This window comes from Cololabis saira, chromosome 4, assembly GCF_033807715.1.
Source record: "Cololabis saira isolate AMF1-May2022 chromosome 4, fColSai1.1, whole genome shotgun sequence".
NCBI lineage: Eukaryota > Metazoa > Chordata > Actinopteri > Beloniformes > Belonidae > Cololabis > Cololabis saira.
The window spans coordinates 23,159,165-23,231,253 of record NC_084590.1 but is presented as its reverse complement, the minus strand read 5'-3'; the positions used below and the strand labels follow the sequence as shown (position 1 = coordinate 23,231,253).

General features: G+C 40.5%; 3 protein-coding genes across 4 annotated transcripts; 1 reads left to right on the top strand and 2 right to left on the bottom strand.

Annotated features, from left to right (window-relative positions):
• Positions 1 to 37,319: 37,319 nt before the first annotated feature.
• On the bottom strand, positions 37,320 to 43,404 carry grk7b (G protein-coupled receptor kinase 7b). The gene is made up of 4 exons (XM_061720276.1): positions 42,711 to 43,404; positions 42,082 to 42,519; positions 40,528 to 40,799; positions 37,320 to 38,390 (listed from the first exon to the last, which is right to left on the bottom strand). Exons 1-4 carry the CDS (start codon positions 43,320 to 43,322, stop codon positions 38,060 to 38,062), a joined length of 1,653 nt encoding a protein of 550 aa, XP_061576260.1. The 5' UTR covers positions 43,323 to 43,404; the 3' UTR covers positions 37,320 to 38,059.
• A 1,309-nt stretch (positions 43,405 to 44,713) lies between these two features.
• On the bottom strand, positions 44,714 to 47,743 carry rnf7 (ring finger protein 7). Its single transcript, XM_061720275.1, has 3 exons — positions 47,519 to 47,743; positions 47,263 to 47,310; positions 44,714 to 45,135 (listed from the first exon to the last, which is right to left on the bottom strand). The coding sequence occupies exons 1-3, from the start codon at positions 47,682 to 47,684 to the stop codon at positions 45,017 to 45,019; spliced, it is 333 nt and encodes a 110-aa protein (XP_061576259.1). The 5' UTR covers positions 47,685 to 47,743; the 3' UTR covers positions 44,714 to 45,016.
• Positions 47,744 to 51,701: 3,958 nt separating this feature from the next.
• Positions 51,702 to 70,713, top strand: LOC133442314 (transmembrane protein 255B). 2 transcript variants are annotated; one of them, XM_061720273.1, is made up of 9 exons: positions 51,702 to 51,819; positions 53,679 to 53,818; positions 54,482 to 54,544; positions 57,639 to 57,728; positions 60,836 to 60,916; positions 61,104 to 61,189; positions 61,355 to 61,514; positions 65,962 to 66,063; positions 69,713 to 70,713. In XM_061720273.1, the coding sequence occupies exons 1-9, from the start codon at positions 51,753 to 51,755 to the stop codon at positions 69,719 to 69,721; spliced, it is 798 nt and encodes a 265-aa protein (XP_061576257.1). In that variant the 5' UTR covers positions 51,702 to 51,752; the 3' UTR covers positions 69,722 to 70,713. The 2 variants fall into 2 exon arrangements, with proteins under 2 accessions (XP_061576257.1, XP_061576258.1); XM_061720274.1 differs by lacking the exon at positions 57,639 to 57,728.
• The last annotated feature ends 1,376 nt before the right edge of the window (positions 70,714 to 72,089 follow it).

Here is a 72,089-nt window from a genome sequence, read left to right as displayed (position 1 = left end):
TCCACTTTGGCCGGAGTTTTCAGAAATGATCGTTTTTGGGGGCTTTGACCTCCGTTTTCGTGTAAACGAACGGCCAAAACGCATGAAAACGCCTCCGTTTTTGCCCCGTGTAAACGGGGCCTGAGACACGTCTTCTTTAACTTTAAACCTGCTTTTCTTTTTCAGATTTGCTGATTTTGACAGCAATTCAGACTTTGGCCAGGTCTTCCTGCCACTGGTGTGTTTGGTTGTGATGGACACAACAGGACCAAAGCAAAAACATTTTATCAGCATGTGGGGATGACTGTCGGAGGGGACGGCTGGTGATCAAACCCAGGCCAGTGGCACCCCATGGTACCTCCGGTTTTTTTCTCAATTACTATCTTATCTCTGTTTACAGGACAACCTGGCACCAGGAAGTTTCCCTTTGTGGGACTTGTTTAGTTCAGATCTGGATCACACATTAAAGGGGTTTAATCCATCTGATGCTCTATACTCACTCGGGGACTCGATTAATTCAATTATCTGTTGAGAAACACAGCAGGCCATAGAGTTGTAATCCAGATTTTAATTCATTCTTTGCAGTAGATTTGTTGTGGGAGGAGAGATCCTGGGGTCCACTGTTATTATAATGATGAGACACAACATTTGTTGTGTGACTGAGCAGTTTGATTACGAGCTGTCAACCAGACTCCAGCTGAAGGCAGAGCAAGATAGAGACACGGCACAATGATGATGATGATGATGATGATGATGATGCACAAATACCTCCAGCCATTTGTCATGTTTTCATGTCTTTGACCATTTCAATTACATGCTGTCAGCTGGGTCGAGAGAGAGGGAGAGAGAGTGCGAGCAGAGCATGCCAGAGTGAGTGCGAGTGACACATGTTACACACACTGAGTGAGAGAGGACATATGGTGGGCTGACACCAAGAGAGTAAGAGGGAGAAAGAAACCAAAGACACACTCACATGTGAGGGAAAGTTGGCAACAAATACTGAAGAGGGGGGGGGGGGGGGGGGGGGTATACAGAGCGGTTAGAGGACAGCCACAGGGATATCAACTATCTGTGACCCCACCCCCCACCCCATCTGCCCACCCCGCTGTCTGAGCACTGGTACGTCCAACAAGTCCTATTTATAACCCGTGGATGGATGAGGGAATCAGGTGGACTCTCCTCTGGAAGCGGTCCACATCTGAAGGGTGCATGAGCAGTATGTGTTAATGTTGATGCATGTGTGTGGAGGGGTGGGAAGCTGGCGCCGTATGTGCATTTGCTCCACTGCATTTTCGCAGGAATGTATTTCAAGACTAACCGATGTGTTGTGTTAATGTGCTATAATGTGAAGAAAAAACAAAAAATGACAGACTTTTAGCTCGAAATGGTTTCACCTCTATTTCAAGCTATTTCTTTTACGGAAGATTACTCCTCTGTTTTTCCGCCATGTAGATTTAATTTTAAACATGTTAAGTGTGTAAGGAATTTAAGAATACAGCTTTGAGCAGAGACTACAGCGATTTTCTTTAAAAAGTGCATTTTGCCACTAAGGGTAAGTGTAGCAGCCTACTCAGGTGTTTATGCTAAGCTATGGTAGGCGACCGTGGGACTTTATCAGTCTGGACTTTTGGATGCACAGAAGAAATCAATATTTACCTTCTCATCAAACTCTGTGATTGATATAAAAAATATATAATTCCCAAAATGTCTGTGTATTCCTGTGTATCATTAATTGCAAGTGTACCTGTCCTACTTTCCAAATAACAAATCCTAAGACATTTACTGGCACTAGTCTTTTGCTCGCGTTGCATAAATACGAAAGTATGCTGCAACAGTTTTGCACATTCCCACAAAAAAAAATGTATTTGTTTTTTCTTTTTCCAGGTTTGCTGCATACATCTGCCAGCATTCAAATGCTCTTTTCCAGCCATATAAGATCATTTCAGCGTTCTTTTGACTTTGTGAATTATTGAGCAGAGGGAATTGGTGCATCTGCAGAGCAAACAGGCACAAATTGTATCTAATTCACTGAGGGAATAGTGAGAACCGGATCGTCATTTCTGTTGCTCTTTGTGCAAGTATTTGTGAAGATTTTGTCCAAAGTTGGACTTTGTAGCCGTGTGGCTCCTCTAGTGGCGACAAACACGTTGACTGTTCCCTCATGATGGTAAATTACCAGAACTGTAAAAGGACAAACGAGTGAAATCTTCACATCTCATAACAATAGCAGAGCTGACTAAGCCATACACACAGACAAATGTGTTGGTACCCTTATATTTGTGAAAGAAAGACCAACAATAGACACTGAAATAAAGAAACGAATTATAAATAATGATTTACCCATCACTGACTGATGGCTCAACAGAATAATTAAAAAAACAAACTAATGAAACTGAACTGGACAAATAAGTTGGCACCCCTAAAAAGTTTAAAATAATTAGAACTACAGTGACATGTTAGCCTAAATTGTGTCCTTTACTCAGCATGACAGGTGTCGTCGTTCTTGCGGTCACTCAGTTTGACCCTTTAAAGGGTGAAAAGTCATCACTCCGCTGTTTGGTATCAGAGAGTTGACCACCAAAGGAGACAGTTGTCTGAAAAGATCAGAAAGTAAATTATAGACAGGCACGTTAAAGGTCAACTCTGTAAGCAGCTTGAAGTTTGCGTGATTATTTAATTCAGAAATGTAGGGTCCACAGGACTGCAGTCAACCTCCCTGGACGTGGCTGCAAGAGAAAAACTGATTTCTTTTGCTGTGAGATCATAATCATAATCAGGTTTATTTGGCCAAGTCAGGTCAAACAAGACAGGGAATATGGCTCGGTTATCTTCGCTCACTGTACAGTAAATAGACAAATGGCTCTTATTAACATATATACAGTTTAAAAAAAGTCAAAGGTGCAGCAGTATGAGGTAGACATGGTTATTGAAAGGTACATTGTTACAGCATATGATTGTGGTTATTATTATTAGGGCCCGAGCACTGACAGTGCGAAGGCCCTATTGTATCTGTAGGAATTATTTTTGTTTTTCTCGTTATTTTTATTTTTCCAACGAAAGGAGGGCCTTTTTGCCCCCCCTAAACGTGCCCCAAAAGTCACCAAATTTTGCACGCAAGCCAGGCCTGGCAAAGAATTTGATATTTAATGGTTTGCATTAATGGGCGACGCAAAATGGCTCAACAGCGCCCCCTAGAAAACTTTGTGCCTCAAGCCCCACAATACGGTTTGACTTACATGCACGAAAATCGGTATACACCTGTATCATGTCGCAACTTAAAGAAAAGTCTCTTGGCGCCATGGCCGAAACCGAACAGGAAGTCGGCCATTTTGACTTAATCGTGTAATTTTGCTGCAATTTATGCCAAGTCTTAAGGTGTGTTATACATCAAAATGTGCGTCACCATCCTACGATTACTTTTCTCAGTCAAAAGCGTTACCGTGGCGACGATAGGACGCCAAAAAGCGCGCCACCACTTCATCTGGTTGTTCCATATTTGATAGTTCCTACTTTCTGCCATAACTTTTGAATGGTTTGATATAAAGACTCGTGGGTGGTGTCATCTGACTCGGTATTGAGTACTTGACCTTCATTGGCATGAATTAGCCCCGCACCTTCTTCTGACTGGTCGATATCTGATAGGTCCTATTTTCTGCCATAACTTTTGAATGGTTTGATATAGAGAGTCGAGGCTGGAGTCATCCACTAAATGTCCAGGCCTGAAGAATCTACATGCAAGTCATACAAGCGGTTCCACTGCAGCACGCCTGAACGTGCACAAGGGTGCGAGGGCCCGTTCATCGCTGCTTGCAGCTTTAATTAGGGCCCGAGCACTGAAAGTGCGAGGACCCTATTGTATCTGTGATGTTTATTAGGGCCCGAGCACTGAAAGTGCGAGGACCCTATTGTATCTGTGATGTTTATTATTATTATTATTATTATTATTATTATTCTCGCCGTAAATGAATTGCCTTTTTGGAGGCCTTAAAATACTCAAAAACTCACCAAATTTTGCACACGCTTCCAGAGTCGCGTAAAATTATGTATTTTATGGGCGACAGGCATGGGTCCACAAGAATGGGCTCTATAGCGCCACCTATTTTATGTTTTTCGACGAGCCCCATAATATGGTTTGACTTACAGCAATGTCCTTTATGTGTCTATTATATCAGACAAAGCCCTACAAAAAAGTCTCTTGGACCCATGCTCTAAGTTACACAGGAAGTCCGTCATTTTGAATAGAAAATGTCATTTTTGATGAATTCTGATCATTTCTAGGCCTCGTACTTTAACGAACTCCTCCTAGAGATTTTATCAGATTGTCTCACAACTTGGTTTGTACAATCTAGACACATGGTCGACGCTAAATTGCGAAGCTTTTAAGTTTTTACCAGAGGGCGTGACCGTAGTCATCCGGCGAAGTTTGAGGTCATTTTTAAGGCTCGCCATCAAACATCAATTGGCTGTAATTCAGCAATACATGATTTGATGTGGTTGAAAACGTATGTGCATGATTGTAGGCTGAGCCTGAAGACATCTATGGTGGAATATTCAGGATCGGTTGTAGCGCCACCTGTTGGCACCAGGAATTGTCATGTCTTCTAGTTTGCATCTGTGCTCCAAGCGAGATCAGTTTAATGATCTCAAAGTTGGTCAGATAATAGGTAAGACATTGACGATGAGTGACAGAGAAAACTGTACGTTTTTCTCAAAGGGCGTTGCCGTTAGAGGTGGTCAAATTTCTGTGTCTCGCCATGAACATAAAAGTTGTTGTAACTTAAACATACTTGGTCCAAATTGACCCAAAATCAATACATGTAATCAGGCTTCCATTCTGAACAAGTGGATATGACAATCTTGGATTGAAATCCATAGCGCCACCTTTTGGTCAGGTATACATTTTTCATCAAATTATGTGCTGTCATTGCTGTTTCATTCATCCAATCACAATGAAATCGACACATATTATTGTCATAAGCGTCCTTATTAACTGTGTTGAGTATCGTGGTCATAACTTGAAGGGAACTGCCATTTTACGTCACTCTGAATTTTTTGGTAAAATAATAATTTAAAATCATAGGCTTGGTCTTAAGACAATAAAATGTCAGATTTAGATACATTTCGACATGACTAAAACATCATACGCTGGTACATATCGCTTTTGAAGAACTTTGTAACTCTCTTTTTCCAAAAATGTATTCATATACAATTAAATCATATTTTTGTCATGCCATGTCCAATTAACTTCGTAAACTTCGTAAAAATATTGTTTACTGTGATGTGAAAATATATTTTTGGCATTAAGGTGCGTAAAACGCACGATTGGTAATGAATATTTATTTAAATCCATTGGATTTAAAGCAAGCTGGCTCTGTGTGCCGGCCGCAGCTCCTGCAGCGGAGCGGAGGCCGAGGGGGAGGGAGGAGGGGGGAGCGGGGGGAGGGAGGAGGGGGGGAGCGGGGGAACGTTGCGTGCGCACCGTATTGACGTTCCTCACACGACATGAATCCTCCAGTGTTTTCACACGAGTCCCAACCTAATCTGTAAGTATTTTTTTATTGTGTGCATAATTGTAGAGTCGTCTTAAGACATCTATGGTGAAATATTCCTGTGGAATAGTTTTCACCGATGTATTTCGGCGGCGCATGTCTGTAATGCAGCTCGATTTTTTCATGTCTTTCATGTCTCTGTCTTCTACCGAGACAGAGACCACTTAAATAAAACCACACTGATTTTGAGTCAAACCCGTCTTTTTACATTCAATTTTTATACAGAAAATAATTACAGTGCATGTATTACACCTTATTTCACAGCAGCTTTGCAATTTTATTATATTATTATCGGCCCTCAGCCGAGATCTGGTCGGGACCGCGCCGCGCCGCGGAGGAGGTGCATTCAGGGACCGGTCGGAATTCTAAAAAGCCGATTATCCTCCTGGTGCGTTCAGGGACAACTGGAATTTACTGTATTTGGCGAGAATTTACCGTTGCTTCATTTGCTTAAAAATTATTTAAAGGTGACCTATTATGGCATTTAATGTATATTTTAAACAGGCATTGAATGTCTTAAAAACAAGCTTTTGAATGTTTTTTCTACATAAATGAGAAATTCAGCCTCTGGGCCATGTCTTTATTTTTACCGTTTCTAACCTTCTCTATGAGGGATTCTGAGGGGAGGGGGGGCTATGTTAATGAGGCTCTGTGCTGATTGGCTGCCTGAATGACGTGTAGCAGGGGAGCTTTAAGCCTGAATCACAGTTGTGTGTCAATAATGTATTAGGCCTTTGAGTTATTTATCTCAAAATTAATAGATTTCCTTAACAAAATGTATATTTTAATAAGTATCAGTAATCAAATTAACTTTTCAAGAAAGATAGACTCGTATGTCCTTTACTTTTTGAAAACCATTTTGAAATACATTTTATCTATAATGGAAGTGTCACCCTCATAAAGCCATTTATGCATACTATACCAATGATTTATATTTATTTTAGATTTATATTATACCAAAACTGATAGACATTAAATTTTGAATTTGGTACAAAATTGCGATTCGTTGGTTACCCCACATGACGGGTGGTCGGCCCAAATGATGAGAAACAGCAGACAGTTTGATTTGAGACAAATTTAAAGACAAATATTAAAGAATCAGCATAACTATGTCATTGTATGTTCCTATGTTTTTCATAATAGGTCTTCTTTAAAGAGGGATAACCTTCATTTATAGTTAGAAGGTTTCATGGTTTGCATTAATGAGCGTGGCCTAACGGCTCAACAGCGCCCACTAGAATACTTTTCTTTGCCATAACTTTTGAAAGGTTTGACATAAAGAGTCGTGGGTGGTGTCATGGGACTCGGTATTGAGTCCTTGACCATAATTGGCGAAGATTAGCCCCGCCCCTTCTTCTGATTGGTTGTCCCTATTTCCTGCTATAACTTTTGAATGGTTTGACATAGAGAGTCGTGGGTGGTGTCATCACATTCTGTATGGAGTCCTTGACCTTCATTGGCCTGAATTAGCACCGCCCCTTCTTCTGATTGGTTGTCCCTTTTTTCTGCTATAACTTTTGAATGGTTTGACATAGGAAGTTGTGGGTGGTGTCATGGGACTCGGTATTGAGTCCTTGACCATAATTGGTGAAAATTAGCCCCGCCCCTTCTTCTGATTGGTTGTCCCGATTTTCTGCTATAACTTTTGAATGGTTTGACATAGGAAGTCGTGGGTGGTGTCATTTTTGATATGCTTATGGGGGGCGGTGGCCGTGAGTGCGAGGGCCCGTTCATCGCTGCTTGCAGCTTTAATTATTATTATTATTATTCTCGCCGTAAATAAATTGCCTTTTTGGAGGCCTTAAAATGCTCGAAAACTCACCAAATTTTGCACACGCTTCCAGAGTCGCGTAAAATTACGTATTTTATGGGCGACAGGCATGGGTCCACAAGAATGGGCTCTATAGCGCCACCTATTTTATGTTTTTTGACGAGCCCCACAATATGGTTTGACTTACAGCAATGACCTTTATGTGAGTATTATATTAGACAAAGAGCTACAAAAAAGTCTTTTGGACCCATGGTCTAAGTTACACAGGAAGTCCGGCATTTTGAACAGAAAATGTCATTTTTCATGAATTCTGATCATTTCTAGGCCTCGTACTTTAACGAACTCCTCCTAGAGATTTTATCGAATTGGCTCACAACTTGGTTTGTACAATCTAGACACATGGCCGACGCTAAATTGCGAAGCTTTTAAGTTTCTGCCAGAGGGCGTGACCGTAGTGATCCGGCGAAGTTTGAGGTCATTTTTAAGCTTCGCCATCAAACATCAATTGGCTGTAATTCAGCAATACATGATTTGATGTGGTCGAAAACGTATGTGCATGATTGTAGGTTGAGCCTGAAGACATCTGTGGTGGAATATTCAGGATCGGTTGTAGCGCCACCTGTTGGCACCAGGAATTGTCATGTCTTCTAGTTTGCATCTGTGCTCCAAACGAGATCAGTTTCTTGATCTCAAAGTTGGTGAGATAATAGGTAAGGCATTGACGATGAGTGACAGAGAAAACTGTAAGTTTGTGTCAAAGGGCGTCGCTGTCAGAGGTTGTCAAATTTCGGGGTCTCGCCATGAAGATAAAAGTTGTTGTAACTTAAACATAATTGGTCAGAATCAACCCAAAATCAATTCATGTAATCAGGCTTCCATTCTGAACAAGTGGATATGACAATCTTGGATGAACTCCATAGCGCCACCTTTTGGTCAGGTATACATTTTTCATCAAATTATGTGCTGCAATTGCTGTTTCGTTCATCCAATCTTAATGAAATCGACATATATGATTGTCAGTAGGTTCCTTGTTGACCGTGTCGCGTATCGTGGTCATTGCTTGAAAGGAATTGGCATTTTTATGTCACTCTGTATTTCTGGAAAAATATTAATTAAAAATCAAAGATTTTGTGTAAGGAAAATTAAATGCCAGATTCAGAGACCTTTTGGCATGACGAAAAAATCATACACTGGAACATATTATTTTTGAAGAACTCTGCCACTCTCTTTTTTGAAAATACCAACTAATAACGTAAAAAGCTATGACTTTGCCATAAAATTATTTTATTGACATGTGACTTCGTACATATATTGTTTACTGTAATGTGAAAATATTGTGTGAATTGCAATAAAGTCCTTCCAATATGGGATTTTCTATGAATATTTATGTCGAATGAATCATTGCCACCCTGTCTCAGCCTGTCTCAGACACGTGAACGCGCAAACTGCAGTTCTGAGTTGGGGAAGAGAAAGGGGAGGGGGCGCGCTCCCGGAGCTCCGAGCCCGGACTGCGTGATGACGTCACTCACACGTGCCCTTGCTGGGAGAAACCTGACACCTCCCCAGTGTTTTGTTTCACACGCGCAGGAGAACGACGAGATGCATTCAGGGCCCGGTCGGAATTCTAAAATGAGCCGCTCCAGGCAGATGAGCCAGCTGCGTACACTATTAAAGCGTGTTCCATGCAATGCGAACAAGCTTCAGCGACAAAATCAATTCCATTGCTTTATTTTTTTTGTATTGGACTGTCCTAACTGGCTGCGAGTTTAACAGTTTCAGTGTGGACAGAGAGCATCCGATGTCACGCAGCTCAACGTGATAATCGGACTCTCGCATGCAGTTATGACATGGTGCAAACGACTCCCTGGGATCTTTAAAGGGGGACCTATTATGAAAAACACGTTTTTTCTTGTTTTAACATATATACAGTGGTCTCCCGTCAGCCTGCCAACACAGAGAAGATGATATCCCATGAAAATCTGAAAGGTCTGCTCGCCCCCACCCTTACAGAGTCCCCCAGTGACAGTGTCATGTGGTTTCCACGGGCCGTTGTGATTTGTGCATTTTCTTTACGTCACCAAAATGCAAACCACGCCCTCGGTCTCCTCCGCTGCTGAAACCACGCCCACCACCAGCTCAGCCGGCCGCTCGAGCTCCGCCATTGTTCAGCAGCGCTGGCTGTTTGAACAACGAGGGAGAGTTAAGATGAGGTTTTGCATGGACATTTACCCTCATAAAAGGATCAGATCCCACAGCACGGATTCGACAACTGACACACTGAGTCCGCGGTAAGTTCCGGTTTTTTTAATGTAATTTATATTTGTCTATGAGTAGCCTATGATCTTTGCATGGGCTAAGTATTTAGCTTAGCTCCGGAGCCCCGGCGCCGCGTACGGAGCTGCCGGAGCTGCTCACGGACCAGCCCGTCGAGGGGATCCGAACCCGTAGGCTCCGGGGGAGAGCCGAGAGAGCCAGCTCTCCCCCGGAGCCTACGGCGTAGGGTACGCGTCGATAACGCAGAACCGTGGACACGCTTTGCTACGGAGCGACGCTTCGTCTCCTCCCCTCCTACACGTCATTCAAGCAGACAATCAGAGCAGAGCCTCATTATCATACCCCCACCGCCCTGAAAATGAGCCACAGATTAGATTAGATTGTTTTTAAGACATTCAAGGCCTGTTTAAAATATACATTAAATGCCATAATATGTCTCCTTTAAGCCTGAATTACAGTTCTGGGTCAATGATGTATAAGGCCTATTTCTTAAAATACTTAAAATAAAGATATATTTGGCCATTTTCCAAACATTTGGAATGTAGTGTGCATATGTGAAAACTTAAAACAAAGGTATTTTAGTGTTTTTAAACCTACATTAATAGGGCAACGACCTTAAAAAAGTAATTGGGGGCGACCCTTATTTATCTCAAAATTAATAGATTTCCTTAACAAAATTTATATTTTAATAAATATCAGTAATTAAATTAACTGTTCAAGAAAGATAGACTCATGTGTCCTTTCATTTTCGAAAACCATTTTTAAATACATTTTATCTATAATGGAAGTGTCACCCTCATAAAGAGGGTTAAGATTTGAGACAAATTTAAAGACATTTTATTAAAGAATCAGCATAACTATGTCGTTGTATGTTCCTATGTTTTTCATAATAGGTCCCCTTTAAAGAGGGATAACCTTCATTTATAGTTAGAAGAACCATGAACATTTTTAAGATGTTTTGCAAGACGTGGACCCACATTTATAAAGAAATCATTGAATTTATTAGCAATTTGTGTATGCTCTGTTATCTTATGCGCCATCCTGAAATGTAGACTGGGCTGGAATAGATGATTTTTTTTATCTTGTTGAGTAATTCTTTCAATATTTTCCATAGATCATTTATTTATTTCTAATAAGATGGTTGTATTTATTCCTATAATTTTTGTATGTAGCACAATTTAAAGGACTAGGACTTTGAAAATGCCTTTTATAAAGCTTGTTTTTGTTTAAAGCAGATTTCCTAAGTTCTATAAACCATGGTTTGTTAAAAGGAACCCTGGTTATTAAGACTTGTAGTCCCTAAGGCCGCGTTCAGACTGCAGGCAAATATCCGATTTTTAGCCCATCCAGATTGAAACTGGATGACTCTTTTGAAGTCTGAACAGTCCCAAACCGCATGATATCCGATTTTTGCAAACCAGATGGAAACCACCTCCAGGAGGTAGTTTCATATCCGATCCATATCGCATTTGGGCAGATGCGTCTCAGTCTGAACAGCTCCAAACACTCAGATCGGATATGACTGTCCCAGACGCTCCAAACCACCAGCCCATTTCCAGTTGTGGAGCTACTCATCCTTTCACAGAGAGCATGTACAATCTCTGATGTCACGTCAAAAACTATTATTTGTAGTTTAAGTGTTGCAAATTCACATTACAAATCATGTTTTAATAGCAGAAAGAAGACTGCATTTCCACGTACGGTGCGGGTCGCCGCGTACCCTACGCCGTAGGTCTGCGTTGGTGTAACGCGGAACCATAAATCAGCCTTCAGTCGCGCTGTGAGCCTGAACCTGCAGCCCGTCAGCTCATTTGTTGTTCATTGCTGGTTCGTTTTGTTAACTCTGAGCTTTGTTGGTTGGTTTGTTAGTTTGCTGGTGGTTTTGTTCTGAACACTTTTCTCTGTTTCTCATTTTGCTGGGACGTCGGGTCCCTCCACCGAGACACAACTTTTGCGGTATGCGTTCATTGTTGTGTCTAAAAATGATGCGCAGTGCCCACCCAATCAGGAACGGTAGGGTATATATATATATATATATATATATATAAAAAAAAATTTAATTATAAAAAAATAAAGGATCCCCATTACCTTTGATCGGGTGGGCAGGACGCACGTTTTGCCCCAAAACCAGCCTCGAGTTCCAGTAACAGAGGTCCGACGGGAGGATTAGAGTGAGATGGGGCAGTCTCAAACGATTTAAAATATTGCACAGTGTATGCCCAGCTTTACAGGTATGGAACAGCATGTGAGCTGGCTCCATATTGTTATTGTTTTTGATGTCGCAATTACATGACTTCACACAATACACGCGCTGGGTGACGCCTCCGCTCCGACGTCGTTGCTACGGCAACCTTTCAGATCAGTCAATGATGTGGCCCAGTCTGAACAGAGCCAGATCCGATATGGACACTTGCTAAAAACAGTGTGGACAGTCAGCCCTGAAAATCGGATATGAGAAGGAATCAGATATGAATCAGATTTGCCTGCAGTCTGAACGCGGCCTAATTAGCCACAATTGTTCTCTTATACTAAAATATGTTGTTAGAAACACATAAAATAATCTAATTGCTTTAAAAATCTACAATGTTTATCACATATTTTGACCTGCGGGAGGCGCCATGTTTTATCTGCGCAATGCATTCTGGGGGCGATGATATAGAGCGGTGGCTCTGGGAAGATAAGCCGCGTTAGTTTAACTGGGACAGGTATCTAAAACATAGATGAGCAGCATCTCCCGGCCGTGGAGGCTGACGAGGGAGCCCATAAGACGTCTCGGTTCAGGCAAACTGGATCAAAGTTCTGTGATGCACGGGAGATCTGCAAAAATGATCAAAGTCATGCGCATCTTACCAGTGCATTAGGCTACGTAGCCTACGCCGTAGACGGCGTAGCCGGGGCTTTAGAGCCTGCAGCGCTCCGCCACCCGCCCTCCGCTCTGCGCTCTCTGCCCCGGCCCGGGATGGAGACGCCGGTGGGCATGATGCACGTTTGGGTGGGCATAGCCCACCCCTGCCCCCCCCCTAAAACCGCCTGGGACTTTGATGAAACGGGAGGTGCAGACTTCGCGTCAAATAGGCAAGAACATCTTTATTTAATTTAATGATGCCAGATCTGGCTGGGGTTTTTATTGTAGCATCGGCTATCTGCTAGTTGAAACGTGTGGTCGGTTAGTCTATCTGAGTTTTATGGTGTTTTTATAGTTCATGCTTTATGGTGCTGTACTTTTTTTTTTTTTTTTTTTTTTTTTTACTTTTTTGTAGGTGCTTCGTCACCTTAATGTTTGGCTGTGTTTTGATCTGTGTTTCTGGTGCGCCGTCACCTGTTTAGCTGTGTTTTCATCTGTTTCTGGGTGTCAAAACAGTGGACGGGGGCTAGCAGGAGCCACCGTCTGACGTCACTACCCAGAATGTAAACAACAATGGCGACCTACATGTTAAATTATATTTTCAAATTTTATAAAAACGAAGACATCTAAAAGGTTTTTTATATCACATTGTTATAATTGATACCAACATTTATCTTTTAAGACCTACATGTCTTAATAGCCAGGGTTCCTTTTAAGGTTTTCAGAGCTTCCTTTATCTTTAGAAATAAGATAAAAGTTGTGTTTAGAATTGTACTGTGTGGCACGAAGCTTTCATCCAACCAGTGTGCTGTTAAACTTAAAAGTAAAAACGTTTTACTACCTCCTCTCGAAACACTGAGCCAGGTCTGGTGAAAAATGTGATATTTAATGGTTTGCATTAATGGGCGGGACCTAATGGCTCAACAGCGCCCCCTAGAAAACTTTGTGCCTCAAGCCCCACAATACGGTTTGACGTACATGCACCAAAATCGGTACACACCTGTATCATGTCACAACTTAAAGAAAAGTCTCTTGGCACCATGGCCGAAACCCAACAGGAAGTTGGCCATTTTGAACATTTTGAATTAATCGTGTAATTTTGGCGCAATTTATGCCATTCCTTCGGTCATTAATGCGGCCCGAACTGTAACGTGCACCCAGGTGTGTTATACATCAAAACGTGCGTCTCCATCCTCCGACACCACGCATTACTTTTATCTTTCAAAAGTGTTACCGTGGCGACGCTAGACGGCAAAAAGCGCGCCCACCCTTCATCTGATTGGTTCAGACAGAAAAAACTTTGCGCCTCAAGCCCCATAATACGGTTTGACGTACATGAACAAAAATCGGTACACACCTGTATCATGTCGCAACTTAAAGAAAAGCCAGGCCTGTCGATACATTTGATATTTCATGGTTTGCATTAATGGGCGTTGCCTAACGGCTCAACAGCGCCCACTAGAATACTTTTCTCTGCCATAACTTTTGAAAGGTTTGACATAAAGAGTCGTGGGTGGTGTCATGGGACTAGGTATTGAGTCCTTGACCATAATTGGCGAAAATGAGCCCCGCCCTTTCTTCTGATTGGTTGTCCCGATTTTCTGCTATAACTTTTGAATGGTTTGACATAGGAAGTCGTGGGTGCTGTCATTTCTGATATGCTTATGGGGGGCGGTGGCCGTGAGTGCGAGGGCCCGTTCATCGCTGCTTGCAGCTTTAATTATCATTGTTATTGCACAGTTATTGATTGATTACTCTGAGACTCTATGAGTGGTGAGAGATGACACATTGAGGAAGTGGAGTAGTTGGTTACAAATAGTAACCAAAGCCCTGAACAACTTAAAAAAATAATTCAAGGTGAACTCCAAGGTCAAGTTACATCAGTGTGGCATCACACCATCCTTGTGCTAGTTGAACCAAAGTGGACGACCTAGGAGTACTCTGTTGAAAGCAGTCCACCTCAAAATAGCCAGACTGGAATTTGACAACATGCATCTTGAGGAGACACAGAGAGAGACATGGAGATGTCTTTTGGATAGATGAGACAAAGTGGAGCTTTTTGACGAGTAACATCAGCTTTATATTCACAGATGTGAAAATGAAGCCTTCAAAGAAAAGAAGACTGTACCTAATGTGAAACTGGGAGCAGGCTCGGTTGTGTCCTGGTGCTGCTTTACTGCGTCTGGTACAGTGTCTTGAATCTGTGCAGGCTACAGTGAAATCTGACAGACTATCAAGGCATTCTGGAGTGAAATGTGCTTCCCAGTGTCAGAAAACTTGGCCTCAGTTGCAGGTCATGCTTCCTCCAACAGGACAATGACCCAAGACACACAGCTGAAAACACTAGTCTGATAATCCTATTGAACATCTGCAGAAAAATACGGAGAAGAAACCTTTCAAGCCTGAAACAGCTAGAGAAGTTTGACCATGGGCCAAATAACCTGTATACAGGTTCAGAGGTCTCATTGAAAGTTACAGACATTGCTTGATTTTAGAGACTGCCTCAAACGGTTGTGCAACGAACTAGGAAGTTGAGGCTGCAAAGGAATTTGTCCAGGTCAGTTTCATTAGTTTATTTTTTTAAAGATTGTGTTCAACCACAGTTCAAAGCCAATCTCTGATCTCCATTAGTCAATGTTCACTATATTATTACTTTTGTCATTTTTAAATAATTTCGGAGACCATTGCAGGGTTTTCTTTCTTGACTGGAACGACACCAGCAGACTTGTCCACATGTAGAGCAGCAGAACCACAGCTCCGCTGGAAGCTGACCTGAGCAGAAAAAAAACCCAGCTTGACATGCAAGTATAAATCACATCTATTTGTGGATCTTCATGACCTGGTCAGATGTGGCTGACGATTGCTCCTCAAGATTATTAAACTAACGTTGTCTACCTGTGATACACATTTCAGCAACCTCACAAACTACTGCAATCAACGTGGGAAGGTTTAACTGACCTGCGAACGAAAGAAGACTGAGATCAGATGACTTCATTTCTGTTTTGGTAATAAAAAACTGCGTCGCCTGTCGGGGGTCTGTTTTGGTTTTGTCATTATTAAAAATGGTTTTAAAAGCGATCAGACACACCAGATCGAAGTTGATCAAGATCAAACTTGGATGTCTTGATCAACGTTTTGGCCACAAACTCCTTGTCAGATCATCAGACAGGCCAGACGTGTAGAGATGTTATTAATGAGCTCAGCTGAGTTTATATCACACAAAACCCACTGAGACGAAACACCGCGTAGGCGTGCCCGTGTGTTCGTTAAATCTAATCATTAACAACCCACGCAACGGGAAGTATTTCAAAGGCCCGTTCAAAAGACTTCAGTCATGAACCCACATTTACAACGTACAGTGCTATAGCTGCTGGCTCTTATAACTGGTGTTTACTGATGTTGAGGGAATACAGAACATGTGGACTTGCAGTTTAAATCTAAAGTTCATCATAGTTCTGTATACAGGACTTTTACTCTCCTCCCGGAGTCACCCCGGTTGTGTGCCACCGTGTGTAAGGCTAAACCTGTCCTAACGCTGCACAGTTAATAGGCTCATCCATCATATGGAAATGAGACAAGTTCTTCCCCCGTTCTATCTGTACTCTCTGCCCTGTCTGTCTTAGCCAAGTCCTGAGACCAGACACAGCCTTGCACACTTACAGGCACAATTACTGCAAACTTCTCCACCGGGGTATCCTTTCTTTATTATTCTTGGTGAAAAAGGGGCCTTCATAGTCAATGTAATTTATCCAGTGCTGTATTTCCACATAAAAAAAACAACAAAAATGAAACAAACGGAGTGAGAAGGTCGTTGTGGTTTAGAGCCTCCATGCCACAGGCCTTCCTGAGCTTCACGAATGTGGAAACAGGGCCAGAGGGTCATGAGGAGGCCCATTCAGTCGCTGGTCTGTTTGACATGAGCAAAAACACAGATCCATCAGTAGGACCATTTATAAAACCTACATTCCTATATTTTGTTACTCTCTCAATAATTTGTTGGCACATACTTTCAAAATATCTTAACTTCACGACTTTAAGAAGATTTGATGATGAGACATCTTCTGGATCCTGTTCTTCTTTTTGTAATGCAGAATTATAGGAAAGGAAGCAAAATGAAATATGCAGCATTTAATGAAGATGGCATCTTGCTCAGGCTTTGCATGTGATCATAGGTAATGGTTTAAAAATAAAAATGTTTTAATGTTTATACAACCCAGTTTGTGGAGAACCATGGCGAGATTATACACTTCACAGATTTGTATTAAGTTTAGTCAAAAAGATTTCATCACCTGTGTCCATCAAAATCTAGTTTTAACATGTGAAAATCTCGACCATATTACTGCCATTTAGCTGTTTATTGTCAGGTTCAGGGGCAAAGAACACAAAAGCAAGACATTGGGAGGCAGGAGTAACAATAATAATGTTGTTGTTGTATGTCTCTAATTAAAAACTAAAAGATGAAAAGGGATGAACAAAATAAGATGCCTAAAAAAACCCTCCAAACAACTGAGTGCTGAGAGGAGCGAAGAGAAAATCGCACAGATAAACTGCGGTGACAGAGGTGTATATAATCAAGACAGAACAAACCAACAAAGGAAGGGACACACCTGTATCACACTTTCAAAGTAAACAGGAAACAGAAGCAAAATAGTAAGAAAAAACAGTAAAGTAAAGAAAAACGTGTTCAAATGCTTTCAGACATGGAGGTTTGCATCACACTCAGATTAGAAGCTAACAGTGTTTCAGTTAACGACCACTAACCGTCAAATGTAAGCCAGTTGTTGTCATGGAAACCTTATTTTAGAGCCCCTTACCTCACATAATCACCCAATAAATTTAACAAGAACATGTCCTCTTTTGAAAATGATCTTTCAAGGTTTAAATCATGTTTTAAAGCTTTGACTGATTTATTTTGAAAGTTTACTATAATCAAGTTGTAGACGGACAGACTTGCTAACAAAGTCAAACAAAAACACACATGCTCACAGTGATGAAATACAACTTTTAATGGTAAAAGGCATTTCTGATTTGGTCAGAAGTGTTATACCCAGACCTCTGTATGTTTCCCAAAAGCAGAACCACCCCCCCAGAAAAAACCTGGGTCGGTAAATGAACGTCATTCAAAGGGTTTCTTTCTCTCCCTGTCTCCGTGCACCTCTCCTCCCGCCAGTCCCGCAGTCTCCGACTCTTTCCTGCCTCCACTAGCAGCAATGGGGGCTTTCTCTTGTTTCCTGGTGCTGGCGCTGCTGGATAAACACACAGCCTTCTCCTCGTATAAAGGCTCAATTCTTCTCCATCATGCTTTAAATATGGATACAAAGAGAAACTTGTATGATAATTTTTGGCATATGGTGGTGGGGGTCGGCGGGCGGGGTGTGTCTGCATGTGGGTAGCAGGGGTGCAAGGTATACCAGACAAAGTTTTGCCTTGTTCTGATACTTGTCTAAAATTTCACGTTTTTTTGTTCTATGCTGGATCAGACCAATGCCATCTGACAGTGTGAGGAAGTAAGTGACTGAGGTACAACTTTGAGCATGTCTGCAAATGGTGTGTTTAACAAACGGTTGGCTCTCTTCATTCTTATCCTGAATGGTGGCAGGGTATGTGGCAGCATAGGAGAATAAGACTGTTGTTGAATTTTAGTTGCACGTGGAAAGACTGAGCAGCCAGAGATTAAATAGAGACCTAAATGTAAAACATAATCGAAGGAGATCACTTCTCCTCTTTGACGGAGGGCTGTGTGGCCCCGGGACTGCAGCTATCTTTCATCTTTGATTTTGCAATGTAGTAATGGAAATGGAGCCAGTTGGGACATGCCAGAGATGACACAGATACCTTGAATGATACTGATGGCCTGCAGATCACCTTACTGCCCCGGTGCCAGCAGCCCTGCTGAGAGGCAAGTGTAGACTCCTGAGGGGAGTGACATTACTCTGCATGCTTGTTGTACACTAACAGTTTCCAATGATACAACAAAATAGTTGTACGATTTAAAATGTACTTGGTCCTTTGAAAGAATATTGGGTCATTTTGTATTGATATATATTCAACAAAGTTAGAACAAATGACTACATAGTTAATAATATTAATATTTTAGATAATAAAGCCATAAAACAATCTATTTTTCTCTTCCTGTCTATTTGCTCCTTCTTTAACTTAGCAAGACTGCTAATTATTTTGAAACTAACTACATACATGTCACTTTATACATAAAATAAAATAACTACATGTGAGTAAGGCTCACTTTGAAGTTTCAAGCTTTTGGGTTTCAATCTCTCAAGCCCGTGTAATGTTGACCAGTACTGAGGAGGATTTGGTTGCGTGCACCTAAACAGTCATGGGGAAAATATGCAGGACATAGTTGCTGAAATACAATCAGGAAACCACTGGACAGAACACCAACAGACATACTGTACGGGCATCTTTTGTTTGAGCCTGAACACAACAAATACATTTTTTTGCTTTGATTGATGGCTGGATGATTAATGGCTAGCTGTCTCGCTTTAGCTGCTTAGCGATTAGCCCCGTCTGGACTTGACTTATGAGCTTTCAGTAAAGACCTAACACTGCAAAGTCACTCTTATGAACATAATATGTTTAGTTGTGCTGTTAATTGTACTATCAGACCACTGTCAGTCGGTGTGGAAGGGTCTGAGGACAAAGTTTAGTTAAAGGGGTACACAACAGGTGAACAACCTCGAGCTCATTGGCTGTTTCCATTGGCAGAAACTGGAAAAACCAGGTCACCTTCCAGATTGGCTTGACTCCTTTTAGACCAACTTAGTCTGAGGAAGCCCCAAGGACCCAATGGACATATAAGCCAGGTAGCCTATTGGTCCTCTGAGGGTCTTGGTGATGGATGGACTGATTTGATCACAATGAAGGCAGCATTTGTTAGCGTCATTAATTGGCGTGAGCTAAACCAAGCAAAGGGATAAGCAAGAGTTCAGGCCCACTCCCTCCACCCATACGCCCATTTTTGAGACGGGCTGGACAGAGTCTGCTTTGGGAATATGATAATTCCAGGCTTTAAACTATATGTCCAATAAAACCAATGAGTTTGTCCACTTCTTTCTGGACAGCATCTATGGTGGTAATCTCCCATCCATTATCTTTATCTACCTGTTCCTGTTCAGGGTCACACTACAATAATGGAAGATGTATTTGTTTGATCTGTAGCACCATTAAGGTAGAATACAATATGTTTTAAATTTTATGGTTTGATATTTTTTGAATCTTTGATGCTGAAGGAACTTCATTTAGCATGCAGCAGGCGCAGGACTGAAATATACCTACACCAAAAACAGCTTTCCGTTGACCAGTTTATGAGCGTGGCATCTTTTCGGTATATATTTTAAAAGGAAAACAATATTCAAATTTCACCACGCATCATCCTGACGCAAGGAATAGATGACTACAACTTTTGTAGAGCCTGGTTATATAGCTAAAAGCAACAGCTGATGCAATATTACATCACTTATGTGTGTCTAAGTTTTATCTGATGTGGTGCATGAGCAATTTACCCAGATACCTCACTTATTTAGATGTCTATTACAGTTTCTAGTGGATATCTGCTTTCAATGAATGACACAGTAAATAGCTGAAGGATGTACTCTCATGGTTAATTAAGCCAACGTGTAAGGGAAGTCTTATAAGTACTATTAATCTACTAAATTACCTAAATTGGTTGATTAGGGAATGCACTGGCAGTGTATTTTTCGATGTTCACACAAGACGGATATAGTTTTTGATGCTTATCAACAGTGAAAATCAACACAATGCAGCAAGTAAAGCCGTCAGATAAAAGTTGGCGCTGGGATTCTTTGGTGATAAAACGGGATCAAGTGGGATTTTCAAATGACAGGGAGTGTGACACTGGGAGTTGTTGGAGTGTGGGAATGCTTGAACTCTCACTGAAGAGGTGAAAAATGTTAAAGATGTGGATTTTTGGGAGATAAAGTCACACCAGTGTATTGTAAGGGGTTACAAAATCCCTGTTGGGTTTAGGGACCTTTTAATCACTGCAGGATTGCTCTTTGCAGTGGAGGTGATAATATTCGTATCACAATGACTATCTGTTCAGGTGTAAGTATGTAAGCGATCACATTAAAGGCGGGTTGTTTCTCCACCAGTGTGTGGCATACCCACACAATGATGATTGGCAGCTCTGCAGAGAGGTAATAAAGCTGCTCATTCCTCTGTCTGTCAGAATATAAAGCGTGCATTCACCAGCCGCCAACGGACACAGCTTGCTTTGGTTTGTTGAAAAGGACACATAAAAATCCTGTTTCTTTTGTCATCATCCCAAAGCCCTGTTTGATATTTTAATCCTGTCTCACCTTACCCCCGAGTCTCAAAAGTGAGCACTGCAGAAATCTGGAATAACAACACACAAGTTTACCTTTGGCTAAATCCGTTCCATTTTAACTTTTCCACCGTGAATGTTTGTGTTTTAGTTGAATAACTGAACTCCACATCAAATGGAGTATAATTAGTTATGCCCCATCCAAAGGGAACTACACACAGTCACAGCTGGATGATGAAATACCAGATAAACTCCCAAAAAACTTTATTCAATAGACTTTCTGTGCACGTACTGAGTCTGCACAGTTGACTTTTGTACCTTGCACAAAAGACCTTTCTTCAAGCATATTTCATGCTCGTGGCACAACTTAAACCTGGCAGAAAGACCAGAGGTGTTTTTACTTAAGCAGTGACCCTGTGTAGCATTTTCAAGTAATTTGCATCTGTTTTTAATTACATCAATCTATGGAGAAATTAAATCCTGCTATTGTAACTTAACCCACCTCAGGCCCGCATCTAACACTGATGCAGGGGAGAGATTAGGAGACGTACAGGGGAGAGGATGATGTGAGATAAAGCCCCTATGCCAAACTGTACACCAGAAAACAGATCTCAGAGATAATAAAGATCTAAAACAGTGATGTTCATGTTTCAAGCCAGTAACTTGGACTACAGAACAACCTTCTCAGAGCAGCGGGCATAAAAGGAAACCTTGAACGACTCTGACGTGTGAGGGATTTTAAGATATGGCTTGAGATAAAGTAGGAATAACAAAAAGACAATGCTTTTATTGTTTTCTGAAAGACTTGTCAGCAGTTTTAGGTTTTATATTAGGTGGGGAGAGCCGTGTACACAAACACATACAGGCTGTTGACTTTGTATTACGGTATTGATTTCTCCTTCAGTTTGTCTTGTATGTCCTAATTTTGTATTCTAGTTCCTGTCTTTTTTATTTTGAAAGTCCCAGGTTTTGGTTCCTTGGTTTCTAGTGCGACCTCCCTTGTTCATGTCCTGATTGTTTGCACGTGTGTCTCGTGAACCTTGTGAATGTATCTTGTTTTGTCTGTCCCTTCCTCACTGCTGATCATCTGTTTTTCAACTTTTGTTTTTTCTGTTTTCTTTAGTTTTTCCCCTTTTTGCATTGTCTTTGATTTTTCTTGCAAGCGCAGTGATTTTTGTTAAATAAAGTACATTTCTGTTTTGAAACTCCTTGCCGCCTCATCTCCTGTATTTGGGTCCTCTCCACTCAAACCATAATGTTTTTATTCAAGAGTTTAGTTGTGTCTCACTTTTTCTTTCATCTGATTTTCTGCCCATATAAACATTAATTTGTGTTTGACGCTTTAGGTATCATTATCTTAATGAAATAGAGGAAACATTTGTTCTGGCTGGAGTACTGGGCAAATTCACTGCCTTTGACACATCTGAGCTTGGAGCTGCACAAGATCACTGAAAAGTCTAATTATTTATTTCAAACTGTGTCAAGACTCAATAATTCCACTATGTTTAAGCTAACAAGGAGAGCAGTCTTGGAAATTACTATAAGGAATACATGGACTATAACAGGCTGAAAGTAGAAACTTAATGCTAAAAAAGCAAATTCACTCACACACAAACCCGTCATATTCTTGACTATCTAGTGCCAAATCCAATTTAAAAGTAAAATAATAAAAATGCAATGTCCAGTCCTTTCACAAAGCCTCACTCAACACCTATACTTAAAATATTAAAAAATGATACATGGCATTTATGCATTCACCTGCTTCAGTGTGTGTAATGTGGGGAACTTATTTATAAATCCATGTAAACATGCATGTGGCACCGCTTTTAAATACTGTCAATAATAGTTTTCTCTTCACTTTCTTTTTTTCCATCATGTTTAGCATTGAAAATATATTTCTCAGCACAGGTAAAAAAAAAAGGTCTAATCTTGGTAATTACATAAATAACCAACATTAATACAAATCTAAGATAAATAGAAAGCTAATCTAAGATAAAAAATAATATACAAACCCACAAATGTGCAATCTAAGCAACGTCTACCCCAATTTCAAAAGTATGGAGAGTGAAATGGTTCTGCTCATAAAATGCATTTACAGAGAATACCAAACTTCTTTTATTTGTATGTTTTGATATAGATCGCACTATTTATGTGTCTAAATTGCATTTCTGATTATCATGTGCACCATGGCAAACATGGTTGAACGTACGTGAACACATATCTGTTCCTTTGATAAATATCAGTAACCAAATTTGCTCAATATGTTAAATGTAAGTTTGGTGTTCTTGTTCTAAAGTTGGTTCCTTGTAATCTGAATTGTCTGTTTCTGTTGGAAATATTGAAAAAAGGAATCACAATGCAAAAATGACTAACGTGCTGTAAACTGTTGTTTTTGATTAGTGGAGATTCCAAAAATGAAACGTAGGTTTGGCCATGAATAGGGTGTGAGTTATCTCTCTCTACAGACAACTGCATTATGCTGAATTTACATGAACGTGTGGTCTGCACTTTGACTTTTGAAATCTTTTTCTATCACTCACATAAGCACATAATGGTGAGCTTCACAGATTAAGGGATAGCTTCCATCTAATGTCAAAGACAGCAAGATTTGAAAAATTATGTCAATACCAATTAGCCAATTCGCTCAAGTGATCTCATAGGATTTCATTTACCACCGGTAGGGGCAGGGTTGTGCGGCAACAGAAAACAACAAAATCCAAAGGTTTACGGACAAAAGTATTTGCAAAATTTAAGATCACTATTCAATTAGCAGAGGCATCCTTAGAGGAACAACTTGATGAGCAGTGGATTTGAAACAAGCCACAACAAATGCTGGAGCATATACATCACTGCAACCATTTGTAGCTAGGTTGTCTTGCTTCAGAATAGAATAGAATAGAATAGAATACTTTATTGTCACTATTCATGGGTACAGTGAGATTAAAAGCAGCATCACCTTTCCAGTGCAAGACCGTGAAAACAGATACAAGAAATATAAATAAATAAGACCCCGCTAGTGTGCTCCATGAGCTAATGTCTCAGTGACGAATGCACTGATGCAACTGCATATTACTCCTATAGATTGTTTTGTAAATAATTCAGGCTTACTTGAGCTGTTTTATATATTCACTATCTTGGTGGTCGTGGAAGAAAGCTGGATATACAGAGAACAAAGATAGATAATGGAACCTCTAAGGAAATAAAGTGTTCTAAAAATGCAGGTGTTGTTTATGTTTATGTTAAAAAGGTGTAAAAAAAAAAAAGGGTTTTTGTGTGCACGCACTTGTCCGTGTACCTGATCCCAGCTCTTGTCCACGAGCTCCTGTTTTCACGTTACTTCCAACTGCTTTTTCTGTCTGTTCTGCATGATATTCGGCAGTCACGTTATGTACCTGTAGGTGAGAGTTCTTCAAACAGCTGCTTATAGTCACATTAGACTGGTCACGCCTAATAACACACTCTGGTAACCATCATAACTGTCAAGGACCTTTTTTTTCTTCCAGTCAATGCAGTATCCCGTGTGTTGGTGTCTTCAACTTGTGTACTTTAGGGTAGCTGATGGGCTAGCGTGAAGAGACGTGTGTGTATCTATACATATATATATATATATATATATATATATATATATATATATATATGTGTATATATATATGTATATATATATATATATATATATATATATATATATATATATATATATATATAGTGTGTGTGTTTAAATGGGTATGTGTTTTTGTAGGATTATTGAAATGAACTTCTCCTTAAGGATGCAGTCGCTCAGTCCTCATTTCCCGTTTTAGTTGGCATTGGTATTAAGTTCTCTTACGGTCCCCTGGCCCCTACACACACACACACACACACACACACACACACACACACACACACACACACACACACACACACACACACACACACACACACACACACACACACACACACACACACACACACACACACACACACACACACACACACACACACACACACGGCCGTGAAAGCTTCATGGAGACTGAAGGGAGTCAAAATGCTTTCACCTGTTGTCTCTGGCAGCCTAAGAGGAGACGATTAGCGCCCAGCAAAGACAATCTGCTCTTTGTTCGACTCTTTCTCTCATTCTGCCATTTCATACTTGCAGTCTGTCGCTTCTGCCGCCGCTCACTTCACCCTCTGCCTGGCTTTCTGTCTCTTCTGTTTCTACCTCTTAGTGTCTCTTTGTCACTTTTTGTCTATGTGTCAATCTAGTCCCTTCTCTATTTCTGTCTCCCTCCCTCCTGCCTCTCACTCTCCCTGCTTCTATCCATCTGTAATGCCCTTGTGGTCATGAGAGCAGCATGTGGAAAACAGTTGAGCACTTTATCGCAGGTCATCGGCGTAATCCCTTGCAAACATGCTTTGTGAGGGCGCTGCACACACGCACCGCGGTGGTATCATCACCGGACCAGTTTCAATGACTGAAGCCGGATTTAACTGAGCTTAATGCTCACTGATATCGAGACTCGGGGGTCAGACATTAGCATGCATGTACACAACAAGGAATACCGCACGTGGCCCTCTCTGAATGCATTAGCGAGTATTAGTATGACCAATTCATCCTTTACTGGAATCTATTACTGTAACTGAGCGATGCAGGTGGTCCTCATGCTAGGACGAACACACAAAGCTCAAACCACACAATGTGACATTTCCACTGGCTGGTCACAAATGTACAGCTGAGTAAAGTGACCTTTGTGACCAAAGGCAAGGCGTCTTTGAGATCTGGGTGGGTCGAGGGAGCGTTCTGTACATTTAAAACATAGTGAACAACACTGAGAGGGTGAGACAGGTGAACTGCATTTAACCATGAAATGCCACTAAAGCATCCCACTAAAGTTGTTATTACACATTGTAGTTTTGTGACATGAAAAAAAGGAAAAACTCCTTATCTAAAGATGGCTTTGGTGTGACTCGAAACCTTATTCCTCCTTTGGTGAAAAGGAATCTATGAAAATGTTACAACGCCCTCGATGGCAGATGACACCGGTCTGCCCCGTCTCTCACTCTACAACGTCATGCTCTAATAAGGACGTAATAAAGCGTCATCTTTAAAATAAAGTGTGATTCTCAAGAAGATTTATTATAAAAGCTTGTATGCAACAGGAACGATCAGAATAGTAATGTACACACTTTTGATCAACATCGGAAATGTGACGCTTAAGTGAAAGAACTGTGAATGAAAGAGAGAGAGAGAGAAAAAGAAAATAACTTACCAGTTGACGAGCATGCTCACTTTTACTTACTGTATCTGGTTGTGACAGTAAAATACTTTATAAGTACTTCAGTGTTAAATCCCAGATGTTTTTGAGTCAAATTTATAAAGCAGATGTCTGAAAACTGAAGACTGCAGACCTGTGTGCGTTCTGGTATTTTTGATGGGACACTGCAACGTCTAAAAATAAACTATATCCACTTTGGTTACAATTTAACACTTTCAGATAAGAGATGAAGGTTTACAGAAAATGATTCTGTGTTATCACAGCTGTAAACAGAACATGTCAGGTGTGGGATCTTTGCAAGAGGAGAGAAACACACCAAGTAGCTTCTCCTCCTTGTTCCTACTGTGTTCTCCTGTTAACTTCAGCTGGCTTCTCTTTGTAGTTTGCTGTAGCTTCTCGTTTCATCAGTTTCCTCAGAGACTTCAGACAAATTAGACTTTAATCAGTAATGTGACTGTTAGTACAAGTCCCTTATCACACCTGCTAAAGAAGTATTTCCGTTTATGTAATGTCAGCAAACAACCCGGACTGACTGTGTGCAATGCACATACCTGAACAATGAGTTCACTGTCACAGGAAAAGGAAACCCATGAATTAAACACTCAGTAAGATAAATAATCTGAAAACAAAAAGCTACATTTATCAAGTTTTAAAGTAGCTTTGTTAAGGACTTGCGACGTGTCTAGGGTGTACTGATGCCTTTTGCCCAAAGAGAGCTGGGATAGGCTCCAGCAGACTCGTGACCCTAAATAGGAGTAAGTGGATACATGGATGGATGAACGGATGGGTGGATTAAGTTTAAAAATGCAGCTTTAATCAACAGAACCTGTTCCTCACTCAGCTGGGAACTTGTTTCCGTGGGTTGCAGTAGTTTGAGTAATTGAGCCGTCACCCCTTCCATGTGTCAAAACATCCTTGGACAGAAGCAGGGGGCAACATCTGGCTTACCAAATTTAAGCTATTGCCAACTGACAACATATGTAATTTCTCAAATGACCACTAGGGGCTAGCTCCATGGCCTTAAAGGGGACCTATTATGGCATCTAATACCTATTTTAAACAGGCCTTGAATGTCTTAAAAACAAAAATAAATTAGGAGCAGAATCTGAACGGCTCGTAGATCCACATCACACTGGATGGATCATCCGGGCGGCTGTACAGACACTGCAGAATTTGGTTGCTTTCCTCCTTCTCTGAGTTGGCAGGCTGAGGGGAGACCACTTTATATATGTTAAAGCAAGAGAAAAAGTGTTTTTCATAATAGGTCCCCTTTACTGTAAGTGAGTTAATGTCCATGAATCAATATCCATATCTGTCAGCAGTGGTGGACAGTAACGGAGTAAATTTACTCGAGTACTGTACTTAAGTACATATCCAGAGGATTTGTACTTTACTTGAGTATTAGATTTCTTTGGTACTTATTACTCTTACTTGAATACATTTCCAAGACAAATATTTTTACTTTTACTCGAGTACATTTCTAGGAAGGCTGAAAAGTACTCGTTACTTTCAGGTCTGATCTTTTTTCTTCTGCAGGTTTTATATAACATTGAGGTTCTAAAAGCAGCACATCAGTGCAGCTGGTTTCAAAGAGTTAATTCTCAGAAACAATAGTTAAAAGATCCTTAAATTAAAAAGAATTAAAAGAAAAAATATAGTAATTTACTGATGTGGAAAATAAGAAATTTACTCTTACTCTTACTCTTACTTTTACTTAAAGTACATTTAAAAGCATTTACTTTTGGATACTTAAGTACCTTTAAAAGCAAGTACTTTTCTACTCTTACTTGAGTAATATTTTGACTGAGCTACTTTTACTTGTAACGGAGTAAATTTTGACCAGTAGTATTTGTACTCTTACTCAAGTACTGGGGTCGAGTACTCTGTCCACCTCTGTCTGTCAGTCACGTGGTTGCTGAGGCCTTGCTAGGTGGCTGTGCCAGAACTTTAGCAGTCTTTCTTTTAGATCTAGCATTATTTGTTTCAGCAATGCCTGAAAAAAAGGATAAAAAGATGGACTTGATCAGAATGAATGCAATTGTCGCATTAGTTAGCATCCTGGGTCAGCATGAGCCGAGTTAGATAAAACTGCTAACTGGTGGTAACCGAGTTAAGGTTAAGACTCCAAAAAACTGCCAGATATTTATGTTTATCTCATTTTTATATTAACCAGGTTTACATGGAGTCAATTGCCAAGGTGGCGTCCCCCACGGCTCAGAATAACGGTCTTCAAAACAACTCATCAGAAACCTGGGGGAGACGTCACAGGGTTGTTCTGTTTAGTTTCTACACCCTATGAGTTGTGTACCCTCTCAGCCCCCCATGTTCTGAACCCTGTGAGTACATCACAATGGTGAGTATTTGCAGAGACAAAGAGAAAGAGCAAGTGAGTCTTGTGTGAATGGGTAAATGAAAAACACATTGTGAAGTGCTTTGAAGAACCTAGGTTGTGTTTAAAGCTCCTGCGTAAGTGCACTGGCTTCTCTAAACCTGCAGCCTAGAGACTTGGTTTGAGTTGGCACAGAGCAGCTGTAGTACAAACATGACTTGTCATTTCCCAGAGGACGGTATCGTCCTGCTGTGAGCCCATTTCCCGGTAAAAGCAGTAGCAGCCTGAGTCACTGATCTGCACTCCGGCTGCACTTAGGGGCGTCACATATGTCACGTCTCATTCACAAACTTACTATAAATGCTAAAGTTATATTTAAGTAGGAAATCCACATTCACACTTAAACATCCTGGAAAGTGGCCTATGTGACATATGGTTTCTTTTCACTCCAATATTAGACCCCTTCCCAAAGGCAATTAACTTCCCTCTGGGGATTAAAAAGTATTTTGAGTTGAATGAAATTCCACTTTACGTTTTAGTTATCCTCACTCCCCGTATTCTCACACCTCCTACAGACCCACCTCCTCCTGCTGCAGGTCTCCTGATTGCTTAGCACCCCCATCTGTACAGGATTACTCTGTTTATCATATAAGCGCCATTCTCTCCACGCCGGACCGTTACATCCATGAGGTCCTTCCCACTGCTTCGCTCTTTTTGTTTCATCCTACCAGGTAAACGGTTACTGGCTTCTGTTAAACTCCTGTCCCACCTGGTCGTGAGTATTAATCCGTCTTCCTGCACAGTGAGTCGTTTAGCCTTTTAGATGTGTTTGTGCTGATTGGACTGATCACCTGTGAAGAGACCTGATTCATAATAAAACACCAAACTCCATCTGCTGTGTGTTTGAGTCGTCTCTTTCTGAGCATATCTTGTTACACAAACCCCATTTGTGTGTCTGTGTTTTGTTTGGTTTTGCCTCACAGCTGTTTTTGTGTGGTGCTGGTGGGATTAAATTTAGTTTGTTTAAATTTTCCAAATTAGGTAAAGTTGGTTAATATAGACACTGACTTTCCTTTATTTTGTACCTGTTCTTTAATTAAGGGTTATTTTAAAATTGTTTTTGTTGTTGTTGTTGTTGTCACGATAAGGGACATGTCCTTTACTCGACATAAAACTTCTACTCCATGCGACGTGTTCATTCCCCTACATTTTTTTTTATTTTTTTTGACACTGGTTCGTATTCAATTTACAGTTTATCTACATTTCTCGGCTGGAAATACTGAACTGCCAAAAATACATTAGGATGTTCGTCATATTAGATGTGGTGCAGTAACATAAACCATGTCAGTGTTGACTGCTGAACAAAAGTGTATTTCTTTTTAAACCCCACAAGCAACGTTGAACGTGTAGGTGACTTTTCACACAGCTTGTTTATATTGTGTCCAAATTCCGGTGTGAACCACAGTAATAAAGGTGCAAAACATAGACTTTGTGTACCATCTATAGCAAAGACCTTAGTCAATGAATCCAATTTGAATGTAAAATAAATGAAGCTATTCATGGTGTGAAGTATTTGACTTAAAGGGTCTGTGTGCCACAATGATGACATCTTTAACCCTTTGATGTCAAATATTTGAGACCTTTGTTGCGTCTTTTTCATCAAAAAAATGTTTTCTACACACCAAACAATACTAGAAAGTAAATCAAAAATACATAAATGTACCTAATGTATTCATAATGATATTTTACAAAATTTTACAAAAAAATTAAGTTTTGCAGCCACCCCATCACTTCCTTTACCTTTAACCTTTAACTTGCTGTTTCATTGAAGTGGGTAGCGGATAGCTGTAGCACTAATATCAAGATATGAGCCCCCCAAAGGGAAGAGGGGTGGCCCCTCCTCATACATTTACTGCAATGAACAGAGCTGTAACAACATGCTGAAATAGAAGCTGTTATACTGTATTGCTGTAATTCTTTTGACAGGAAAATGTCACATAAATCTTATTAAGTCCTCACAAAATAACCTGCACATAATGTGTCAACTTTATTATAAGTTGTAACAGGCTTGAATACATGCTCATGTTTTTTTTTCTTTGTATTTTGAGAATTTTACCAAACATCGAGACCGATTGAATTCTCATAAACCACTGTAATGAAGTTCAGGAAAATACAGTTCTTTATACCATTTTAGGGCTCATTCAGCGCTAACTGGAGCGGTCCAGTGGAAAGTCCAGCAGAGCTCTGTTGTGCAGACCATGGAGATTTAACTAGCCATTCACAGATAAACAAATGTGGAGACCACATTCAGAACATCTGGTTGAAATGTGTGCATGTATTTATGCTGGCATATTTATACGTCCGTGTGCGCTTGTGTGTTGGAGACCACAGACCACAACCTCTTGATCATCCCAGAATAAAGCCAGAGCTTTAATCCACCTTGAATAGATATAAAACGTCATTCACTAAATAAAAATACAAGAGGTAAGGTTACAGAGAGGAGTTTTTAGATTAGAGGCGGGCACAAGCTACTGGTGAACCTGAGCTGAATGTGATTTTTAACAGTGAGAGATCGCCTGAAGCAAACAAGAGTCTAAAGTACAGTTCCTAAAATTAGCTTCTTAGTTTAAACAAAAACTGTTTCCTCTGGGGCCGTAGTGTCCAGAAAGAGAGTCTTTTCCACATCTGGGGGCTACAAAGATATATTTTTGAGTCCACAGGAACTTAAGGTTAATTGTCCTACAATCTTTTGTTTTATCTAGCATTTCAGGATTTTATTGTACAAAGGACCCATTCTCCTTTCAGTGCCACAGTTTTTCCACATTTTTTTCCTTCTAATGAATTAACCCCTTTTAAGTCTGCAGGGGAGCAAATGAAATGAGCAAAACTCCCTGCACTCAAGAGAGAAAACCCTCACACGGTTGTTTGCGTGTGGTCTGGAGTAAATATCACGAGGGAGCAGGATTTCTGGGAGAGCTTTGACCCTCAACAGTGACACCCTCTGGCCCAGCAGCGGCAGGTAATCACAGTCAGACTACGTCTGACTCCCATTTACTCTCTGGGAAAACTCATGCCTTCCTTTGTGCTGCTGATGCAATTAAAAACTTCACATTACGGCTGTCAAAAATATCTGATTTTCACTCCACAATTAGACGAGTTGTCAGCCATGGCACCAACACAAATCTGAATTACATTTTTGCACGGTATTAAATGAAACAAGTGACATATACTGTACAAAAGATCAGTGACACCACATTCAACTGAAACAATATCAGCATGGAGAACGATGCTCAAGTTCTGGCTTCCTCACAGGTCCTAAGGGGATGCTTTGATAACAAGAAGTAACTAAGTGATGGAGTCATGTTGATTTGCGCTCTCCATATCTGCTTTTCTTTTTCATTCAGACTCAAACAGTAGAAACTGGAGTGAATCCGTAGGAGGAGACAGGAGGAAGGTGAGCAACCAGACAGGGTGGGGTTTCTCTGGCCGGACGTAGCGCGTGGAAGGATCACGTTATTCCAGCCAGATCCTCCCCACCCCATCTGTCCCCGGCTGGCCAGAGGGGGCATGTGTAGCCCAGGACTGTTGCATGTTTTTGTGAGGGTAGCTCACGTTAGCTACCCAAGGGAACACGGGGAGAACATGCAAACTAAGAAGGAGACCTGAGCTCAGTGCGGGGCCCTCCCGGGGTTGGTAGAGGATGGCAATGCCCAGGACTGTTACTCAGGTAGGAGCACTGGGTGATATGATGGGGAAGAAAATCGGGATAAAAATATATGATCTTCTCTAACATTACTTATGTTGCAGAAGCCACACACTCCCGAGGACAACAAAGACAGGTCGTGGATGCAGTTCTGAATGTGTAGAAGAAGAAAACTGGATACGAATAGTTATTTGATGATTCTTAGTTATTCAATGACAAAGTACATCCTAGTCCGAGTATTTTTCTTTTTAAGCAAGAAAAAAAAGGGAGAAATTAGGAAACTTCATTCATTACAAAGTTGAGGCAAAACCACAAAGTGTCAGTACACAGAAGTACGGTACACAAACTTTGGCTGCAGGAGATAAGGTGCATATGAATATGAACATGTGTGCTTTTTGCTTCCTGAAGGACCTGTGAAGAAACTACACACAGTAATGTGTGTGTGTGTGTGTGTGTGTGTGTGTGTGTGTGTGTGTGTGTGTGTGTGTGTGTGTGTGTGTGTGTGTGTGTGTGTGTGTGTGTGTGAATACTTGTAATTTTCCACATTTCTTTTATTACACATTCAGAATTGCATCCAGTAGGAGTATTATCACATCCCAGATGTCAGGGGATGATGTGACACACACACACACACACACACACACACACACACACACACACACACACACACACACACACACACACACACACCAGACTCAGTGATACTGACAGACTGAGAGGTAGCGACAGCATGGGAACACACACACACACTAGGCATAGATGGACTTGGATTGAGTCTGGGCTGCTTCCTGCACCAACTGTCAGTCACATTACACTGCTAACAAAGAATGCAATAAGGAGCAGCTAATTAAATCTAACTGGATCCGTTCTTAGAAACCAATACCCCCTCGCAGCTTAAATTTCTGTTTTTGTGTCACCCTCATCCAACACTGCAGAAGCGATTGCTTTCGTACCTGTCTCTAAGCGCTTCTGTCCCTCTCTCACACACACTCCCACGTGCACGAAGAGCCGGAGCCATTTAGACAAACACAGATGCCAAAACCTGTTCGATTTGTGATCTCAGAAGCAGCATGGAGAACTGTCACTAAAGTCCATTAACCACAACTGGGTTTTTCCTTCACTGGCCAGGGTGAAGAGTTGTAAAGAGTTTTCTTGATACGGTATTCTGTATCTTTACACGGCTCCTCTTTGTTTGATGTGCTGAACTTCAATCGGCCCGCGGTGGAGGGGCGAGGAACAGCAAAAAGCTTTGCACTCGGCCAACTCCGGTTTCAGGATGCTTTAACGTTTTGAACTTTAAGCTCCATCTGTGGGATTTTCTTCTTTTAGGGGAGCGTTTTATTCCTGGTGACAGGTGACCAGAGGGATGTGGCAGTCAGAGTGCTGGTGATGGAGCTGCTGAGACATAGGATAACAGTTTAAGAGGTTTTTGTGTGATCCCAGCTAGAAGCAGCTGGACGTAAAGGTTTAATGGCTTGTAACATCAATAATTAATGTATAGGCTGCTAAAACGTTAGATGGCTAAAATCATCTCTGGGCATCTCTACACAGAAATGCATGACATTGTCTTCAAAAAAGAAAACATATAACAGTTTCCTCAATGAAATGAGTATAAAGCTATAAGTTTGTAAAAAGTGTTGAGTTCACCTTCACCGCCACAGATGACAGATTGGTTTATGGACTGTGCAAAGCAGTCATCATCAATTGTCGTCATGGTTCAAGATGTTCAGGAAAACTAAAATACATTTCTGCCACAGTTTGGTCCCTACGGTAGCATTTTCTACTGCTGCGAAATAAGAAGCAGAAAAAAGAGGTCCAACATGAGATTAATGACATTGACAGGTGATTTTTTTCTTCCCAGGAAAGGGATCAAACATGGTGCACATAAAAATGTCATAGTGGGGCTGTTGAGTGTGCATCTCTGACTAAACTCTGTCCATGACGTCGTACAGCTCCTGGCAGTGGAGGGAGTCTGAGGTCTGACTGCCATGAAAACTGCCCATTGGGCCTCAGCGGCGAGGAACATCACACACAGGCAGACACACGCTCTGTTTCTCTTGGACCACCGTGCAGGATTGCACTTATTTTTGGAAATGTTAAGAATTCGAGCAATGAGGCTTATAAAACTGAACCAAAACACTTCCTGAGCACTGGTGGTGTCACCCTGTGATGGCTGAGCACCACGAGCTCCAGGTTCTGATCTGGTACTTCATTCTGATTTTTCTCTAGTTTTGTGACATGAGATAGCATGGAAATTGCCACTGGCGGATCGATTTTGTGGAAAACCACTGAAAAACAGAGTTTAAACCCAAAATATAAAGCATTCAGTCGAGCCTGGAGTGAGAGACAGCAGGCAAAAAAAAAAGCCCCTCTTCCTCTGTATTCTCTCCACATGGCTGGATCTCAGTTTTCCCTCAACAGACAATGGCCTCTTTGTGTCTGCCGTTAATCGTTTTCTCACCTACACACCCACACAGGTGCAACGACACCGGGGTGAATTTAACGTTGATACTTTTAGAAACACACAGACAAGATGAACCCGTAAATGTATGCACACGCTCAGAGCCAAAAGGAGGTGAAAGCAGCAGCAATATCAGCGGCGTGATACCATCCCGAGAATGCCAAGGCAGAACTGAAGTGTGGCACAAGCCTTTGATGTGAATCCAGAGCATGGGCATGCAACAAACGTAGATACCAAATTACATCCTGTCCTGCTTTGATCTCTAAAATGCCATGCTCCTACAGAGGTAATGAGATTGGCTGTGTGTGCGTGTGTGTTTCGCCAACTACATGAAAGTGTTGCGTCAGTTTGTGTACAAGCAACTGACAATGCAGAAGTCTGTATACACTTGCGTGAGTGTAAATGTGTGAAAATGCGTGCAGCTTCTGCGCGTGGTGGACGGCAGCGGAAGCTGAACCCTGGCAGCAGCTTGTACTCGCCTGGTAAAAACATGCTCCTGGAAACCCTGCCCAGTTTGTCTTGTCATCACATAGTCCATCGTCAACTCCCCGCTCTGCCCTCACAGTTGATGATGATCAGGTTGCGCCTTGGATTTCCATGTGAACTCTCCTCTAATCTCAGGACTGTCAACCGTGAATGTAACCGCCTCTCAGCCGGTGTAAGGTCACACTTTCGCAGGAATTAGCACAACACACGTTTAAGTGTACCTCATTACTTACAGGAAGCGCTCCAGCGCGTTAAATACCGACACAATGTTGGAATTGTGAGTAGTATAGGTGCCTTATCTGGAGAACAGCTTCGGAGAGGAGATGACCTCGAGTGGTTACATGAGTACCAGGCCAAGTCCACGATGCTTGGGGAGTGAAAGAAGAAGAGGACAGCTGAGTGAATGGGACCAATCAAGAGGTATGGTTCCTCTCCATCAGTTCACTAATTATTTTGTAATCATATATCTGCATATTTCCATTTTTGTCAGAAAAAACCTCTATGCACATTTTCAAAAATGATCTTCTCTAGGAAGTTGTCAGCCGGACAGAAAGGTCCACGTAAAAGCTATGAATCTCCGATAACGAAATCTTTGACTGGGAGAACTTGTCTTTATTTCTGACTCAGCATCTTCTTTCCTATTTCAACCGTGAAGACTCATTTGTTAGTGTAGATCCTTTGCAATTTAGCCATTTGAATGTGCTTCATTGTCTTTATGTATTGGCCTTTTAAAGCTGTGACACACTTTAGTCAACATGCCGTTGAAATGTTTGATACAAATAAAGATTGATTTATCATGGAAATGCTCTGTCTGAGATGCTCAGTTTTTTATCCCTGTTTTTTTCCCATTTTTTCACCCAGTGCTCCTACCTAAGTGACCTGGGCATTGCTCACCTTCTACCAACCCCGGGAGGGCCCTGCACTGAACTCAAGTCTCCTCCTTACTTGAGGAGTGAGCAGGCCGCTTCTTTTAAAGGAGCATGAGGCAGGATTTATGAAAAAAATGCGTATACGTTTTAAGTTTTCTAGTAATAATGTCAGATGAAGCGTTCCAGACCAAACAGAATGAGCCCTCTAGCGTATCTCTCCGTTGCCTTGAACAGGCTGTGTCCTGCAAAATGCGATTGATCCTGCAATTCTGGGCCCGAATTTCCCGCGCTGTCCTGCGGATGTGACGTCAAATGACGCTGCATGCGCGTTCTCCCATGCCGGCTTCACTGTTTCTTATTCTTGCCTCATGCTCCTTTAAACATGTTAAGTTTTCGCCTTTCTTACACACTCAATGCATAACTTAAAAATGAAAAGATATGTAACAAAAAACATAATTGTTATGTGCACTGAGCACTCACAGAGTGGACGTTAACAGATATGCATTAAGTCCATTTTTATTTGGTTAAAAATAAGGTGCGTCGCCTTGAGCATCCTGGAAGCCTACAGAGGTGTCATGTGCAAAGTACGGCATGAAACATCCTGTATGTGAGTTTGGCCTGACCTCAAGATTGTATGTCAGACCTCCTCTGACTCCATCCAATCAATCTCTGGACAAATAAATGTATTTAAAAAAAAACTGTGATCAAGGTTTATTGAGAAGAAGCGACACAAGTGCATCATCATCTTTAACGTAGGGATACCCAACCAGGGAAGGAATGAGGGACCTGAAATGGTCTGAGTAGAAAAGTAAAAGTAATGCATAAATGGAAAAATAAAAGCCAAGCAGGGACTCATTAGTTTAAAATGAGTTGAATTAGTTGAAATCATTAGCATGTAAAATTAAGCAAATCACATTTTTAGATATAATCATGAGGAAAGTTTATATTAGTAGGGAAATACATGCAGCAGCAGCGCGGAGTCCGGGTTGGGACCGATTCCTTGCAGCAAGAAGGTTGCTGGGTCCAGTATTTGCTTGGGACTTTCTGTGCACATCCTGTTCTGGGGCTGCCTGGACCACTCCAGCTTCCTCGTCTGGCCAATTTTACATTGTTAAAGTGAACATGAGTGGTTTTTCTGTGACGCTCCCGTGATGATGGTAAACTAAAGAATCAGTAAACCAGCGTGATAACAGTTTTGCTTCTTTGCCAACATCATAAATAAACAGCTGATGGTGTTGGTTAATAGCATGAACTTACAGTACAAAGTTTTTATTATAGATAAACTGGAAAATTGTTATAAATATTTGGATCAAGAGTTTAAATTGTTAGTTGACACTAAGATTCAACTGTTGTTTAACGGTTGACTTTTACGAGAGGAGAGTTTGTGTGTGTGTGTGTGTGTGTGTGTGTGTGTGTGTGTGTGTGTGTGTGTGTGAGGGGGGGGGGTCATAAAAAAGAACATATAAATTGTATATTTATTTATTTATTTATTGCATTTCTTTTTCAAATCTTTCCTGGGAAAAAACAGTTTGTGTCTTCCTGCAACGCCTATTAAAAGCACTGAATGCTTGTAAATACCTGAACAACATTGTCAGGATAATGGGGATGATGAGGAGCACGCAGGAGGTCGAGTGCACTTGGTGGGTATCTGGCGGCACTTAGTGGTGAACTTGTGCTTCACACAGGCATCAAATCAAAAACAATCAAAACGTGAGACCGTGCACTTTCATGAGGCGGCACCCTCACCCACTGATTCCTGTGGTGACATATCAGTCACCACAGGAATCAGTGGATAACCGTGATAATAATACTGCTGCTTGTCAGTGGCCATAACGCAACCATAATGCAATTTGTTTACAAACACATGTAAACAATTGTCTGCCAAAATGGCCGGGTTGATGTAATGGAAACTATGAATGCTCTGGGACCCACTGTCTCACCGGGAGGAGAGGGCAGAGGATAAAGCAACTGCCTGAGTTTCCATCCGCGTGTAAATGCTGCGGTTTTCCTTCACTGCTGGGACGGGTGTTCAGCGTGGCGTGCAGGCCTTGCAGCGTCACCTGGTCTTTGATACTTAGACGTTTCAGGACAAAGGCGATGGGACTGAACCGTTTCGGAGCAGCTAAGTTCAGCATCTCAACTAAGGCACTTCATTAATAGTTAGATTTGACAACCTTTCAAGTATTCAACCTCCCAGCTCCACTCGCTTGTGTCTTATTGTCTGCTGAGATGTTGCTTAAAGAATGACACATGTCCTGGAATTCCAGGGAGTCTTGGGGACGTGTCCGTTCAGTTCGGAGTTGTTCAGCTCATCAAACACGCCGCTGTCAATCATTTCCTTCTGCCAGCGGGTGGAGACTGCACCTGTGCTGAACGCCTTGAAGAACCTGTCGTCCGTGGCATCGAGTTTGACATCATTGACCTCAGAGATGTCCCGTAACTCATCAGTGTCTTTGGCATAAACCACGTCGGGCTTTGGCACCCAGGGGGGCTCCACCAGTCCCGCCTCCAGGCGGTGGAAGTTGATATTCTTGAAAAAGACATGGGTTCGGGGGTCATCACCACTACTGTTGAATAAACAGACACATGCGTTAAATATCAAGATCAGTTAACAGTAACACTTTACAATAAAGGCTCTAAAACTGCCAAGCGGCAATGTTTGACTTTTCCTATGTGTTTGTAAAGGGCTACGCTCACGTGACGTGACGAATGATCAAAGCTATACATTTTGTACTAAACTTGTGTCCTGAAAAGTCGGTCAATTTTCCAAAATGCATGAAAAACTTAAATCTTAAATTGTTTTAACCTTTATTTTACAACAAAAAGTAGAAAGAAAAGGATTTCATTCACTCACTTAAAAAAAAGAACAAATATAAAGTTTTATGCCACTAAAAAAAAAAGTGGTGAAGCAAAGAAAATATTTAGAAAATCTCTGAATAATAACAGTCAGACGTTAACTGGTGACTGGTGACAGGAAGATTCACCAAACTGTTTCAAAGCAGAGATGGGCTGTAAAAGATACAATGATGTGAAAACGTACGCTGTCAGAGTATAAAGGACAAAAGTGGAAACCACTGATGGATGCATGTGACCTTTTATAGCTGCATTAGAAATAATTATTGGGGGCACGGTAGCGCAGCTGGTAGTGCAGCCGCCTCACAGCTAGAAGGTTCCATTCTCGCCGCTGTGGGTGTCGAGGGTGTGTTTACTTCCCCCATGACTTCAGCACCCACACCCTGGGTGGGGTGAACGGGTCTTTCTGTGGGGAGGTTGCATGCTATCACCGTGTTCCTTTGTCTGGTGAAAAGCCTCACTCCTCAAGTAAAGGAGGAGACTTGAGCTCAATGCAAAGCCCTCCCAGGTTTGACAGAGGGAGAGCAATGCCTGGGACTGACACTTAGGTAGGAGCACTGGGTGAAAAAATAGAAAAGATATATATATATATATATATATATATATATATATATATATATAAATATATATAATGGTAAGTTTGATTGGGAGAATTTCATCAAAGTTGTCCATTTACCATGTCATATATGTATTAAAACATTGATGCGTGATGAGTTTTTTTTTGGGGGGGAGCTTTATTCAGGACAATTTTCTACAGAGTCCATGTTCCAGCTTCTTGAAGACCAGACCAGATCTGGCTCCTCTTGACCGACGTCATCACAAAGAGGGGAATCAGACAACAACCACAGACTGCTGAGCAGACTCCGTTCAGGCCAGTAACATTTTACTATTCCCAAATGGTAAATTATACTGCATGCTGCAGCAACTGTCACTGTTTCAGTTTCTTGGAAGAGATACAACTGTGTGCAGGAAGGATCTCCTGTTGCAGTCTGTGTTGAGCAGATCTGAAATGTTGCTGTTTTAGGATTCCTTTTGTTCTGCAAAGTACTTTGAGTTGCACTTGTGTTTGATAGGTACTGTATAAATAAAGTGAGTGAGCCATTGTAGGTTCCAGCATAGTTTCCATCATCTTCAGCTTTTGCATACGTGAGCGCTGCATCTTAAAATAAGAGTTATGCTCGTGCTGCAAACAAACAATCTCTTTTTTCCTTTTTCTAAATACTGGTAACAATGTGGGCGAAGTCACCCATTTACAATAAAGGTAAAAGATGTCATCTCTTAAATGTATTTCATTTTAATGTCACGTTTGTAGTTCCTTCAGAGGCTAAAAAATAATAGGTTTTAGTCAGTATTTTTTTTTGTTGTTGTTGATTGTTTTTTTAAATGAAGCTGTAGGTCTTAAAAATAAATAACGTGTCAGTAAGATCAGAACCAGAGACTTTTTAATTATTCATTATTTCTCTGGTATGACGTCTGGAGAGTTAGTTGTGTCCAAGAGTCACAAACTACAGACATAAATAGGTTGTCAACGGTTCAAACTGTGATTTTTGTTTCTTTCTTTTTTTTTTTTTTTTTTTACAAAACTTCGGGTAGTGAAAATCCACAGGACAATAAAAAGAAAAAAATGTTAATTGTAGAAGAATAACAGTACCTGTATTTTATGCCATCTTAGTTTTCAGGTGAGACTGAAAAAACTGACCTTTTGTGTTTTTCAGAAGGACCTCTGGGGCCTGACAACGTTTAGGGATTTCTTGCCTCCATTAAGGCCAGTTCCTCTACAGTTACTATGTCAATCAGTGGATCACAGTATATTTTCAAATACAAGTGACAGCGTTCTTGTTTTTTTCTTACCGGCACCCAAGGCGATGCGCAACTTTCTTCTTGAGGAACTGCCTGATAATATCTTTGGTGGGAGCATCAAACTGCTCGTGTTCAAACTTGCATTCATCCTCCAGAGTGCGACGGGTCACCTCGCCATTCTGCACCTTTTCCCTGAAGTCTCTGAAAGGCAGACGAGCAGCCACCATCTCATAAATGCTGCAGCCCAGAGCCCACCAGTCCACGGAGGTGCGGTAGTACTCCTGCTTGAGAACCTCAGGGGCCATGTAACCGGTAGTACCAGCCTACGACACGCGGGGGATGGCGGGAAGAGGAATGAATGCACACTGACTTGCAAAAGGCAACCTCACAAACATAGAGGGTAACACAGAAAATTAAACGTTACAGGCAACATTTAGGAATGCCATTTTAACTGTTCTGTGGTTAGCCACGATTTATCTCTTTTTACTTGTGGATCAGTGCATATCCTCGCCTTTGCAGGCCCAAATAAACAGAAGAAACAAACGAAAGAGGATCACAGCCATCTATGTTTGATCAGAACGGGTCCTAAGCCAAACAAAAAAAAACAAGGAGAAGTTGAGGAAAACTGTAATCACATCTGCAACACACCCACAGAATAAATCATTTCCATAATTAGAGATCAAATTTTAACATAAATTACTTGAACTCATCTGCGGTTTGTCACATTTTTTTGATTTGACACTTGAAACATCTGTTCATTGTGATTACTGAATACATCTATTTCCTGTCTTAAGTTTTTCAACCATAGCGTAAGGTGTTGATGACTACAGACCTGTGCTCCGTGAACTTTTAGCTGATTACCTTCCCTTCATTCAGTGCCTGACAGTTTCCGTTTTGTCGTTGTATGCGGTTTTGTGGCCACCAATCTGGTTTCTGTGTTATCTACCTTGACTTTGCATAGCAGCTTCTTCCTGCCTGTAACTCCCTGTTCTTCACTTCCACCTTCACATTCAGCTATTTGGTCTGAGTAACAGGTTTGGACTGTTGTGCCTGGGTCAGTCTCCCGTGATCCTTTGACATTTGATCTACAGCAAACGATCTCCACCGTCTTTAGTACAATGATCTTGATTTAAGGGAACACTCGACAACAGCCCGTGCTACCAGGCTACCGAGCCGAGGCCTGCAGTGAATCTCTTGACTCATCTTCGTGACCAGTCAAAAACATCTGGTGTTAGTAAAGATTAGTCAGCTAATGCGAACAAGCTTTGATCAGTCAGCCATGCATCGCTCGGTCAGACCTGCGTCCAACTAAGCACAAGGTCAGGGACCTTTTTAACGAGATTTACTAGGGTTCTGCAGGGTCATGCTTTTTGTGCTGACTGTTGGAGAAGCCATCATCTTTATTTCCGGTAAGCTGCTTGCAGCAGCAAGTGAACTGTGTAGTGGCATTAAAGAGAGATGAGGCGATAATTAGATCCGCATATAATACAGGCCACGTATAAATGCATGCCACGGAAGATAGTAGAAGTTATTTTCTTTTTCTGCAGAAACTAGAGACTTTGTCGTGTAGATATCTAACATGGGGCATGCATGTTCATTACTAACCTTCTGGCAGATCATTTTGCCATTTGGGAGCTCCACGGCCAATCCGAGGTCTGACACTCTGCACCGGCCTTTGCCGTCCAGCAGCACGTTCTCAGGCTTCATGTCACGATACACAATGTTCATTGCGTGCAGGTGCAGGATTCCAGCGATTATCTGGGCCCCGTAATAAACGACGCGCTCCATGCAGATGCCCCTCTGCCCGAGCTCGTAGATATGAAACTTGAGGTCTCCCCCAAACATCAAGTCCATGACCAGACACAAGTGGGTTTTGCTTTCGTATGCATACGCCAGGTTTACAATGAAGCGACTGTTGACCTTTTCCAGGATGTGCTTCTCCAAAAGGGCCATTCTCTCACCGCCTTTCTTTTTCAGACGTCTTTTATCCAGCTTCTTGCAAGCGTACAGGTGGCCAGTGTATTTCACCTGTACTGCACAAACCTGCCAGAAGAAGCAACATCACTGGAGAAACTAGACACTTGAATGTTGTCTAAAGTTGTTTTTTACCTGCTTACTTTGGATTTATAGTTAACCTCTTAAACTTACAAAGTCTGATTTCAAATAATAGTTGAATCTATCAAGTAATCTTAATTGTACATCCTTATTCAGATGCTGATATCTTTAGTACGTACCTCACCAAACCCCCCTCTTCCCAAAATCCTGAAGGTATAGAAGTATTTGTCAGTAACCCTCTCCTTCTCACACTCCTTCCACTGCTGAAACCTGTAAAAGAAGGGGCTTTTCAGATACTCCAAAAAGGGTTTGCCCTTCAAGAAGCTCCTTGTTGCCTCTTTTATCTTGTCCATCGCCGCATTGTCAAGGTTTCTGTCTGATAAAGCCATGCACATCTTCGTGTCTTGTCCTGTGAGGTAGGACAGGAAGGTCGGAGACTGAGGCCGACAGAACTTGGCAAGTATCCTCCTTTTGGCCGCATCTTTGGCTCCATCCTCAGCAAAGCTCCACTCACCCAGCTCCTGCAGGAACTCAGCAGCAGCCACACACTGGTGGTTTGAGGTGAGGAGAAACTGCTGAAACAGCTTCCTCCCAATAGGCTGCTGCTCACAGAGCGACTCGTATGTCTTCTCCACTGCTGGAAGAGGAGGAAAGGTCTTCTTTGGGCTGGGCAGTGTCAGGGATACTCTCCACTCCTTGTGATCACCCTGCTGAGCCTTCATGTAGGCCGTGTTAGCCACCAAGTTGTCCAGTATCAACAGGTCATCCATGCTGGATGTAACCGCTGACATAGGAACACTTGAGTTCACCCATTTGCAAGTCCCAGGCACAGGTTAGCGCCTCCAGCACCCGCATCCTGAAGGTTCTCCATCTCTTGCACCACACCTGACTGAGCCGCAGGGATTTGTTACTAACCAAGCGCCTTCGCACGTTTATGCGAAGCCAGCACACTGGGAAAGCAACTTATGTGGTTTGAACTTAAGAGGCTTTAGGCTGATCTATTCTTAGGAGATTCAAAGTGGCTATGTGCTGCAACTGAACAGCTACTGTGATATAAGGTCATCAGTCCGGCCTTAAAAAGTTATGGTCGTAACAATGAGATAAAGAGGTTACACAGTATTCAATTAATTATCCACACTTAATCCCTTATTGAGAAAATGATGAACATTTGCTAAATCTTTCAGCCTCAGCTTTTTGCAAGATAACTGCATCAATAATATGAGTATTAAGTAATAAGTATCACACATCACTTAAATAAAAATTTAAATGATAAAATATCTTTTGAACACTCTGTTAGTTCTGTGTGTTTATAAAAAAAAAAAAAAAAAAAAAAGGGAAAATGTATAATGCATAATTCGTATTTTTGATTATTTGTGTCCGTGTTGTCATTGTATGTTTTTTTTCTAAAAAGATCAATAAAAAAAAAATAAAAATCTTTTGAACAAAATCATATTTTAAATTATGGCTTCCATACTCATCCTGATTTTATTGGCTTTTTTTTAATAAGTAAAATAATTTCTAATCTATAATCAGAAAACAAGCCTGGAGAAAGACGTTGCGAGAACTAAAGCATCCATCAGTTCATTAGTCGATTACTCTGCTAATTCTATTTCAGCTAATACTCCCTGTATAAGACACTCGGTTTTTTGAGTAAGCTGGAATGAGACGGCAGAAATCCCACTAAAACATTTGTTAGAATAGTTAAGAGGAAATTAAGCCATCACTTAATTTTAATGAATCTGAGCAAATACCCGAGTAAAGCTTGACAATGGAGAAATGTTTACCGTAATCTACACACAATCAAGTACTTGCAGCACAGTGGATAACGGGACTGTGTGATGGGCAATTTTATGAAGGCCTTATGTGAGTGGGTTCATTCTGTGACCTGTCCAGCTTTCATTTGCTCATCAAAACTAGATCGTTTCAGCCCTCTGGTTACTGAATTGCACTGAGTAACATGTTTAATTAAAAGAACAGCAGTCAACAAATCCTAATTTGAAAATAAAACTGGTCAATTTAATGATTTTCCAGAACCATGTTATTACTTTAAACTGTCGGCAAGTAGTGATTGTTTGAAATCTTGCCCAATGTGCACTCCCACGATTCAGTTACACACCTGTATTACCCCCCCCCCACCACCACCAATATTTTAACCTCATTAAAGAATTGTTTACCAAGCATATTTTATTTACATCCATTCAAGATTCTTTATTTTCAAAATAAAAGTCACATTTGTGCCAAACACCACAACAGACAATAACCAACATGTCATCAAACACTGCAACATTAATTTCTCCGTCTCTTCATGGCTCTTGATCTCTCCAGCAACAAATCTGTGCAGCTTTAGGTTTGTCCATTGTCCTCCTTCATACCGGGACTACTGGAAACATGCAATAGTAGGACAGCTCAGCACACTGCCAGGATCACTGACAAGTCCGTCACCACCCCATGGTGCATAAAGGTTCAGTCCGCCTGGATGTGCTGCTTATTTTCCGATTCTCTGAACCACCCAGTCTTGTTGGCAGAGGGGACAGCGATTGTTCTGCTTCACCCAAAGGGACATGCAGCAGTTGTGGAAGGAGTGGTTGCACTCTCCCCAAACAACTGGAAGACAGAGACGATGCACAAATGATTACACTGAATGAAAATATGAAGATAGTGAACTGGCATTTACACAAAACTATTTTAAAAAGAGCTTTTTATTTATCGTCATTATGTCAGTGCACTTATCAAAGATTTAGTAAACAAACCAACTTTTACTCTGGTAGGCATATTTGTATTTATTATTTAAACTTCCTCTTATAAAAAGTTAGAAAAACTGGCTTAGTGACATTCAGGGACATAATTAAATCAAGAGGGCTGGTGTCACCTGAACTAGAGTAAGTGAAGACTTTCTTTTCAGACAAGCTTATAACTAGTGAGGGCTGTTTTATGTGCCGTTATCTTTGTTATATTATTCTAACAGTCTTGTGCTCTATTTTCATTTATTTTGTTTTATTGTATTTTACTAGGATTGTTATATAGGATAATCTATTTCATACTCATTTTTTTCCTCACACTGTCATTTCAATTTAAAGCAATTTCTAATCCATTAAAAGTGCCTTATAAATACACTTTACTTAATTGCTTACCATCGTACAACCAATGACTATACAAATACAGATGCAATTATATCTGAACTCCAACAGCTTTCAGAGTTGAGGTCAAGGTCTGAATAAGAAGAAATAATAGGGAGACAATTGGTAGACCAGTTCATCCTCAACTGTGAGAACAGTGTAAACACTGTGTAGCTTTTTTTCTGTGGAGCATATGAGCTGTATGACTGGTTCATCTTGCTTTAGAAAAAGTGACATAACGGTTGTGTAAATAGCACAAAGAAATGTTGCAATTTTTAACTCTTTGGGTCCAACTCCTATAGGCAAGGAGGTCAAGTTGTTTTCACAACACCGTCCAATATTTACTTTAGTCTCTTACTTGGCACCCACTTGTTTTCTCCTGTATTAAGAGGTCCACTGAAGCTCGTGAGGTGGTTTCATCAATGATGCTTAACATAGTGCCATAAAATGATGTGCAGTTGCCACACTGGGATGGACGTCTGAAGTTACTTTGACAGGATTTTGTTAATAACAAGTACGCAAGACCATTACAGCTTAGACCAGTGGTCTTCAACCCTGGTCCTCGGGACCCCTGTCCTGCGTAGTTTAGAGCAGTGGTTCTCAAATGGGGGTACGCGTTCCCCCGGGGGTACGTGAAGGCACTACAGGGGGTACGTGAGATTTTAAAATATACATATATTTAAAAAGTAGCATCCATGCAAAAATCCTTTAAAAACAAATATTTCATAAATAATTGAGGAAAATATAAGTCTAAATTCAAAAAATTAATTTTATCTTCAGGAGTAGGCTATTCAACTTATTATCCTAAAACCCCAGAGTATCCCCCACACCAGGATGGTTCCACCTAACCTGTCAATCACCTGGCTTCACCTGTCAATCACTTGGACCAACGATGGAGTCGTGGTTGAAGCGTAGCAGCAATATTTTATGTTTAATAAATCAGTTACTGATGGCACAGTGCTCTGTTTTAGGTATTTTTTTTACAACCAAAAGTGCTTTGCTCTGGTTAGGGGGTACTTGGCTGAAAAAGTATTTCACAGGGGGTACATCACTGAAAAAAGGTTGAGGACCACTGGTTTAGATGGTTCCCTGCATCATCACACCTGAATCCAATTAATGGTCGTCATCAAGGTCTGCACAAGTCTGATAATGACACAGTCCTTTATATCAGGGTGTGCTGAAGCAGGGAAACATCTAAAACATGCAGGACAGGGGTCATGAGGACCACTGGCTTAGACAACACCTCCCTAAAAGTAATGAAATATCCCATGAACCTAAATCAAATGGATATTTTAATATGAATGAATATTAATTTTGAAAAGGGCTGGTGACATGGTTTATGCAAATGGTTATTATCGTAATGCAAAATAACATTCAACCAGGGATTTAGTGATATTTTAAGACTAATTCTAGTTCTTTAACTTGTTTTCAATCTCTTCTCAGAAAATAGCTGTAAGCCCAACATACACTACATTTTAATCAACCTTTCTTACTTGTATCCATCGTTTCCTTTTACTGATTACATGGAAATGCATCGGTGTGATTAGCTGGCATGAAGCTCAGCCCTGTTTCTCAACCTGCAGAGATGTCGTGCAGCTGAAAATGTTTGTCTTACCGACACAATCCTCTTGTTTGTTTTCCGCCTGGCAACGGAGACATGCATCTGCAGGAGAATTCAAGAAAACACATTATATATGAGCACCACTCAAGCCTGAATTATGGTCCGCGTTACATCGACGCAGAGCCTACGGCGTAAGGTACGCGTCGCCGCGTACCTTACGCCGTAGGCTCTGCGTCGATGTAACGCGGAAGCATAAATCAGCCTTCAGCCCCGTTAGCCGTTAGCTGGTTAGCTGCTCTCTGCTGCTCACCCATGACTTGGACCCGACAAATGGCACAAGTGTCGCACTCAACGTCCCAGCTCCACATCGCCACCGCGTTCCACTTCTTGAGGGAAAACATCTTGTCCCCACCCGACTTGGAGCCCGAGGAAGAGTTGTGCGAGAGGACTAGAGCCGGCTCGTCACCGTCGTCCATCTCTGCAGCACAAACCTGCCAGTTAGCTCAACAAGATGGCCGGTGTTCTGACCATTTCTGCTGCCTTGCCAAAAAATGCCACCTAATGGTTTTACACCTTTGTAGAGCTACAATTTTACTGTGTTTTACTCCCTAGCCCACTTCCTTTTCCCCCAAGTGTTCCTTGTCTCTTGCCAGGCCTTTATTGTAAATAAAAATGTGTTCTTAATGACCTGCCTGGTTAAATAAAGGCGAATGACTGAATGAATATCAAATAAAGTGATAGAATTGTTTTCTTTTTCTCTTTATCGTATAATATTCACAAAGTGTAATGCAATTCATGTCATGGGTAGTGTATTTTGAAGGATCAAATACTCAACATCCCATATTATCCATTTTACATCGTGCAAGAAATGATGCAAACTTTGAAAATCGAATATGCGCACGCGCAGAACCACAAAGTAGCATTTCTCGGCAGGGAGCAAGGTTTGGCAGAACACCGGAGCAGGCGTCCTGTTCCCATGGCGACGGAAGAGGGAGCTGTTGTCCAGTGTAGGCGACCGAGGTGACTCATCAGCGAGCAATAGAAGATACACTAGGGCAGGGGCGATTTTAGCATCAGAGCTTTGGGGGGGCTCAGCCTCCCCAAAGTTCATGGACCACAGAACCCCTAGGGGGGTCCTGGGTCATGCCCCCCCCGGAAGAAAAATTTGTAGATTTTAAGTAAAAATGGATCAATCTGGTGCACTTTGAGGTCAAAATGAAGAGACTAGATCTATGAAGACCTATACACATCAATATCTTCTTTACTGTTCTGTGGTTTCACAGCGATGAAAAAATAATTGTTTCCCTATATATATTCTGCGTACAGGTTATGGTAGAATCTTGCTTGCATAAATAATACCAAAATCCCTTCAGGGGAGACTCAAGTAAAGTAACATTTTGCTTTGTAGGCAAAAGAAAAGTAAAATTAAATCAAATCAAATCAAATTCACTGAAGACTTAATTGTCTTGGAAACGAAAATTTGAAAATCACATTGTATTATTTAGTTAGTCTACTTAAGGCCATTTCATCACACATTCATGAAAATTGTCTCTTTTTGGATTCACTCAAACTCTTGTGTGTGAATCCGCTTATATAGCAATCAATCATACACATTTTCTACAAATCTGACTGGTTAGAAGTTGGTAGGCTTCAAAATAGGGAAAGAAAGAAAGAAAGAAAGAAAGAAAGAAAGAAAGAAAGAAAGAAAGAAAGAAAGAAAGAAAGAAAGAAAGAAAGAAAGAAAGAAAGAAAGAAAGAAAGAAAGAAAGAAAGAAAGAAAGAAAGAAAGAAAGAAAGAAAGAAAGAAAATCAATGTGTCTCTATTTTTTGGGGGGGGCTGAGACTTCTTTTGGGGGGGCTCAAGCCCCCCCAAAAAGGGCCTAGTGGCGCCCCTACACTAGGGTTGTGCAAGTTCATACTTCTCATGAACTAGTTCTAAGTTCAGTTCACATAGTTTAAAAATGAATATTTCACGTTCATAGTTCACCATTTTCACTTTAAACTAGTTCAAATTCATTTCATTTCAATATGTTTAGGTCAGAAGTACAAATGAAATGCCCCCCCCATATACTATCTTAAAACTGTTCACTGTATTTTTTATTTTTCTATTTAACCTTTATTTAACCAGGAAGATCCCATTGAGTTAAAAAACCTCTTTTCCAAGGGAGACCTGGCCAAGATAGGCAGCAACAATTACAACACATAGTTACACAGAGTTACAAATGACAGATACAACACCAACAGATAAAATACAATTAAAATTAAATTAAAAAAGCAAGCAAATCACAAAAAACATGTACATGTAATGGAGTCGGCCTCAAGTATTTTCAATTTAGATTTAAAGGTACTCAAAGAAATTAACCCTGTTAGCCTCCAGTCATTTTGTAATGTGTTCCAGGCTGAAGGAGCAGAATAAACAAAGGCTCTTTTACCCAGTTCAGTACAGGCAAAAGGAACAGAAAGCAACAGGTAGTCTTGTGAACGTAGCAAGTAAGAACCAGGACTTCTCTGTACAATCAAAGAGCAGATGTAAGAAGGCAGGAGACCAAGCATTGCCTTATATATAAAAGTATACCAATGACTGAGCCTTCGGGTGGCCAGAGAAGACCATCCAACCCGAGAGTATAACTCACAGTGATGTGTCAATGGTTTACAATTTGTAATGAACCTCAGGGAAGCAGAATATGCAGTATCGATCATATGAAGACATTTAGCAGAAGCATTCATGTACAAAATATCTCCATAATCTAGTACTGGTAAAAAGGTAGCAGCAACAAGTCGCTTCTTAGCATCAAAGGAAAAACACAGCTTATTTCGAAAATAAAAACCCAATTTTATCCTCAGCTTCTTCACAAGTGTCTCTATATGCTGCTTAAAAGTGAGGGAGTCATCGAACCAGACACCTAGGTATTTATATTCATGTACAACCTCAATTGCATTTCCCTCAAGAGTGGTCACAAGAGTGTATACAATCATGTATTGTCCCAGTGGCTTTTCAACTTTACTCAACTTTGCTTTTGGGGTCTTCTTGATCTTCTCCTGATTACTTTTTTTGATTGTCAAGGACTTGCAGATATTTTTTCACACTGGACGGATGCTTTAAATCTACATGATGTTTCAAATTTGAAGTTGACGAGGCAGACGTTCAGACTTGTTTTTTCTCAGCGCAGGTGGACATAATTTGCACAGAAAGGTTAGAATTTTACCATTGGATGGACCTAAACAGTGAAGCTGAAACTCACATAATCTGAACAGTTCAAATTCCAGTTCGTGATCTGCAGATCTGAACAAGTTCACGTTCAAGTTCTTTATTTGCAAATATGTTGTGTTCAGTTCAACATGCAAAATACTGTTACACACAAAACAAAAAAGATTAAATGTCAAAAAGTTAATAAAGACGCCATTTAGCAATTTGTCTAAAATTGTTCTTAAATTGTCTAAAACATTTTGTCTAAAATTTGTCTCTTAAATAGACTAATGGTTTATGTTTGTCTCATGTTTCTGTCTAAACAAGACATGGAAAAACGTATTTATGCATTCATTTTCAGTAGGTTGGATTATTGCAATGGCATCTTTACAGGCCTTAACAAGAAATCAATCAGGCAGCTGCAGCTGATCCAGAACCAGGAAACTGGACCACATTACACCGGTCATGGAATCACTAAACTGGCTTCCAGTGAGTCAAAGGATAGAGTTTAAAATCTTACTGCTGGTCTACAAAGCACTGAATGGTCTTGGACCAAAACACATGGTTGATCTGTTAGTTCCTATGAAGCTCCCAGACCCCTGAGGTTCATCTGGATCTGGTTTGTTGTGGTTCCCAAGAACCAGAACCAAGCAAGGTGAGGCAGCGTTCAGTTATTCTGCTCCTCACCGGTGGAACAAACTTCCTGTAGACCTGAGGTCTGCTCCAACTGTAGATCCTTTAAATCAGGCCTAAAAACATTACTGTTTACTCAAGCGTACTCTTTAATTAAATACTTACCTGCTGTACTCTACTGCCCTTACTTTTTAACAACTTGTGCTTTTTATTATTTTACCTCTTATCTTATCATTTTATTTCATTGTATTTGTTATTTACTGTTTAATTGTGTCTTGCCGCTTTTAATGTTGATGTAAAGCACTTTGAATTACCTTTACTTGTGTTGAATAGTGCTATACAAATAAACTTGCCTTGCCTTGCATTGCCTTATAGAAGCATGTGTGTGTCTGAAGAAATTGATTTTTTTTAACTATAGTCCAGGCAAAATAATTTCAATATAAATCATAATGTCATCATAAAAAAGTTCCTGTACCGTTTTACTGCGTATGCATGGCTATGTTACTCCCATTGCGTGACACACAAGGGCTGGAGCATCTTGGTAGAGAAATAGCTGGAAGCCTCGTATTTCCTGTAGTCCTTGAATGCAACAGAGACGCTGCACTGACATCAGTTTCCAGCAGCTTTCACTCACAACTCTGAAGGCTCTCAGCTCTGAACCTGCGCCGTGGACAGAAACGGACATCGGGACACTTCTGTGACAATTTCAAGGAGAGATTTCATTATGACCGCAGTGTTTCAGGGAATAGCGGGAAAAGGGAAAAAAGCAGCACCAAAAAGCCGTGAAACAGGTAGGTTTGTTTAACAGGAGCGCACATGGACTGTCAGCTGCAGGGAATAATGAAATAAACATGTTATATTAGCTTATAGTGTTTCACCTCATGTCAGAGAAAGTCCTATTTTCTACCCTTTTTAAGTTCTGCAAATATTACATTTCTGGCCTCAAAGTTTTTCTTAGACAAGTTTAAGTTGATCCAAACACCAAATTGTTTATTTTGGTTATTACATTCTGCATTTTACAGTTTTTCATACGTTATTTTTGAATATATTTTGACCATAATTGAGCAGATTTAATGAAAAGAGAGATGTATTTACAATTCATCATTAAAAAAAAATGGGTCCAATTCTTTAATGTCATTTTTATATACTTTCCAGAAATCAGAAATCTGCTAATGAAACAAGAATTACCACTAAATCTAAATTTGGCACAAACATGAAGAACGTTGGAATTGACTATGTTTTTGAACTGCCTTCTTGAAGTAAAGGAGTTTGTGTTTTTATTTAAGTTCTACACAATGTCCCAACTTCATTGGAATTGGGGTTTGTATTATGAAACGACCTAAGTACACATCCTACATGCCAGGCCGGCAAACATATTGAAGTCCATCTTTATTAGACAATTTGTAATGTAATAAAGAAATGTTACAGTCCAGAATACCAGGATATGGCTTTAAGCGCATCCTGACTTCTTAATCAAATAATATACTGTATGTACTGACTTCTTAATGAAAGAAGTTAGTAAGCATTGGCATATGCCATGAAAAATATTACATGGGGCATCCAAAGAGCTCCAGGCTCCCACTGACTAACCATGTGAAGATTCAAGGGAAAATGCCAAGACAGATACCGGTTTTGTAAGCCACAGAAATACTACACTGTTTGCACATGTTTTCTTTGATAACTCACAGTCTCTCAATGGTAACCTTTAAAAGCAAGTAGCTTTTTAGGAAGTTCAAACATTGCATTGGTTTGTTTTAAGATAAAGAAACAACCATAAGGAAAATGAATGCCTTGCATACAGTAAAACACGGTAGAGGCTGCACCTGATATAGAGCTCCTTCAGTAGCTGTGATAGTGGAGCCACTAATGTGTCAAAGAAATGATGGAATTGGAAAATGAAGCAAATTTTGAGAGAAAAATGTGCGAATGTCAGAAAACCAAGTTTGAGATGGTAGGCCCCTTTTATTGTTTTGACTACGTGTTGGTACCGTTTTTATATTAAGCTCCATTTCCTCTGGGTATTTTATTGAAATATTCCCATGCATAATTGGTTAATTTCCCTATATAGTACATCTAAAATATGTGTTAGGTAACATATTTTACCTGAGATTCAGGGGCCTGGATAATTTTGACAAGGACTTTGTGGATCTTGTGTAATTGCAGGTGTGACCCTGGCTTGTGTCATCAATACATCCATATTAGAGCCATTGTCTGTTGTCGTGGCTGCAGGTTTCTGCTCTGTGTCTGACTGAGTCCGGACAGGCAGGCATGTAAGCTGCGGCTTGATTGGTTACATGAAGTATCATTTGTATTCATGGGAAACATTTGCTTGCTTGTTTAACTCACAGTTGGTTTCTTTGTGAGCTTTACTCCATGTACTGGAACCCTGACATCCATTTGTGTGCTTTGTCTTAGTTGAAAACATTTCACGACATTTAAGCAAAAACAAAACCGGGAGATCTTGCTTCAGTGTTTTTGTAATGAAATCAAGATACATTAAATTAAATTCTGTTGATTTTAAAATAAAGGTAGAAGTGATGTGGTCTGGCAGCAGCTAAGAGTCCCATGGCTTGAAGTATTGTGTTCTGTTCACCCCGGACTGTGTCTGGTAATTTGACTGAAAGTTTGTTTTCTCCTCTGTGGGTGGCAGAGGCGATGGCGAGGGTCAGGAGAGCGCTGTGGTTGGTACTGAGCATGCTCAGTTTGTCCATACTGCTCGTGGTGCTGGGAGCCTACACAACAACCCTTACAGAGAGCCTGAGTGTGAGTGGCTACGCATCTGGAGTCATTGTAAGTAGTTTATTCAGCTGTTGATAAATTCTGTCCCTGATTTCGTCAGTAAGATGAAAGCGAGAGAGCTATAGATGATTAAAGATCATTTTAAAATGCTTGGTTGGAAGCTCCCTGAAGAAACAATCAAAACATATGAAAAAAATACTCAGCATGTGATATTGATTATGAAATTAAAACAGTAATCCATCTTGCGGCATCATTTGAGTCCTGCAGGTATTCGCTTGAGACACATATTTAGTGTTGGAAGGCTGTGAAATCAATAGTTGACAGATGTGCTGCAGAAACTCATCTGGAAGTCAGGGTTTCTTCTGACTTTGAGGTTGCAAGAACGTAACAGGTTTTTTTATGGAAATATTTTCTGAAACTTTAACAACCAACGTTTGTTTGTTGAGGAGTCTGTGGCTCCAGAGTCATGTATAGTTGTAAACCTTTTAAATCTCATCTTTCACTTTAGAAAAAAACGATTTTAGATTTGAACTATAGAAGCAATTTTTGATACTGCCATTTCATCATTTGCTCGAGTTAAAACAAAAATAAAAACTGTGATAAGAAACCAATAAAAATGAATGAAATGTTGCTCTTTTTATGGCCACAAACTATGCATTTTTATGTTTTCTTATTTTGGATAACATTTAATCTGTGATGTGGCAAACTCCGCAGCTGACTCTCGGCTCCTTCCTGGGACTCCTGGGACTCCTCCTGGAAGAAAACCGCAAGCAGCTGGTACGGTATATTCATCTCTTGGACCCGTACATGCAGAGACAAACGCTCACATCCCCTGTCATGATTTCCCCTCGTGGCTTCTCTGCACCCAGAGCTACGACTATGATGACGCAGCACGCCTCAGACACCTTGTAACATGCTTGATCGGTTCTCGGAGTTCAGAAGACACTATTAGGTGATATCATACATACTTGTAGAATTATGTAATATTGGCTGAATGTGTTGGAATAGAGAGCATTTAAAGAATTTTAACGCAATGGTAAAATTTGCAATTATTGCCAGCTTTTAGCAAAGTTCTATTCATACATGCAGCTTGAAATTCCCATTTGAATTACTGTAAATAGAGAGGACATATAACAAACCACAATGTATTTAATATTCTTAACTCTTTGAATTACTCATTGTATTTCAGAAAGTGCTGCATTAGTGTGTTTTTAGATGAAGAAATGTCCATTAGGAGAAGAAGACCCTGACCACATAAAAACACGGTGGAGGTGCAGTCATGATGTGGGGTTGCTTATCTAAAGCCTGATATATACTTCTACTTCACAACTATGACGTAGGTGTGAACCCAATAGCGTAGACTACGGTATAGCCTACCGTGAACCTGTGTCCACATGTAACTGTGCGCTGCGGAACAGGGAATGTGATTGGACCACTTGGTAGCATTGTATTTCCCTCTACATATTTCTAGCTACTTTTTCTATGTCGCTATTTTCAAAACAAACAGCGAGAGAGGCGTAGCAGATAGATGACTAACTATTGAAGAAGTTCATAAGTGTACAATGATGGGATCCAATGAGACCTGGCCAACACTAAAACGAAATATGAGTGAATCAACATTGAAATATGGTTAAACAGAAATAATGAATCCATATTGAAGCCACGTTAAAGTCTGGCCGGCGACAAACAGCGTACGTTGATTCAATATTGATTCAATGTTAGCATTACAATTCAAACACAAAACATTGATTCAATTACATCTTTTCAACATTGGTAAATTGGCTAGAATTGGTTAGAATAGTTTGATGGTTGATCCACCATCAATTGTCGACCCTAACCAAAAATCAACCTTTCTGACAATAATTTAACATTGAATTAACATATTTTGCTATATGGGACGTTAGTGGAATATGTTGAACATGGCACGCAAGGAAAAAACCCGCTGCAACTTCAAAAATCCTTCATGAGATTTAAAATCCAGTCCAGTAGAGCGAGGAGCAGCATTATCAGAGCTACAGATGAGGCTCCAGAAACCGTCACGTCCCAAATGGAAGTTGGGGAGCTCCTGCAAACTGTGCAAAGACAATCTGGAAAAGCTGGTGGTAGAACAAAAAGCAAGAGGGGAAAGGCGAGTTGCTGAGGAGGGTGATGTTTGAAGTCACAGAAACTGCGACAGTTTAATTTAGCTGTTTACAGTAATTTACAGCACTTAAAGAAAGAAAAAAGATACTACGATGAGATAAGTAGTTTCAGTTGCATAAAAAAGGCCCAAAGTGGAAATGAGTGAAATAAAACTAAAATACTAGACTCAAAAGAAGGGTACAATTTAAATGTCATTCCATGTTTTTTATGGTTCTGGTCTGTCGTCTGAATTGTCCCCACTTTCACACGAGGACCACTGTTCTCACCAAGGTGAAGGATGTGATCTGAGGGTTGTATTTTACTGAAAAAAGAGCCTGTTGTCAGCTGATGATGACAAGGGTTTCCTCCACTAGCTAAGTGAGGTGGAGCAATTTTGATTCATTCTTCGTCCGCAGTTACTGGAACTTTAAAGAAGGATTGTTGTTAATCTGCAGTAAATTCCTGTTCATAAAAAAACCCAAACACATCTGCTTATTGCTCTGTAAACTGACTTTGCTGAACTATTAAACACCAATGCACGTGCAAAAACCTACGAAACAGACTCATTTCTGGTTTTAATACTTCCAGGAAATCTGCTGTGACATATGGAGCTCAATAGCAAGAACACACTTTAAAAACCTGGAGCTATAAGACAGACTGGAAGATACAACACACTGAACCAGGTTTAATTGCACCGTTGTGTTCACGACTTCCTCCTCACATCGTCTCCCATCTAACAGAGCTCGGACAACAATCCTGTTTACGTTGAAAGTAACGGGCCTCTTTTTCTAAATTTGTCATAAATGGGGTCTTAAGGAGCTGCACACTTCCCCGACAGTATATTTTGCAATCGATAAACACGTGTGCCCCTGTAAGAAAACCCAGGTGGAGTCATGTCAGACATATTTGTTCAGCTCAATATTTCAAGTCTCCAACTGTTTGTACCCTGCACTGCAGGGGAGAGCCTGAAATGTTTGGACGACGCTGGAAAGTGGTAGGATTAGTCAGGCTTCCTTGGTATTTAGGACTAATAAATATATTTGCACGGCAGCCGTACTGGTAGAACTAACTGGTTAACCTTGACCTCTGGTTTAAGAAATCCAGCACAAACAAACAGCACGAGCGTCCTTGCTGCTGATTCCACAGCTCACCTTCTGGAGACATCTGTATGTTTCCAAGTGGACTTTTACTTATAAAAATGCAGATGTTTGTGGTTTTATGAATGTGATCATATTGGTGTGGCCACATCTCTTTGGAACAGATACTGCATTTTGCAGTTTCATAGTTAAGGACTTAGACCTGAAACCACAAACTTATATCCACAAACAAGCTCTAGAAAGGTCACACAAGAACAGCCTGTTGCTCTTGGAGTTGGTTCTATGTTGCTTCATCCAGTTCAGGGAGATAGAAGATGTTTTAGTTGATAACACATTGAAATGCGAGAAAAGACTGATTGCAAAATCCCATTTGTTTTATATTTACTCTATTAAAATTGTGACATGATGTCAGGATTGATAAGAGCCAAACATGAGGGAGAGATGCACTATGTTTCATATGAATTATGGACCAAATTATTAGTTTAGTTTGATTTCATGGTTTATTTGGCTTTCACATGAGTAAATCACTGCTGTGTAAAAGGAAACATCACTTTTCTCAGCCATAATCCGAGGTCTTGTCAGACTGCTGGCATTTGCATTTGTTTTATTTTAACGCCTCTCACTTTGTCACTTTTCCTTTGTGTCTCCCTCAGCTAACAGCTGCCATCGTCTTCCTCAGCTTCGGGGTCGTCACCTCTTTTGCTTGCCTGGTGATTGATGGTGTCTGTATCGTCTTAAACATGGTGTGTTATCTACTCTACGCTGCTGTGGCTCTACATATGGTTCTGTTTGATGATGAAACAGCGCGGTAACAGTAGATCCTGAAGCAAAAATAAACAAACCGCAGCACCGGTTGACTGTCATGCAGCTGGATGTCCTTTTCCCTGCAGTGTATGCCGACAATACTGACACTTTACAGAATTATGTCCATGAAAACAGATCCTCCAAACAGCCTGCTCGTCAAAACATTTGCCAACTTTGTTTTTATCGTGCAGTTCTGACAGCTTGAATTTCAAAGTTTGAACAAAAATAAGTTATTTTCATATGTAAGATGGGCAAGATTTTTGAGTCATTGAATCTTACCAATGTTTTTATTGTTAAAAGAAATAGCAGTCATCTCTCTTTTAGACAAAATCAGGGCAACCATGACAGGGAAACAATGTGTGTTGAGAAACTCAAAACATGTCAAGCTTTTTGTGGTTTCAACGAATATCTTAATGTTTGTGTGCTTCATTTTTTAAAATGACGAAATCTAATCTAAATCTAAATCAGAAAAGATTGGGATATAGAAAACCGACTTAAAAAGCTTTTTTTTCTTCATTCCAAGCCAATATAATTTTCCCCAAAAAGTTGGCACATTAAAGATTTGACCTCTTTGTAATGTTACGATTCTTTCTCACAACACGTCTGAGATGTTCTAGCAGTGAGAAGCGATGAAAAATCACTGTGCTTTTCTGCACTAATGTTGCTGACGGTGGTGTAAATGACCCTTGCTAAGAGGGCTGATACGGCCTCATACCATCAGACAGCCGAGCGTGTTTCAGTTTCTTGCTGGTAACAGTCTGGACAAGCCAAGAAAATTGCACCCATTTCTCCCAAAACAGATCTGGAACGTTACTGTTAAGGTTGATATAAAGTTTTTTCTTTGCATAGTAAAGTCTTAAGTGTCTTGGATGAGTGTAGCTCCATATTGCAGGATTTGGCAAAGGCTTCCCACAAATCCCTGGCCCATGTGTTTATATCATCACTTGATCAATGACAGTCTGAGGAATCACAGGTATACTGCTTACACGTGCACTCTTGCAGTTTATCCACTGATGTTACTTCAGATTCCTTGAATTGAGCTGATTCGTAATTGTTTAAGGATTTGATGCATTTAAGAGCGAGAACTATGCAATGTCTCCCCATTTTCCTTTGAGACATTGTTCTTAATGATTTGTATACTCTTCTAATGTATTTGTTGACATAGTTGAGCTTCTCTGATCCTCTATGCCTCAAAGAATCAGACGTCCAGGGATCCTACTTTTCTACCAAATCATCATTACATCCAGCCGTTTACACCACATATTTGAAATAACATGCCTATTTTTCATCTCTCTGTTAGCCTTCAATTGCCCCCATCTAAATTGTGCTTGGAATGTGTTGCAAGAATGCAAATATGAATGAAGTGCTTTAAAAACAGCAACGTTTGTGGTTTCAACAAATATCTTAATGTTTGTGTGCTTCATTTTTTTTTAAATTATGAAATCTAAACTAAATCTGAATCAGTAAAAGTTGGGACACTGAAAAGCAAATTAAAAAGGGAATTTTGTATAGCCAGGTGGATGTCGTGAAAACCCCTTCAGGAGTGCAGATTTAGTGCCATAAAGAGACCCAACTGAAAAATCTGTCGTTTTCATCTAAAAAATGCTTTCAATTGGCTGAAAATTCACGAGAGAAAAGGAAACTTGGATTTTGGCCTAAAGTTGGATAACAAGGAGGGATCCAGGCTGGATTTTATTCATCAGTAGTTGCTCTTTTGCATATTTTTAACACATTTAGGAGCCACACTATTAAACAGGCTGCTGTTTAATAAAAGCAAGAACAGAAATAAAGTCTCTTTAAAGAATTGAAGCAGGACAGCTTCAGTGGGGGAACCGGAGGGCTTCAAATGACCAACAATCACATAAAAGTAAGATACTCACAGGGTCAAACTGGTGAAAGTAGCAGAGGAGGGAAAAGAGACAGACAGGTCATAAGCATGAGTTGATGTATGGGCCATGGCATAAGTCACCTTATCCATAAAAAAGAAGTTCACAAATTTTCTCACATGCCTCAGGGGCTCAAAACAGGCAGTCTGGGAATATTCAGAACAGCATCTGTAGTCCTGTATAACATCAAGACTTGTGACAGTTTAACAGAATGATATTTGCCTGATAGTGACCCCAACAGAAAACACAAATGAAGTTGATGGAAGAAAAAAAACATGTAAAGATGTATGTAAACAACAAATGGTATGAATAGGGTGGATTTATGCACTCTAGAAGAAACAAATGTTAGAGTTCTTTTTTGTTCTTCTTTTTCGTGATCTTTCTGATGTGGAGTTGTACATTGTGACATTGATGAGAAAGTGTAGGTCAGACATCAGTTGACTGACGGTGAATTCTTTACCAGTGCTCTGTTTTGGGAAAATTACATTTCAGGTATATAATAAATACAACTTAACTTAGTAAAGACTATTTATTAAAGTTATATTCAAACACAAAATACACAAAGCAATAAATAAAACAATAAAAAGTAACATTCTAATGAAATAGTTCACATTTTTGCCCAAATTCCAAAAGAAAAGAAAACTATTATTAAAAAAAACAACAACAAAAAAACAGAGAAGCGACCAAAGTGAAACTTACTCTACTGGTTTAAATGGGGGTTTTTCTCAGTGGTTCTTTGAATTTGACTCTCAAGACTCGGTTTGCTGTTTTCAGATGTGCTTCGGTAACTCTGTCCTGTGTACTCTTACAAAAATGCATGAAATGAGCAGAACATATCAACATCATGGCAGGAGGTGAAGATGAGTAACGTTCTGAAGTTACTTAGCGGCCACACAACATTCACCCTGTTCTATAAAAAAAAAAAAAAACACTGTTATTTTTATCCCCATTGAGCAACTTATTGTGGTGCTCAACCCTAAATAAAAACCAAACCGAAATATGATATCGCTAAAAAGCTCTCTTCTCTGTGCTGCAGAAGTTCAGTCTTCTGGATGAAGGTCCTGAGTGGTTGCACATGGCTGTATTATGGATACCCTACGGATGGACTCTCGTACCCTTACTTACAGTACATGACTTTTTTATACATCTACTTTTCCCAGGACATGCGTCCTCTGAGAGCAGGGAGGTGCCAGTATTACAGCAGCGGCGGCAGCTACATCTACGAGAACTTCTACACCACCGTGAGTGTTTATTTGATCCCCTTTTATCCCCTACTGACAAATAAAAGTCAACTGATGGCAATCAGAACACAATTAAGACAAAATTGTTCAGGTTCAGTTGAAGAAGAACCTGTTACTGATCATACTTTTCACAGTTTGCTATTTGGGCTTCAGTTGTGTTTCGTGTTGTTGTTGAACTTTGTTTCAGGTGTCGTGTCTGAATCTGAAAGAGTCTTGCAACATGACGGTCCGAAGCGGGACCTGTTACTGCTGCGACCTGTATGACTGTGCCAAGTGAGATGATCCATACCATCTTGCATGTATAATGTTTCCATTTCTGCTGCATGTCATCACAAATGAACAAACTAAAGCATTTCACTCACCACGACGAGACCGAGGTTACTGTATTTGTTCAACAACTCATTCTGCGTAAACAGACCTGTCACTTTGTTTCTGCAGTGGAGATTACCTCAGCAAGTACTACGAGTTTGTTGGAGTTCAAAGCTGTGAGGAAGTCTTTGTGCTGTACGTTTTAATCTGGACCCTCGCCAGCCTGAACCTTGTGGCCTTCTTCACGGGGATCCTGACTACCGCTGTGCTGGGGAGCATCAAGAACCTGGTGAGACATCCACACACACATCTGGAAACTTCTTCATAGACAAACCTTTTGTACATTTGATCTCACTTCAAGAGGAAAAGCTGTTTACATCATACCTCTGAGACTGAGCTGTCACGCAGGTTTGACGTCAAGCCCCTCAAGACTCAGGGGCGAGGGGAGTATTTATCTGCTTCGTTCTAAAAACCTTTATAGCTATGAAATAATAACTCACTAATAAAATGCTATTTGTTCCCTACAGCATATAAAGGTCATTGCACCTGGTGTTCATCCATCCTGATTATTATTATTTGCTCTGCAGTTGTCATAACTTCAGCTCAATGCTCAGGTTGCTGCAGAACTGAATATCTTCAGTTCAGTTCAGTATACAGCAGAGAACAGAGGGTGAAGGTAAAATATGTCCAGTCAGGTCCTAGTTTTTATGATCTTCCCTTTATGTACCGCCACAATGGAGTTGAAATAAAACCGTTGAGATGTAATCGGAGTGTTGATTTTCAATTTCAATGTAAGAGACCTTTTTTTTCTTGCTTTTTCTCTGCACAGCCTTGTTGAGAACACGCCAGGACCGCCCCTTTCTTTCTCAGTCAGGCCTTCGTAGTGTCTGCAGACGGCAATTTTTCATTGTCTCGTTTAGAAAATAATTTAAAAAAAAGAATGTTGCTGGACATGATGTCACCTTGAAAGAGATATAGATCGTTTTCACTGAAAAAATATTTTAAAATACAAAGATATACATAACATCATAATGCCTGAATTATCAAATCTTTAATGTGATCTTGCAACAAACAAACCTGTTTAGGATTTGCAGCCACATCCAGCACTTCCCTCTTTGTGGGACACCATTGTTCATATAAAGACAGTTTTAAAGTCTGGACATCAGTTTGCTCCCTTTAGATGCTTTACCAGGCCGTCACTGCCTCTATCTTCAGTTGCTGCTTGTTTTGGGGTCTTTTTGTCTTCAGAAACTGAAAAATCATGTGGTACCGGCTTAAAATGTTTTATTGTTTATTAGATGGGGTCGATGTCAAGTGAAACAAGTTTTGAATAGATAAAACTGGGTGTGTTGAGTAGAAGGTTGAGATTACTTGCGTTACATCAAATCTGACTCTTTATTCATAGAGAGAAATTAGAAAGAATTTCCTTTATTTATTCATGGAATTTAAAACACTGGGAGTTTAGGATGTTTGGAAACAATCATTGAAGAGCAGAAACACAAAACCTGTGTTATATTTCCACATTCGTTCAGGAAGATGTATCCAGATGGTGTTGTGTTGCAACTGGGGTTTGATTTAGCAGGTTAACTCTTCCTTATCTGTCTTGAGCCCCGTGTCCTGCACAGTGTCTTACAAAAAGGAAACACAGCATCATCTTAGAGCCTGTGAGTCTGGTTTTGTTTAAAACAACAACAACATGACAGATAGTTAAGAGAGTGGATCTTGAAAGTTAATAAAAGCTGGACAGCATTCATAGATCCTGCACATCAGCGAGGTGCATCAGAAACATTCCTTCACAGCTTCTTCTGCAGCTCCCACCTGTTTAAACTATCTGTCACACTGTGTTAGACACTTTTTCCCACCAAACTCTCTGTAAAGAATTTATATATATATATATATATATATATATATATATATATATATATATATATATATATATATATATATATATATATAAATTTATAAAATTTATGAACTGCAATCCTCTTAAGATCCACAGCGCCTCTGACCACACTCTCTTACATGGAGGCGTTGACTAAAACACAACCTTGTCCTAAATCTCTGTTAGATCTCCTTTCAAACATCAACCCATATCTACTCAGGACACTAAAGATGTTTCCGTTTCATGTGTTGACTTTTTGAGCTTGCAGAGATTAAGCTGGTCTAAACAAACTTTACTTGAGAAACTTCCAAACACAGTTTCTGTCATTATTCACTTCATGCCGTCCTCCATGTCATCCGTCTTTGTTCTATAAGTGAGATTATTGTAAGAGGCTCCCTGAGCTGTCACGGTTTCCCCACTTATCTTTGAACTACTAGCTCCGCTGTGTTTCCAGGTCGGGAGTGGGGTCAGATTTTCTCCCTCTCTTCTTTGATTTAACCCTTGATTTAACCCTTGATTTAACCCTTGTAAACTTCTCCCAATTCCCAAACATCGGGGTCAACAATGACTGAGATTTAAAGTACACACCTTGTCAACCTACTTCAGTACAACCGATTATCACAAATCCTTCCCTTTGATTTGGAAGTCAGGGCCAATAGACCTTGTTTACATAAAAGTATACTCTGCTTTGAGTTAAAACAAGATTGATAACAGCAGGGCTTCAAGCGGATTGAATAAAATATTGCTGCGTGCAATGATTTCTTGGCATAAATCAGTACAGGGATTGACAATATTGCAGAATGAGTTACCACTCCTACTCTTCGGATTCACTGGAATGTATTTACGAGATATTAAAAAATACCACATATGTAATGTCTGAAGAGGTTTCATGGGCTTGGTTTTCTCGTGTTCTTGTGTTTGGTATGAAAGCGTCTGGCCTTCCCTCCTGGTCTGCCTCTACCTCCGGTTGCCTTCCCCGTTGTGCCACCTGGTCCTCATTAGCCCTCGTCTTCGCCTACGTTGTAGTCTTGTCTTCTCTTCCTGTTGCTGTCTGTTGTGCAATCTTTTTATGATTCCCTGCGCTGACATGCCTGTTCACCGTCTCCCGCCCGCGTTACCTTTAGGTCATCCTCCTGTGGCATGTTTTTGATTTTGTGAAGCGCTCCTACCCCGCCGTATCCTGCATTCACGTCCATCTACACCAACTTTGACAGAGTACATGTTATAATATATACTGTGGAATGTGGAGGAGCAACTGAAAGATAAAGATAAGGCATTTAAGGCGGCAAACTATATTAAAAAAAATCATTTGATCCCTCTTAGGAATGGGCGATATTTTACCGTTCACGATATACCGTCAAAAGAATTCCTCACGATAAGAATTTGTCATGTCGCGGTAAAAACGATAAATTCCCATTGATGATTTTTTTGTGTAAAGCTGATTTTTGGAAGGAAGGAAGGAAGGAAGGAAGGAAGGAAGGAAGGAAGGAAGGAAGGAAGGAAGGAAGGAAGGAAGGAAGGAAGGAAGGAAGGAAGGAAGGAAGGAAGGAAGGAAGGAAGGAAGGAAGGAAGGAAGGAAGGAAGGAAGGAAGGAAGGAAGGAAGGAAGGAAGGAAGGGAGAAAACAAGGAAGGGGGGAAAAGAGGAAGGGAAGAAGGAAGGAAAGAGCAGGAGGAAAGGAGGAAGGAAGGGGAAGGAAGGAAGGAAGGAAGGAAGGAAGGAAGGAAGGAAGGGAGGGAGGGAGAAAACAAGGAAAGGAGGAAGGAAGGGAGAAAAGAGGAAGGGAAGGAAGGAAAGAAAGAAAGAAAGAAAGAAAGAAAGAAAGAAAGAAAGAAAGAAAGAAAGAAAGAAAGAAAGAAAGAAAGAAAGAAAGAAAGAAAGAAAGAAAGAAAGAAAGAAAGAAAGAAAGAAAGAAAGAAAGAAAGAAAGATAAATTCCCGTTGATGACAAACATGGCGGATCTGAGAGCGAGATAGATTCATAGTTACAAAGGTGGAGTTGAATTGGTATTTTTTCTATCGTCATTTTTATCGTTATTGGGATAAATGCCAGAAATAATCGTGATACATTTTTTAGTCCATACCGCCCATCCCTAATCCCTCTCAAACAGGTTAGTGTGTTTTCCATGATTGCAGCAATGAGAATCTGATGGGTTTAATGACACGGTCCCGGTAAAAACATGTTAATGTTAGCTATTTGCTTAGTTAAATCTAAGGGCTGACTTTTCTTTTGGTCAGGTACATTCCTGAGCTGATATCTTTCCTGTCTGGTTTAGGCTTAGGCGTCCAAAACAACCGTGAAGTCCTCACCGTGAATGCAGGAGCCGCCAACTCTGAGTGGCGATTTCAGAAAGGTTGAAGTGAAAAAAATCAAATCACTACATCTTAAATTTTCTCAGTGGAGCAAATGCATGAGAGTGAAAGCAGCTGAACGTCAGATCATCGCGGTCCAGTTGGGAACAGGGGGTTATCTTTTAATAGAGTAAGCTTTGTTTGAGCGTGCTGGCATTAGTTTTTCCTTTCTGCTGTTTTATTTGACTGTTTTTACTACAAACACTTTTTACTGTCCGGTTTTGGCTCCTATTTTAATTTAAAGGCTCACAAATATACAAATCCTGCCACACTTGGAACGTGTATGTTAGTTCTCGTGAGTGATATATGTTGTGAGCATATATGTTTTACTGCATGGAAGTGTTGCTCTGGAAAACAACTCACACCCAGACATTCCTGATGAAGTAGATTTTTCTCATTTATTTTAATGTTTCAGTCATGCAGGTCATAAATCTGTTAGTGTGCTTCTGTTTCTTTTCAGTTGAACTAACATTGCATTTGTGTGTATGTGTGTTTCTTTGTCAGAGAACCAGAAGCCTTGTGACTGAATCCACCGAAAGCAAAGGGTCTCATCCCACAGCCCCTCTGCTAACGGACGCCAACATACACTCGCCACAGTTCCATCCGGTTAGTGAACACACACACACACACACACACACACACACACACACACACACACACACACACACACACACACACACACACACACACACACACACAACCGCAAAAACACACACACACGAAATACAATTACACACCTATCATGCATAAAGTCTAGTTTCCCCTCAGCCTCTCAGTTGTCAATGTAAACAAGCTTCATCATGTTATGTTGTGTGTGTGTGTGTGTGGGGGGGGGGGGTTGTCATTCAGACAAAGTTACGTACACCTCGAGTTACGTACGTTCTTTTCACTTTAGCCACTCTTATGCTCAAGTAAGAGCTGCTCACACTATAACAAAGGACCACTTATGTGATGCTATGACTCTAGATGTTGCCACGGTTCTTTCATGACAGTCATGTACGCAAATCATGTTGCGTATGAGAGAGTCTCTGTTGTCTGGCATTGTCGGGGTCAAATGTTGAACATTTACCAGTGATGGACGTGGGGAGAGTCGTGAAAGTTTAATCAGACTGAAAGAAAACACACATTAGTTTCAACATCCGAAACACAGAGCAGCCGAATTTAAAGTGAAAATATTTTTTAGTGTGTAATATGAAACAGAACATGTGTTAGGAGGCGGAGAAGTGTTCTGGGTCTGGAAAGCGCCTAGAGACAACTTCTGTTGTAATTAGGGATGTCCCGATACCATTTTTTTCACACCGAGTACGAATATTTTAATTTGTGTACTCGCCGATACCGAGTACCGATCCGATACTTCTACCACAAAAATAACTAGGCTAAAAATGCAATGAAAAATGCAATGAATTGGAAGACAGGTTTTATTTGCGGGAAAATTCTATAACTTGTAATAGACGCTATATAAATAAAATTGAATTGAATTGAATAGAACTTGGAGGAATTGAGGCTCATAATCATAATGTATTATGAGACATTTGGTTTTGAAAATAAAACTCATGAAAACTCAACTTAATTCAGGTCATACAATTCATACTCACTTTGTTTATGTGGCCCCACTTCAGTCATCTCTCTTCAGGTACAGAAAGTTCACACAATTAAAAATGGTCCAAAGAATAAAATGCAGTCCGGCCCAGATTATCTTCCTATTCAGCGCAGTGGGAAGAACGCTAGGAAAACAGGGGTTAAAAAAGAAAAATGAAAAAAACCTCCAGCAGAGTGTAGACATCTGCCTCCACCGGCTCAGGGTGTGAGGTGACAGGTAAGAGAGATGAGACACAGAGGAGAACAACATCCTGGTTGGTTTAGTTTCATGTAATATAAAACTATGTTCCCCAGAAGTTGGCAGAAGTTAGTCGTCAGGCTTCTCACATGGTTTCAGTTGTTATTTTTATTTATTTGCTTCACAGAGACTTCCACCTGTACTCCATGTCCTGTACCTCCCTGGTTATATCAAACATTACATTCACCTTGGGGAGCTGTTTATCAGATGCCCCGCACACTGAGCACCCAGTCCTGGTGCAGGGGGTCCAGGTTCAAGTCCCCGGGCCATGGCGTTTTATTGCATGTCTTTTCTGCTCTCTCTTCCCGCGTTTCCTGTCTGCATACTGTTAATAAAGGACACAAAAACTATAACCATTCATCTCTCGTCACTGGTTTGTGACTGGATGAACGTTGAGTTGCGTTGGAGTGCTGCTGAAGATGAAAGGATATTTTGACAGTAATGGAGAAGCATAATTATTCATCCTGGTCATTGATGTCATGTCTTTGTGACATCTGGGTTTGAGGTATTTTAATGATTCCCGACAGACGACTGACACCGAGAAACAGAAGCAGCTGTTTGTATTGTGAACATGACCTGAGGTGAACCTTTTACAGTACATTGTCATCATGACTGTGTTAATATGATTTCTGCTTCTGATTCTTCTAAATCCGTACAAATCACGTCTTTTTATTCAATTAACTTCAAAATAAATCAGAGCACTGTTGTTTTGAACCCTGATTGAAGTTACCATGTGGAGTTTGTGATAATGAACAGGTGTCATCGCGAGCAGGTTTGCCTGCAGGACTTTTGGATATTGGATTTTAAATACACGTGTGTGGTATCGTTGTTGGATTGCACTGCAGCTGTCTCTGATAAAAGTTACCCAACAGCTGAATAGATATGCAGTGACTAAAGACAATCAAAGAAAAAAGAAAACCCAAAGCACAGAAAGGCAAGGCAAGTTTATTTCTATAGCATAAATCAACAACAAGGTGATTCCAATTTCTTTACAGAGACATTAAAACATCACATAGTAGAAATAAAAATCATGATTTAAAATTTCAGACTTTAGGATCCCAGTCAACACACTCTTCTTTTTTCTACCGGTGGGCTACTTTTACAAACTTTTCGTCCACCCTCTCCTGACGGAGAACCATGTTCTCAGATGTTAAGGTGCCGATTCTCATGGAAAACTAATGTTACCGATGGACGCGAGGTAATCAGACTAAAACAGAAACTGCATCTATGCATCTAGTATGGTGAAATAAGTGAGAAAAACACCTTTTTTTTATAGTTTTGTAAAATGTTTAGCAAAATATAAAGCAATGTAGCTCTTATATGAACCTTGACGTCATTATAGGATTGTTGCTCTATTATGAGCTGATCAAACTAGGTTTTAAAGGCTACAATTTACCAAAAATGTTTTTTTTTATTAATTTAGATGGACTTTATATTTGATTATGTTGTACTTGTTACTAAGTATTTTACAGAAGAACATCAAAGCAGTAAATAAAGACATAAATCCTCTTTTTATTTAAATCAAATGTCATCATAGTCTGTTTTTACTAAAAGAGAGAAAGAGAGAGTTAAAAAAAAATACGTTTATTGTCCACAAATAAACGATAACAATAAAAACAATTAACTCCTGACCAGCCGCATAATTCTAATCAATTGGCCTCTCAGTATTGATTGTGCAATTAACCCTAGATTGTCAGGGTGTGGTTGTTGAGGACCCGAGAGCAGGAGGCAGGAGTTCGCAACAAAACAGGATTTATTTAGTAAAACAAAAATCAAAAGCACTGCAGAGCAGGATCAAAGGCTGAACAAAAACAGGAATCCAAAAAACCAGAGGAGACATGGAGGGAGCAAACAGTACGGACCGACCGGGAGAAAGGGAATGACAAGACCAGATATACACAGGGGATAACGAGACACAAGTGCAGACAATCAGGGCAGATGGGACACAGGAGGGACAGAACTGAAACTCAAAAACTGGGGGGAAAGTGTCAAGCCCTGACAAGATTCTACCCAAAAACGCTGTAAATTTTGTCACTAAATAAACCATGCTTTAATTTTTAACCCGGCTGTAACTTTCTTGATCTGAAACAGCTTCTTAACAAAAGCTGAACGGTCGTGAGCTTGTAAGCAATCCATGAGTTCAGATTTTTCAGATCAGACTCATGAGAGTACCAAGTAAAATCTGCAGTTCATCTGGTTCCGTTTGGTTATTGGCAGTATGTTTAATCAACTCAACTTCTCATGAAGACACAATATTTCAAGTGATTATGTGATCCTTCTCTACATTTGTTATGAATCATCAGCAGGTCCGCTGTGCTAACTACACGCTAAAGATGTTAAGTTTGTGGCTTAAGTCTTTCTTTGTTTCCCTGTTTTTTTCTCTTCTCCTTTTTCTTTTGTTTTATCCTGCTCATCCAGGACGTGTGAGGCTTGTGGCCTCGAGCAGAAAAGACAAGCGGTTCCCACAGTTTTCCGTCTTCAGTGACTGCAACGCCCACGCTGACCAGCCTGCTGTCCCGCCGAGCCCAGGGCCTCGCCGCCTGAGCCGCACCAAACCTTCTCAACTTCATACCAGAACGCATTAAACACACAAAGATCAGAAAGAGATGCTTTATCCCTCCATCGAGGCAAAGCCGAGGTGGAGGGATAAAGAGACTTCTGCCGTTCGACTGTTTATCCATTTGTCAATCTGTTAGCAATATTTTGAAAGGAGGGAATGATTCACAACTCTTCCTCTGTTACAGTAACTAAAGCCACTTGGACTTCATAGACGTGCTTTTGTGTCGTCTTTTATTTGTTTTCTTTTAAATCTCTTACTTTAGAGTAGGAGCTTTCCCAGCATGATGGAAACCACTTGTGATGTAACTGACAGTGCAACACAGGAGTAACGGCGTGGTTTTCACTGATCGACCAGAGAAATAACGTCTGGCTGTTATCTCACTTCAGTGTTCATAGCCCGCGATCATATGAGATCCCTCTGAGACCTTGCCAGACCCGTTTCCCACAGAAAAGCCTTTAAAACTGTTTGGTCTGAATGTGGAAAGCCATAACTAAAATACAGCCCTGCTCCTTTTTTTTTTTCTTTTTAAGAAAGTATACTGGCCTGAATGATGTACAGAAGTTTAATGTGAGGATAGTTTCTCAAGCTAGAAAAAAGATGGGTTTCAAAAGTAAAATGTTTGTACATATAGTGCAATGTGTTATAAACTGCTTTTATCAATCAATGGTTGAAAAAAATTGTCTACCAACAACTCAACAACTTCTTAACCTCTAATGATTTCCTAGATAATTTCCAATCAGGTTTTCGACCCCATCATAGCACTGAAACCGCGCTCACTAAGCTTATAAATGACATCCGAATGAACACTGATCTAGGCAAAATCTCAATTCTAGTACTACTTGATCTTAGCGCTGCTTTTGATACCGTTGACCATGAAATTTTACTGGACAGACTGGAAAACTGGGTTGGGCTTTCAGACATGGTCTTAGGGCCTGATTTACTAAAGGTTTGCGTGTGTTAAAACGTGTGCAAACTTGACAGCACCCGCAAACCAAAGTGCCAGCTGATCTACTAACAGCGTGCAAAGACGACTGCGTCTCTGAAATGCGCAAAATTGCACACGCAATTCAGTTAGTACTTTTGCCCTGATGAATAATCAATATGGGGCGTACCCGGCAGAAATCCTAAATACTGGGAGGGGAAAATGCAAATTGCTCCATTTACCACGCGCAATGAGATTTACCAAGCCTGAAAGTAATTGCGCGTATTGTGATTGCGTCTGTATTTAATACGTTCGAAAGGAAGGTGCTAATCTGCTGCTGCTGTTATTGTGGCAAGGAGGCGACATCCAAAATCAAAGAATACGCAGAGAGAGAGTCTTTATTCTGCTGCATACTATTTTAAAAATGGTTGCACAAGTTTTATTAAAGGCCACTTTTTCTTTAGTTCTTCGCCTTATATCTTTGCCACCTTCTCTTATTGTGCCCCCCTCCACTCGCCCACAAGCAGGCCAAGCCTTTGTGCCAAAACTTTGTATTTTATTGATTATTTATCTTATTGAACGTGAAATCATCCTTCGTAAATTACATTTAATTAAAACCCGTGCTTATTAATCACAAAACACAGGTTAAACATCATGACCAAATCCGCTCCGACCCGCTGTGTCAGGATCAGCGCAGACAGACTGCAGCTTCGCCTGAATTATGCTTCTGCGTTAAATCGACGGCGTAGGGTCGCGGTGCGTTGTGCGTCGCCGTGTACCCTACGCCGTCGGTTCTGCGTTAGTGTAACGCGGAACCATAAATCAGCCTTTAGTGTGCGCTGTGCGCTGTTCTGAACACTTCTCTTCTTTCGGCCATATGCTGGTCCCGTCTGTCACACATTTACTGTCAGTGTTTGCCATATAATATATAATATTTGCAATATACTGTGGACATCTGAATAAAAACTTAACTCATAAATAGATTGAATCAAAGCGCTCTCCAGCTCTGTGTCTGATGTCTTTTTCTCCTCAGATCATGCCGAGCACTGCGGGGTCACGTAAACCCGACCAATTCAATATTAAAATCAAATTCAGTCCTGTGGCCCGTTTTTCTATTTCGTATTTTTGATCTGTGCCTAAAATTGAAATATGAAAAACCAGACGTTTTTCCGTTTTGTGTGTTACCAACTGCATTTATTCTATCGCAGGTTTTCTCCGATATTGCGTTTCTTTTGCATGTTTAAATTTCTTTGCTGTAGTTCATGAATGTGTTTATTTGCCTCTTCCACTAATATCTCTAACTCCAAATCGTC

What these genes read in the sequence shown, in the direction of transcription:
- grk7b (XM_061720276.1), bottom strand. Translation starts at nt 43,322, where the DNA reads ATGTCAGCGGTTACATCCAGCATGGATGACCTGTTGATACTGGACAAC. An exon ending in GAAGAGGGGGGTTTGGTGAG is followed by an intron (nt 42,520 to 42,710) that starts GTACGTACTAAA and finishes TTCTTCTGGCAG; the next exon opens with GTTTGTGCAGTACAGGTGAA. An exon ending in GCAAAATGATCTGCCAGAAG is followed by an intron (nt 40,800 to 42,081) that starts GTTAGTAATGAA and finishes CGCGTGTCGTAG; the next exon opens with GCTGGTACTACCGGTTACAT.
- LOC133442314 (XM_061720273.1), top strand. Translation starts at nt 51,753, where the DNA reads ATGACCGCAGTGTTTCAGGGAATAGCGGGAAAAGGGAAAAAAGCAGCA. An exon ending in TCTGTATCGTCTTAAACATG is followed by an intron (nt 57,729 to 60,835) that starts GTGTGTTATCTA and finishes TACTTTTCCCAG; the next exon opens with GACATGCGTCCTCTGAGAGC. An exon ending in TGGGGAGCATCAAGAACCTG is followed by an intron (nt 61,515 to 65,961) that starts GTGAGACATCCA and finishes TTTCTTTGTCAG; the next exon opens with AGAACCAGAAGCCTTGTGAC.
- rnf7 (XM_061720275.1), bottom strand. Translation starts at nt 47,684, where the DNA reads ATGGACGACGGTGACGAGCCGGCTCTAGTCCTCTCGCACAACTCTTCC. An exon ending in TTGTCGGGTCCAAGTCATGG is followed by an intron (nt 47,311 to 47,518) that starts GTGAGCAGCAGA and finishes ATTCTCCTGCAG; the next exon opens with ATGCATGTCTCCGTTGCCAG. An exon ending in CAAACAAGAGGATTGTGTCG is followed by an intron (nt 45,136 to 47,262) that starts GTAAGACAAACA and finishes TCTGTCTTCCAG; the next exon opens with TTGTTTGGGGAGAGTGCAAC.